Below are 72,089 nucleotides of genomic sequence, written 5' to 3'. Positions count from 1 at the left end.
AATTTACAATTGAGTAGAAACCGCTTATTTACCTTAAACTCTGGAGTCTCACTTCTCTGTTTGAATGTTTTCCACGTGTCCTCGGTAATGAAGCTATATTTTTCACACAGATCCTTGCCTTCTCGAAAATAATTCTTAGTCAGCTTTCCCTTGAAATCTCTCCACTGCTTTCCTGCTCTTTCTAACACGTTCTTTTTCCGTGAATCATCCAATTTCCACCGAGTCTGAATATAATGAGTAAATTATAAATTACTAATAGTGAAATATTAGCAAGCAGCCAAAGAATGTTAAATACAGTTGAAGTAAAATGCCTTATACACTAATCTTATTGTACCTTAATATCTTCCCATATTGCATCTTTCAAGCCTTGATTTACAAGGTCCCAACTCTCGATATTTATATCAACTTGGAATCAAACCACTGATCCTACATAAGTCCTAAAATCTTTAAGCATATCCCCAATTGGCTCACCATATTCATTGAAAGAAATGCTACAATCCAAATTCTGTTTTGCGATCCTTCTTTTCAAGTTTTTGCACAACGTTGGACCTCTGCTTCTTTTCTTGACTAATTCTTCAGAACTTTGCTCCCTGTCTTGTTCTCTGTCTTCCTCTCTGTTGTGCTCCCTCCTATCTTGATCTTGATCCATTAATCTTATACCTGTAACATAATATGTTAGGAAATTAAGCATGTGCAAGTAAGCATGTGCATGTGCTTTTATATTAGCCATTAACAAAGTACCTATACAGTTGAATATAATAGAGATGAGTGTATATTTTAGAATCTGCAACTCCTGCACACTGTAACAGATTAGTTCGAAACTTAACGTGTTTTTTAATGAGCTGACATGATGAATCAAGATTAGTGATAACGATAACTGAATCATTGTTAATACAACAATATGTTGTCACAAGTCACAACTGAACTTACATTGCAAAGAAAGCAGGGATAATAACACTGCTGCAAGAATCAAACAACTTTGTATGCAAATAATTCATAATACAAAAATCACTGTTAAATTGATAGACATTACAAAACAATCACATTACCTTCTTGAATTCTTTATTTCTGCGTGTCATTTTTAACAAGTTTGATCTCCCCTATAACCTATCCTCTACAACATCTAACTTTACAAACTGAACTCTCAATCAGAGTGGATTGAGATTTCCAGGTAGTTTCCTGATTAGGCTTTCCGAAATTGTAATAAAAAATTTAGCCCAAATCATATTACACTTGATCTACAAATGCCTCATTTGGATCAACATGATTTCAATACACGATTCCAGCACCAAAGTCACAACATAAAATAAAAAACATTTGGACAATATATGAATAGAATTATTTATTTTAGTTGAGGTGACAATGTGAATATTTTTATTTTAGTTCTTAAAACTTGGTCAGAAATATGAAGTTCTTGCCTTATGAAATGTTTCTCCACTGCATGTAGTTTATATTAAACTTGAACTGCTAAAACTGAATAGGAGTTTTCAGTATAGTGATTGCAACAATTGAAGAGAATACATAATAGAAATTGAATTATAACATAAGTATAGATGATAGTAGAAGTCTTATAAAGAGGATCCAGTATTTACTATACAACTTTTCTGTTACTATGTAGTTTTGAATTTGAGATTCTCCAATTCCATTATAACTGATGTTTATTTATCAAAACACGATAGTTAATTTAATTCTAACTAATGTTTGTTCATCTAAACACCTATAAAAAATAAGTTAACCAATACAAGCTTGATGAAAAGAATGATCAGCTTACCCCTCGTTCAACAATTGTATCGGGTTGTAGCAGAGTTTAAGGATCAAGCTCAATCTACTGATCTCTCACTAGATGAATAAATTGAAGATGAATTTGTCAGAGTTCTTCTGTTCTTCACAGCTCAATCTACATTATTCAGGTTTACTATAGATGAATTATTATCTATAAGTATCTTAGTGATGCTAATTTCAAAATAAAAAGAAAAAGAAACTTAATTATAGGGTAAAAAATTACCTTCATTGGCATGAAGGTATTTCAAATCATTATTGATCATCAATCCATACCCCCTTCGTCATGGTCATTGCGTGCATAACTTATATCCGTACTATCTTCTATAGATGTGGTTTGTAGGCCAATCGAGAAAGGGGGGTTTTCGTCAAATTGATTATACTCTTCCTCATCTTCGACATTATCAACTCCAATAATACATCGCTTACCTTGAAGAACAATTGACCACCTCACATCAGCCGGGTCTCGAATATAAAAAACTTGTTTGACCTGTGTTGCAAGTATAGATGGATCATCCTCATGACCAAACGGACTGAAGTCAACCAAAGTGAAACCTGACTCATCCACTCGAACACCACGACGGATATCAAACCATTTACATTTAAATAGTGCAACTTTGAAATCTTTGTAATCAATCTCCCAGATTTCCTCAATCACCCCATAATAAGACTTCTTTACATCTCGTGATGCAACGAAATTGCCTCTTTCAAATTCTGTTGAAAAAGCTTCTATAGATATTCCACTATTTTACACGGTGCTTTTATTATCTTGATGTTGTGTGTAGAAACTGTACCCATTTACATCATAACCTTGGAAAGAACTTAGTGGCATGTTTGGGCCATAAGCTAACCACTTCAGAGTATTGGAAACTGTTGAAGGACTTTTTGAATATTGAGACATGAATCGATCTTTAAACCATTTCACAAAAGATCGATTATGTTCATTTGTAACCCACTTGCCACCCTTAGAGGGATTCTTTCGTCGAATCTCCGGTACGTGCTCTTGTAAGTAAGGATTAACTTCTGTCATGTGTTGTAGAACAAAGAGATGGGCTCTATCAAACATTTTAGCACCGGGAGTGATCATTTTATGTCCTACTGTACCCTGACCGTCAAGTCTACCTTCATGACGAGATCTCGGAATTCCAACTGGATCAGTAGAAGCTAGATAGTCCGTGCAAAATTCAATAGTCTCTTCAACCGAATACCCTTCAGCTATGCTTGCTTCAGGATGACGCCGATTTCTCACATATGCTTTTAAAATGCACAGAAACCTCTCGAAAGGATACATTTGACGCACATACAAAGGACCACAAATTTTTATCTCTCTCACAAGATGAGTCACTAAATGCACCATAATGTCGAAGAATGAATGTAGGAAATACATTTCAATTCACAAATTATGACTATAATATCAGCTTGCAATTTATTCAAAGTCATGGGATCGATGACCTTGCTACATATAGCATTAAAAAAGAAGCACAATTTCGTGATAACCACTCTCACGTGCCTCGGCAATATGCCTCGAATTACAACCGGTAGAGGATGTTGCATTAGCATGTGACAATCATGTGACTTCAAACCTACAAGCTTCAAGTCTTTCATTGAGATGAGGTTTTTTAGATTTGAGGAATATCCAGATGGAACTTTGACACTTGATAAACACTCACAAAAGCTTATTTTCTCTTTCCTGGACAAAGTGTAACATGCCGGAGGTAGATACGCACGTTTACCAGATTGTTGTGGTGCTAACTCAGCTCGTACACCCAGCTCTTGCAAGTCTAGCCTGGCTTTCATCCCATCCTTCATCTTACCAGGTATATTCAATAATGTCCCAATAATGCTTTCACAAACATTTTTTTCAATATGCATAAAGTCAAGGCAATGTCTCACTTGCAAGTGTTCCCAATATGGTAGATCCCAAAATATAGATCTTTTCTTCTAAATACTATTCGGAGTTGGCTTTTTATACAGCTTCCCAAGAACAACATCAATGTCTTTAACTCGTTCAAAGACCTCCTTCCCGGTTAAAGGCAAACGAGCCACTCGAGTCTCGATAGTCCCATCAAAATCGTTTTTCCTCTTACGATAAGGGTGAGTAAGTGGAAGAAACGTGCGATGACCCATATATACCTTTTTTTATAGTTCTTCAGACGAAGATCAATCGTAGCATCTTCACAAATCGGACATGCTTTAGCTCCTTTAATCGTGTAACCTAAGAGGTTACCATAGCCGGGAAAGTCACTTATAGTGCAGAAGGTCATGGAACACAAATTGAAATATGTCTGACTGTATGCATCATACATCTTCTCACCTTGATCCCACAATAACTTTAAATCCTCAATAAGTGGCTGAAGATAAACATCTATATTATTTCCAGCTTCTTTAGGACCAGGGATTAACAATGTCAACATGATGTACTTACGCTTCATGCATAGCCAATGAGGCAAGTTATATATCGTTAGAAGAACCAGCCAAGTGCTATATGTAGAGCTTAGAGTGCGATACGGATTCATGCCGTCTGCACAAAGCCCTAGTCGTAGATTTCTAACGTCTCCTCTAAATTATGGGAATTTACCATCAATGGTTCTCCATTGCGGAGAGTCAGCCGGGTATCGGAGCATTCCATCTGATTTTCTCCCTTCCACGTGCCACCTTACAAACTTTGCATCATTGGAAATTGCAAAGAGACGTCTGAATCGTTCCACTATGGGTAAGTAGCACAACACCTTGACAAGAGGCCTCTTGTCATTAGTAGAAGAATTATTTCCATCCCGCTTATATCGGGAGGCTCCACACTTTGGACATGTGTGTAAATGTTCATGCTCCTTGCGAAAGAGCACACAATCATTTGAACAAGCATGTATCTTCTTTACATTCATACCCATTGGACACAATATCTTCTTCGCCTCGTATGTGGAAGTGCGAAGCTCATTTTTTGCAGGAAGCATTTCTGCTAAAAGTTTGAGCATTTCAGTGAAACTCTTGTCACTCCAACCATTTTTTACTTTGAGTTTACACAACTTCAAGGTTGTTGATAAGCTAGTAAATTGAACATTGCACCCATGATAGAGAGGTTTTTTAGAATCATCAACCAAGTTCTCCAGGACTTCTGGTTTGTGCACTAGGATTTCTTCAACATCTTGGATCATCTCTTCAACCCTATCATTTTCAGCATCATCTTCTTCATTACGAGGCATACTGTATCCATAACTTTCATAAATTTTCCTAGAAGTCTCAGTCTTTCTAGTGTGTATTCCCTCCCCATGCCAAATCCACTTAGTATAATCTTCCATGAAACTACAGCGAAATATATGCTCACGAACAGTGTCAATATTAGGATACTTTTTCAAATTATAACAATCACGACATGGACATGTGATCCTGTCTTCTTTTCCATGTTCGATCTGTTTCTTCTTTAGATTTTCTACCGCACATGCAATGAACTCATTAACACCATTAACATAGGCAGGTGAGACCCGTGGTATTTTATACATCCACGTGAGATGATCCATGTTCGCTTTCTATCAAAAATGTATGGAAGAAGGTCAGATTATATTAAATTAATTTTGAACTTAGTGATAAAAGTAACCTATGTAATATTATTCTAGCTAGCTAAGTGGCATGGTTGGCTTTTAGACACCAAATTATTAGCTTTTTAGACAAATGATTATTTATTAGCTTTTTAGACAAATGATTATTATGGGACTGCTTCAAGTCTTTTTTAAGAAATGCTTATCGTGTACATAACGAATGAACCGATTAAATGAGTATAATTGTAACGAAACATCAAATAAAAAGAAAAAAAAACCCAAGCCTTTAAGTTACTGCCGACGTCGTTTTACAGCGGCCCCTTTGTCTATTAAAAGTTGGTACAAGTATATTCTTAAACCCTGGGTAGTGTGGAGCTTAACAAAAACCCTAGCAGAGGCAGCAACAGCCACTTTCTCTTGCAACATCGCAACTTCATACATGGGTACTAGTACACTTTTCTTGTCATCTTTACTTTTTATTGATTCTTGTACGTATTAATTATATTTATATGTTAAAAACAATACAGACGGCAGCAGGAGTAGAAACAGTGAACCCAAAAGCATACCCGGAAATGACTTGATTTTCTGGGGATATTTTTTGGGTAACCCTAACTTGACCGAAAGTTGAAAGATGTGTTTGGGTATCTCAGGTTGACCCAGAACTGACCTAATTTTTTGGGGATATTTTTGGGTAACCTGACCTCGACCTGAAACTGATTAAACTCGGTCCTACTTTCGTATTTTTCTGTGTCCAGTTTCACGTCATGTTGGATTTTGTGACCCCTATTGATTACATTACTTTCAAGTATCTATTTTTATTTATGTTGCATATAGAGATGTGTAAATATAAAATTACAAAGAGATTTATGTCTATAGTTATTCCTTAATATGATCTACTAATTTACATGGGTAACTCAAAATGATTTTATAACTCTTGATCATATTATTAATACCTCTTCTATAGAAGGTTATCTTAATAGGACAGAGGTTATTATTTATTCTGCTTGGTATGTCGGTAGTATTAAATTTAGTGTAACGTCAAAAATTTGGGCATAATACCTCCTACTTCTCCATATTTCTTGGAACTTTAATAAATCTTTCTATAAATCTGCTATCTGACCTTACTATCCTCTTTACTGATGCTTGTTATTAGTTCTCATTATTTAACCAGTGTAAGCCAACAGAAGACAGAGCTGCATTATATGTAAATCCTTATAATTAGGCACTACAATTTTAGATTGCTTGGTACAATGTGATTAAGAACAACTTCTTTAATGTGGTATAATTACAACAGTGTATTGATGCTATCATAACATTATTGCAGAATGTGCCCTATGTATTTATCCCGTCAAAGGAAGCACTTGGGCGAGCTTGTGGAGTCACGAGACCTGTAATTTCATGTTCTGTGACGAGCAACGAGGGAAGCCAGCTAAAATCTCAAATACAACAACTTAAGGTTTATTCATTTACATATTCGTAGTTTGCACTTTGCAGAGGCATTAACGTGAATTTTTTAATCATATTAGGTTTAATTTTTATCCTTGTGTCCGCAGGATGCCATTGAGAAGCCCTTAATCTAGGAATTCAGTTGGGGCATATTCAGTGTATGGGGAGCCTTGATTTGCTGACTGCATATCATTTGATGTTTTAGTTGATTAAGTTTTGCTATTACCAATGACAATTTAGTACCGTTTTGTTACAAAATTGAAGCTCTGATGCATTTGTATTTGACTCTTTAAAAGGATCAATCATATGTCATTGTTTTGATTGCTTTAGTGCTTAGGTGTATGCGCCTAATGATATTGAAATTCCTTTTCTTATTCTAACCAGTCTAGCCTTTTAAGCTATGATTCTTGTATCTCAGGAGGAATCTACCGGAATTTTCCCACCCTCTCAAAATGTTGTCTGAACAGAGAACTAGATACTTTTAGGGGTTTTGTCGTGATAAGTTGTCAAAGGCTGATACTGTTATGATGATACTATTAAACGAGAACATATCATATAGGCAATTAAAATTCCATAACTTTGTTATCAGTAAGTTCTAGTAGCATTATAGACAAATACAGGTAATCACATTTCAAAATTTAGTTAACTGCAGATTAACAATTTATGAACTAATTAACAGTTAAGTTACGTACTTGTGTTTTGCTTGTGTATGCTTTGCAGGGATCACACGGGCTGGAAGCAGAGCATTTCAGTGATCGTGGACTTGGTCCCCCTCCATCGAATAAAAATCTACCTGAAGTATGCAAATTTACATTCAAGACACTTAGTAACAGAACTGTGGGAAAAAAGGAAGAAGTCTCAAACCTCAATTAGAAACAGATAACAGATAACAATAACCCAATCATAACAGCACAAAACCCCAATTAGAAGGAAAAAAAGGAAGAAGTCTCAAACCTCACAATAACCCAATTGATTCCCCTTTTTGAAGCAGCACCCTCTTCGATTCTCCTCTTTGAAGCAACACCCTCTTCGATTCCCCTCATTGAAGCAGCACCCTCTTCGATTGTTTAAGCAGCAGCAGCCAAAACCCCACAATCGAATAAACCCAATTGATTCCCCTTTCTCAGACCCAACAATCGAACCCTAGAAATTGATGGCCCTCTTTCTCAAAGCCATCGCAGAGTCACAATAGATTCACGCAATATATTCAATTCACGCAGTACAGCCAGTAGAGATGAAATCGCAGTTGAGATGAAATCGCAGTTGAGATTGAAATTGCAGTTATAATAATAGCGTAATAGGACAGAATCGCCCGGCGACACTGGACGTATATTATCGCTAGTAGTTCTCAGAATGCTTTCCAGCTGACAAGAATGCTCTAGAAGAAAAGCACAGCCTGGGAGGGAGGATCGACTAACAGGAGATGAAAGGTTTAAAGTAGAATAGTAGTAGGAGATGAAAATTTTAGTCACCCGCGTATGTAACCCGCGTTTGTTTTTAATCTTTTTTTTAAATTATTTCTTCTTACATCGGTCAAAAAGAAAACTGACACTGTATATTATCTTAATAGCGTCAGCTAAAAAAAACTGACACAATAGCAACACCAACAGCGTCGGTCGTTTGACCAACCGACACAGAAGACCAAACTAGCGACGACATTCAACTTGACCGACGCTATTCTAACTCTACAGCGTCAGTTAATTGAAACGACCGACGCCTTTAGCTTTGAAAAATAGAAAAATGCATTGGTTCTCTATTTAACCGATGCATTAGGCAGTAAAGGGTGTTGGTTCTCTATTTAACCGACACTATAGGTGCGACTCCTAAAGTGTCTTTTGTACTAGTGATACTAGATGGGATTTAACCCTCCTATTTTAGGAGTGATATTATTGGCCTCTTGTGTGAGCTAAACTATGAAATGCGTGGCCACGCTCAAACGTTGATTTGATCTGATAGTCTACTCATTGATCAAGGAAACTTGGATTAAACTATGATGAGGATGACACATTACATGCCTCTAGTTTAATCTATAATATTTGGTTGAAGGGATTATATTATATTGTACATTATTCACGAAAGGTTAAATCGATCACCGATTGAATTATTATTACTTGGGTAGCAATGATGTATTACTAGATACCGCTCATTGTTTATGATTTTAAATTAGATTTAAAATTCGTTGTCAACGTAATAATAACCTATAAGGTCACACACTACGAATGCTTGAATGATTATTTAATTTAAATTGGATTTAAATTTTATTAAAGCAATTTGAATTATTTATAATATTAATTAATTATGACTTAATTAATTATATAAATAATGATATTCGAAATTACTAATATTAATTATGAAATTCAGTTGTTAAATAATTAAGTGTGACCTAATTATTATACAAATAGGAATTTTGAATTAATAATAACTCCTAATTAGTTAAGAGTTATAATTAATTTTTCTACTCTATATATAATATCTCTTGTGGCTGATTTTTTTTTTAAAAAGACTCTTACTAATACCCTAGCTACCAAGAGAGAAGATGGAGAGAGCAAGAAGAAACGAGTTTGTGCTAGTACACATCTAATTCTTGAGTTCAAGTATTCGTGTGGATACCGATAGCGCGTAGATCGCGAGAGCGGGATGCGTGGTGATTGAACAGTCTTTGGATCTTCATTATTCAACCAATTTATAAAGCTTTTTAAGGTAAACAATTTGATCTACGAATTAAATATATATTTTTCGCATGGATCCTGCGGTGGGTTTCGAAAATTCTGATTTTTCAAGATTTTAATTAATGTTTCCGTTGCGTTTATGTGCTCGAAACCCTTCATATGCCACATCGCACACTTGTTTATTAGCTGGTAAATACCTTGGAATGGAGACAGTGCTTGTCAAGGAGACTATTAAATTTGATAACATAAAATTCATAACTAGACATACTGATATTAAATATGGGCGGTTGAAGCTTACCTACAGACGCGATAATAGATCTATTGATATCTACATTCATCGAATGGTAGTCGACTGGCTCAAGAGATATACTGTATGTTGTGGATGGGAAGAATATATTAACGCTTCTGAAGACGACGGGGAGCCCCTCAGCTTTATTTATGGCATATGAGTTGATATAATTGGTTAACAGTGGAATAAAGTCTGAATAACCAATTTTTATTTTCTACTTTTAAGTAGAATTTGTGAGACGATTGAAACTGGTAATGTAGGATAATATAGCATGATCTCTGCATACACTACAAGAAATTTGCAATCACACAACAGTCATTAGACGACGGTACAAAATAAAACCGTCGTCCAGAAAAATTAAACCACGGTGAATTGTTGGCTCTTAAAAAACTGTTGTCCTGCGTTTCTTCTAACAATAGTTACTGATGATTTTATAAACTGTTGTCTAAAGTGCATGCTTTCATCTACTTAGACAACAGTTCTTTCCGGGGTATTGTTTAGAACCCTTTATGACAATGGTTGATAGATGTTGTATGAACTTAAATTTATTTTACCTTAACACAACAGTGTTTGGAAAAAACGTTGTACAAGTTAGACAACTGTTTATGATAACTGATGTTGTAGTGAACATCAGACAACACAATCTAAATACCATTATCCAATGCATAGTTCATAGACAATGGTTATTGATAGTGTGAAATAATGTGCTTCATACAACAGTTTAAAATATAGTTGGTTAAATTTCATGTTTACAAGACGGTTTTGGATATTTTCATAAAAACCGTTGTCTGTTTAATGAAGATAGAAAAAAAAATGACTTCTAACATTACATTCCAGGTACACAGTACCACACAATAACATACCAAACCAAAACCAGCAGTCCATAAATCAACCAAACAACCAATATTAAACTAGAAATGTTAAATTAAAATTGTAAACCAATTCTAAGAGACTAGAAATTATACCAATTGTTCATAAAATAGGTCAACCACATACTTCAATAAATTGAGTAATAAGTCCAATCGCACACGAAACAAATGAAATTAAAATGTGCCAAAGCTGTTGACGCAAAGAGTTCTACAATCAGTAGTGAATGTTACAATGAAAATGAGTAGACAGTTCTTGTGCCTTGCCGTTGCCACTAACATGCATGCTGCTTAGCCACAGTTTTGAAGGCCTTGTTTTATGCTTGACGCAGGTAACTCTGCACAAATAGAAAACAGAACATTAACCTTAATTTCTACAAGTTTGATACCACAAATTGTAAAAGTGTATCATCTGCAATAATAAACATATCTCCGGTCGGACTCCTTTTCCCAAGCTAGCCATAATATTCATCTGTGTTTGTCCGCCAAAAGATTATTTTTGCTATGATAAAATCATCATCTATTATAACAAGAGAAGTCAATGTCAACTAGATGATGATTTTACCATGGCAAAAGTAATCTCATCAATGGGTTGACCAGAAGTACATGTAGATAATCTGGGTTTCACCTATAAGAAAAAGACGGGTCAGCAGTATATGGAGTGAAAGCTGTATAAAAAATTATATATATTACCATCATGGAAGCTGAATCCATTCTTCTTCCTCTCGCATATAACTAGTGTTTTCGTCGTCATGTTCATCAATATTAGGGAAAATGGGCAAATGCAGGTCATTCTCAAGTTCTACTTCAATAGAGCCATCATTTTCCTCATCACAGTGGTCATGAAATTTCTTTTCTGGTAGCTTTAGCACCACAGACCAAAATTTCTCAAGAGGATCATCAATGTAGCAAACTTGCTTAACATATTTTCCTAGCACGAATGGATCATTTACAAATCCTAATTTGTTCAAATTAACCAATATAAATCCCAAGTCATTAATCTTAACCCCTTTGTTAATATCGACCCAATTACAACGAAATATAGGGACCCTAAAATTATTATAGTCTAACTCCCATATACTTGTTATAACTCCATAATAGGTGTGTGCAGTTTGTTCAACAGTTTTATCTTTTTCAACAAGCATCAAAGTATCTGCAACAACAGAGACACCACTACACTGAACTTGTCGATTATCATCTCGGTCCTTGGTGCTATAACTAACACCGTTAATTCTATAACCGCTGAATGTAGGAACATTCTTGTTAGGCCCTTCTACAATCCACCTTATCTCATCACCTATGGTATTATCTTCTTGGAGCAATTCTGTTGCAATCTGTCAAAAAAATATACTAATTTATAGTAATTATAATATAATTATAATATGAAGTTTCACTGTGTACTTATATATAAGCTACTTTTAAAGTAAATGAACATAATACCATAGGTGATGAGATACAATTACTTTAAAAATTTATTTAATTTAGCTCGATGTTCTCCTTCTAGGTCTGTGTTTTAATTTAGTTGTCACTTGCATTTTTAATTAGGACGACATGAAAAAGTAATAAATAGACTAATAAAAATCTTACCTTTTTCTTGAACCATTCGGCGAATTGATCATTTTACTTGTTCTTTAGCCACACTTGGTCATTTTCATGCTGCGGGTATCTTACCATCAAAGATGCCATATGTTCACTACAAGAAAAATAAATTGGTCAATTTTTGAATTATGAAAAGGCAGAAAATAAATAAATAACAAAATACACACACACGTTAGTACGTAACTTACTCAAAATATGGCCTGATGTCATTGCTATTTTGCAGGAAACATAAATGTGCAAACTACAAGTCCTCTTTGCTCAGCTTTATGATTGTGGCACCGGATTAAGGTCTGCTTATTCCATTTTGCTCATGCCTAACATTTTCTGGCAAACCTATGGTTTCTTCATCAAAATTGACCAAACATTCAACGGCCTCCTCGGCAACATATGCCTCTGCAATACAGCCTTCGGGATGAGCAGGATTTCGTACATATCCCTTAAACGCCTTCATATATCTCTCGAAAGGATACATCCAACGAAGAAAGATTGGCCCGCAAAGCTTAACCTCTCTCACAAGATGAACTGAGAGATGGATCATCACATCTTTTAGGTCCCAATTTGTTTGTAGAAGGGGGGTTGAATGCAAACAATATCGTTTAATCGAATAAAATACGGAATAAAAAGGTGAAACAAAATTCAAGTTAAATAAAACTTTTATTAAACTTGAAAGGTGTTACAACAACGGTATCTGTTACAAGGGATTAATCTCAAATTAATTATTACAAATCTAGAATAAATTCGACATGAACTTTTTCTATTTTTGCAATGAAAAGATCAAATGCTAAATGTGATTTGAGATTAAGTTCTAGGGATTTTGATCCGCTAGATTGTTACACAAGAACAAGATAAATAATTCTAGTGGTTTGGATTTATCTTTACAATCTAGAATTTTGATCTTGAATAGAGCAGATGAAAAATGAAATGATTTGCTTTTGTTTCTGCTGTGTTCTTGACTTGTGTATTTTAAATGAATAATTGCATGATTGTCTTCTGCTTTTCTTTTGTTGTTTCAATAAACAAAACAATCCAGTTGAATCAGCAAGACTTTCGGCAAGACAATCAAATGAACTGGCATGACAATCCATTTGAACTGGTAAGACTTTCGGTGAGACTATCCTTTTGAACTAGCAAGACAATCCTCATAGCTAGCAAGACAATCAGAATGAACTAGCAAGACTTTCGGTATGACTATCAATTGTCATACCGATTGTCATAGTAGTTCAAATCAAATTGTCTTACTGAATTATTACTAGATTTTAGTTTAATAAGAATTCTGAAAATCCTTAATATTAATTCTGAATTAATTAATCAATTAATTCAATTAATCAATAAATTAATCTTTGCAGATATAATTTATTTTCTTAATTAAATTATATGACTTAATTATTAATAGAGAATTAATACTAATCTTGAGCAGCAACCATTCTTCTGAAAATCTTCTGAAAATCACTGTCAATTATGAATCAATTCCACCACTTCAATGTTGATACTCGATGTACTGTCTGGTTCATGAGTGACTAACTTCCGTGACGTTTCTTCAAGCCTTGACCTTGATACTCTTGACTTTCTTCAGACTAAATCCTTGTAATTAATTGATACCCTGACGAGATCTCTGTCACTTGATTAAATCCACAATCTTGATTTATATCACTGAGGCTTGATCAATTTCTTGAGCTTCTTCCAGTGAATTAAGTCTTCAAGTCTGTAGATGAATAATATTTCTTAACCTTTTGACAGATGTTACTTTGTGAGATCTCTCTGACGATAGATCCACTATTTACTTATTACATTCTTATTTGAGTTGAGTTAAATCCTCGAATAAACAAATAGGCTATTACATATGCCTTTCAACATCGAAGAACGAAGGGGGAAAGTGTTTTTCTAGCTGGAATAATGTTTCCACCAACTCAGATTGCATTTTTTCCAATTTATCTACATCGATGACTTTACTGCAAATTGCCTTGAAAAATAGGCAAAACCTTATTATTGCGCACCTGACTTGTTTTTGCAGTACTGACTGAATAAAAATTGGAAGTAGATGATGCAATATCGTGTGGAAATCATGAGATTTCATTCCACCAAGCCGAAGTTTTTCCATATTTACAAGATTCTTAATATTTGAACAAAATCCATCTGGTAACTTCATTTGAAGAAAGGATGAGCAAACTACCTTATTTTCTGCATTTGATAAGTTCCATAAAGCCAAATGTACCTTCTCTTTCTTGCCGGGAGTTTTTAGCCTCAGCTCCGTTCTTATTCCAATATCAGCCATATCAAGACGGACTGACTCCCCATCTTTTGTCTTTCCAGGAATATTTAGCAAAGTTCCGAGTAAAGCTTCACATATATTTTTCTCGATGTGTATCACATCGAGAACATGCCTAATCGACAAAAAATTCCAATACTCAAGTTGGAAGAATATAGAAACCTTCTTCCAAACTGGTCGAGCTTCACCTTTCTTCCATCGAGGTTGGCGTTGTGTCTTACCAAAGACATGGTCCCTTAGATGTTGTACTCGTCCAAAAACCTGCTCACCAGTTAATGGAATATGAGCAACATCCTTCTCAACAGTGTTATCAAAAGCTGTTTTGTTGCTTTCTATACGGATGATGACAGGGTAGCCACCTCCTATGCCTCATAACCACCGTCTTTCGATAATGAACGAGCCTAGTAGCCTTTGTGTTATAAACACAGATAGTACAAGCATTATACCCTTTAATTACGTAACCTGACAAGTTTCCCAAGGCCGGATAATCACTTATTGTCCATAATAATATACCCCTAAGTAAGAAATAATCTCGTTTATATGCGTCACACACTTGTTTCCCGAGCCACAACTGTTGCAGATCTTCTATAAGCGGTTGAAGGAACACGTCGATATCATTTCCAGGCTCTATTGGTCCTGATATTAACAAGCAGAGCATAATATACCTTCTTTTCATACAGAGCCAAAGTGGAAGGTTGTAAATTGATAGCAAAACCGACCAACTAGAATAATCAGTACGGTTTCCACGAAAAGGATTGAAACCGTCAGAGGATAAAGCTAACCGAAGGTTCCTGCTATCCGATGCAAAATTAGGCCACTCTTTATCAACATCCTTCCATGTTTCCGAGTCAGCCGGATGCCTCATTTTACCATCCTTTTGTCGCTCGGTGTCATGCCAAGTCATGTCCTTTGCAATTTGGGGTGTGTTGAACAAATTTCTTATTCTTGGTATCAACGGGAAATACCATAAAACCTTGGCAGAGACTCCTTCCTGTTCTTCTCATTTCTTATTCAATTTCCATCTAGAGGCCTTACATATCCGACAAGTTGTCTCGTCTTCATTTATCTGGCCACGATATAAGAGACAATTATTCGGGCATGCGTGTATCTTCTCATACCCCATTCCTAATGCACATAAGGTTTTCTTTGTTTCATTGAAAGAAGAAGGGATATTGTTGCCTTCCGGAAGCAAATCCCCAATCAACAACAGAACATCGGAAAAACATGAATCAGACATACCATGTTTCACCTTCAAGTTGAATAACTTAACCAACGCTTTAATCTTAGTGTAATTCTGACAACCAGGATAGAGAGGTGCATGCTCACCTTTGACATGATTCATGAAATCTGAAGAATCGGAGGAAAAATCATCATCATCTTCGTTAGCTTCACCCATTCCTGTGTAGGCCTGGTTTAAAGATACAGAGGAGTCGCTTTCATCCGGTAGAGAACTTTCTGCAGAATTTGCCTCCCCGTGCCATATCCAACGTGTATAAGTTTCATCTATGCCATATTGAAAAAGGTGGTTTTTAACAGTCCGAGCATTCCAAGATTTGATGTGTACGCACTTTAAGCATGGACAACTTATTTTTCCTTCATTATAACCATTCTTAAAGGCAAACATCAGTAAATCCTCCACTCCTTTTTTAAACTCTTTTGTTCTTCTATCAGCTGTTAACCATGATCTATCCATCTTTTGATACAAACAAACTGAAAAAAGAAAAATGTAAGCCGTCAAAAATAGAACATAGTACCATTAGACTATATCTTCAACTATTAAACACCAAATTTAACAGAGTACATGTGAGCACAAATTAAACAACTACAGATTAAGCACAAATTAAACTAAAAGTCAACAAAAATTAAACTAGAGCTAGATGAATCAAGCTACAAGTTAAACTCAAATTAAAATAGAAATTATACCATTAAACACCAACTGCAACTAAACAACAAATTATACCATTAAACAGAAGTAGAAATCCTACCAGTAAACACCAAAGTAAACAGAGTACGGGTGAGTAGTGAGCACAAATTAAACAACTACAAATTAAGCAGAAATTAAGCTAAAAATTCAACAAAAATAAAACAAGAGCTAGATGAGTCGAACTTCAAGTTAAACTAATATTAAAACAGCAATTATACCATTAAACACCAACTGCAACTAAACAACAAATTATACCATTAAACACCAAATTAAATAGAAGTAGAAATCCTACCAGTAAACAGCAAAGTAAACAGAGTATGGGTGAGCAGTGAGCACAAATTAAACAACTACAAATTAAGCAGAAATTAAGCTAAAAATTCAACAAAAATAAAACAAGAGCTAGATGAGTCGAGCTTCAAGTTGAGCTAACAGATCCAAAGAAACAATGGAGGTTGAATTACCTAACGGAGGTGAGAAAATCAAAGATACGGAAGCCGCCGTATGGAGAGAGTGAGAGAGTGATAGAGTGAGGATATAGATGAGAAGTGAGTGAATGACCTAATTTGACTCAATTATTTTGCAGTTGGTCCGACATAATTAAAGCTCAATGATTGTGATGTTATCTTATTTTTTAGTTCGGGTTTATGTGATTTCCAGGTTTTTTAGTTCGTGTTTCTATGATGTCCGGGTTAAAAAACTGACTCGATTCATCCGGTATATGAATTGAGGACTCAGTTTAGGATTTGCGAGATCTAAATATAGATCCGCGGTTAAATCCTGCAGATTCGTGGTTCGGGTTTCTGTGATGTCCGGGTTAAAAAACCGACTCGATTCATCCGGTATATGAATCGAGGACTCGGTTTAGGATTTGCGAGATCTAAATATAGATCTGCGGTTAAATCCTGCAGATTCGTGGTTCGGGTTTCTGTGATGTCCGGGTTAAAAAACCGGCTCGATTCATCCGGTATATGAATCGAGGACTCGGTTTAGGATTTGCGAGATCTAAATATAGATCCGCGGTTAAATCCTGCAGATTCGTGGTTCGGGTTTCTGTGATGTCCGGGTTAAAAAACCGAATCGATTCATCCGGTATATGAATCGAGGACTCGGTTTAGGATTTGTGAGATCTAAATATAGATCCGCGGTAAAATCCTGCAGATTCGTGGTTCGGGTTTCTGTGATGTCCGGGTTAAAAAACCGACTCGATTCATCCGGTATATGAATCGAGGACTCGGTTTAGGATTTACGAGATCTAAATATAGATCCGCGGTTAAATCCTGCAGATTCGTGATTCGGTTTTCTGTGATGTCCGGGTTAAAAAACTGACTCGATTCATCCGGTATATGAATCGAGGACTCGGTTTAGGATTTGCGAGATCTAAATATAGATCCGCGGTTAAATCCTGCAGATTCGTGGTTCGGTTTTCTGTGATGTCCGGGTTAAAAAACCGACTCGATTCATCCGGTATATGAATCGAGGACTCGGTTTAGGATTTGCGAGATCTAAATATAGATCAGCGGTTAAATCCTACAGATTCGTGGTTCGGGTTTCTGTGATGTACGGGTTAAAAAACCGACTCGATTCATCCAGTATATAAATTGAGGACTCGGTTTAGGATTTGCGAGATCTAAATATAGATCCGCGGTTAAATCCTGCAGATTCATGGTTCGGGTTTCTGTGATGTCCGGGTTAAAAAACCGACTCGATTCATCCGGTATATGAATCGAGGACTCGGTTTAGGATTTGTGAGATCTAAATATAGATCCGCGGTTAAATCCTACAGATTCGTGGTTCGGGTTTCTGTGATGTACGGGTTAAAAAACCGACTCGATTCATCCGGTATATGAATCGAGGACTCGGTTTAGGATTTGCGAGATCTAAATATAGATTCGCGGTTAAATCCTGCAGATTCGTGGTTCAGGTTTCTGTGATGTCCGGGTTAAAAAACCGACTCGATTCATCCGGTATATGAATCGAGGACTCGGTTTAGGATTTGCGATATCTAAATATAGATTCGCGGTTAAGGATCCAAAATACCGAGAATATACCCATAATCAATAAAAATCCGTAACAATTAATGATCCAAAATATTAAAAAAAACCCATATTCACCAAAAATCCGGAAGATTTAACGATCCAAAAAACCTAAAAAAACCCATATTCAACAAAAACCCGGAACATTTAACGATCCAAAATACCGAAAATAAACCGAACAGTTGTTAAGTAGTACTTCTAACAACTGATTATTTGAATTGTATTTTTACATTTTATAGCAATTATATTATAACAAATTATATTACCCACCGTTAGATTAGAAAACAAATCAAATCTCTACCATCCATTTGATTTTTCATTTTCCCCCAATCCCAAATTTCTCTCCCACCTTAACTTCGCGGTGTTTACTCGACACATTTCATTTCTCCAACACAGAGCACCCAACTCAACTGAGCACCGATTACCCAACACATAGCAGCGATTACCCGACACCGAGCAGCGATTTCTGATTCCGAGCAGGTATTTTCTTCTACAACCCTAGAATCCACGGTGTTGGGGTTTTTTTAGGATTTTTTTAGGGTTTTTTTATGGTTTTTCTGGTATATGAGTTTGGGGGCTTTTCTAGTATATGAGTTTGGGGACTTTTCTAGTATATGAGTTTGGGGGGTTTCTTTTAATTATATTGATTTTTTATGATGAATCTTTACATGCATGTATGTGGTCTTAGCAAAATCAATTAGGATGATTTTATATGTTTGTGGTATGCGATTATTTTATATGTATGTGGTGTGGGATGAAACTGATTGTTTATATTGATTTTGCTTATTTGATTGTTCGGGTTTCCTCCGATTATATGTATGTGGTCTTAGCAAAATCAATTTGGATGATTTTATATGTATGTGGTATGCGATTATTTTATATGTATGTGGTCTGGGATGAAACTGATTGTTTATATTGATTTTGCTTATTTGATTGTTCGGGTTTCCTCCGATTATATGTATGTGGTCTTAGAAAAATCAATTTGGATGATTTTATATGTATGTGGTATGCGATTATTTTATATGTATGTGGTCTTAGCAAAATCAACTATATTAATTTTATATGTATGTGGTATGCGATTATTTTATATGTATTTTGATTAGTTGATTAGTTGATTAACCTTATTAGTTGGGTTTCTATGATAATGCTTTTTATCTGATTCTCAAGTCCATTATGCGATTATATCTATATTTTTTCTATGATTCTAGTCATTATAGTATTATGTTAATGTTTTTGTGCTATAAATATAGATTTATGCTATAACTATTTAAGTGATGATGTCCAGAAAAAAGCTGAAGAAATTGTAAGTTATTGATTTGTATTCTACTTCAAAATATTCATTATCTCATGCTTTGTTTTAAACCTTTTACCCTAAACTCCTACCGAACTTAGAATTCAAAGCTCAGACTGTGATAATAATTAAAGTACTCTAAATGTTGCAGGGAAAGCTGAAAGCAGAGATTAAGGAAGGAAAACTGAAAGCGGAAGATGTTGATGATGTCTTAACACTTACGCTTGGGAAGCCTGAGCATGGAGGAAGGGTCTGTGGACAAGGAGTTCATGTAAAGCAGTCAATTTACTTTGATCTTCCAAGGCAGAAGAAAGCTAGGACAATGGATGAAAAAATACAGGAAGGGATTAAAAGGTTCATGGCGGAGGAGACTCCACGGATTATTAAAGAGAGAGATGCCTTTTGGGCTGCAGAAATGGAAAAACTCAGGGCAGAGATATTGAAGAAGCCCGTAGAACAAGATGCTACTCCAAAACACACTTCTTAACAAGCAAGCTGTCACTCTGACGGCGGGGTTGCTGTGGATATTGGTGTCAAGAATAAGGATACACCTCGAACTGCAAGGAAGTTATTTCCACTTCAAGAGGAGGGAGGTGTTCAGAAAATCAAAATGATTGATAATTTATTTGTTGATTTTGGGGAGGAACTTAAGGAGGCTGGGAAGCCAGCTCGTGAGGATGAAAGATGTAATACTGTTGTTGAGAAGAAGACTTCTGAGGAAGTGAAAGTGAATGCTCCGGATACTTGTGTTTGCAAATTGGCTGTTGGATCGCTCAACAACATTGTTGTTTGTGCGACGATTGATGAAGTAATCAATCTCGATGGAGGAGAGCAGACAATCCATGGTGTACGACTGGGAGAAGAGAATGCAAGAGTCTCAATCACTGAAGTCATTCAAGGTGATGCTAGGATTCCCTTTCCTATCAGTGATGAAATTCTAACTGTGGAACAAGCTATAGGAACTTTTATCGCATGGCCGAGAAATTTGATAGTGGCAGGAAAAAATACCGCTTCCAATGTTTTGGCGGCTCCAAAGGTGAGAATGTTGTTTTATCAGTATGATTTTTTTTAGTATGTTTTTTCCTAATATTTTTCACGTGCCTTTTCTGCAGAAATCCAAGATCAAGAAAACAAAGAAGACATATAAAGTACTTAAACATGTTGAACCAGAGCTTACTGTTGAGATGGGTGCAAATTACCCATTTGCACTCAATCGTTTGTGGACATGGGCAAAGGTTGCCTTGGCTCATGGAGAGACGGTTTCTTTTACGCTATGCAAAGAAGCATTTGGCTCTACAAAGAAGCATGTCATCTACTTGTCAGATATTTATGCAGTTTGCACTGGAGGTGAAATGTCGGGGTCTGTCATTTGCCTCTTTATTCAGTAAGTTTTTTCATTAACTTTTTTTCATATATAGTCCCGTGATTAAACTCACAATATTTACTAACTACTGTAAATTTTATATGTAGCTCCTTAAATGAGCATGTCAAAAAACAGAAGATGACCAACATGATAAGGTTTGTAGATCCCAGCATCATTGGTGCCATCGGATGTGGCACTGCACTACAGAGATCACGTGCACTCGCTGCACAATTTAAGGATGCGAAGAAAGGGCACTACTTTCTCATGCCTTGCAATGATGTGTAAGTTTTAATACTATAGCTAACTTTTCGGAAAATGTCAGATAATTTTTAGTTTTATACACGATCATATGTCTTGCTCTTTTTAGTTGATTTGTCGTGAGACAAGAGTTCAAATAGTAAGGTTAAATATGTTTATTGATCTTGCAATTTTGATCATTTTTATGACTTGCTCAATTTAGGTGTTTTTTGGTGGATTTCATATAAATTTTAATATGATGATGTTTATGCTATTTGAGTTGGTAAGGCGGTGTCAATTAGTAAATTACACTTTAATTTCAATCTTGCTAAGTCGTTGATGTTTCTATTTTTTAAGACAAGGGTTAAAATAGTGAAGTTAAATATGGTTATAATTTTTGCAACTTTAAACAGTTTAATGACTTGCTGAATTTAGGTGTTTTTTGCTGGATTTTATATAAATTTTATTATGATATTGTTTATGCAATTTTAGTTGATAAAGCGGTGTGAATTAGTAAATTATCCTTTAATTTCAAACTTGGTGAGTCGTTGCTGAATTAGTAAATTATCTATTTTTCAGTAAACATTTTAAGTATAATTACTGAGCTTAAAATTGAAAATATTTTTTGCAACTTTTAGGTTGAATTTTACAGTAAGTTAGGTTTCAATTGCTGAATTTAGGTGCATTCAGGTGCATTTTATATAAACATTAATATGATTTTGTCTATGCTATTTGGTAAGGCGGTGTGAATTAATATCTTATATTTTAATTAAATCACTTGCTCAATCATTAATCGTTAATTTTTGGGTAGGAATCACTGGACTTTGACTGTTGCCAATCCCGAGGGAGAGATTGTCTACTACATGGACTTTCTTAAACGTCGCATTGCTAATGGAGAGTGGGTGGAAGTCGTAGACAAGTAAGTTTAAGTTCTAAAATTTGTGTATTAAGTGTTCAACCTTGACATATCATGCACAGTTTGTAGTGGTTTGATTATTTTATTGTCGCAATTCTGGTTGCAGTGCCATTAAATTTTACAAAGAAGATCTGAACAAGCTTGCGAAGAAGAAAATTTTATGGGAGAACATGGCGGTAATAATCAATTCTCATCATATATTATGTATGTAATATAATGAGATTGTATGAAAAAATTTATTTATTACACAGGGAGTTCCAGTCCAGGCACGAACCAAGGAATGTGGCTTGTTTGTGATGCGTTACATGAAGGAGATCATTGAGGACAAAGAACTTGAGTTTGCTGCCAAGGTGAGATTATCATTTTGATTTTTTCAATTGACTTAATACTCTTACCCTTATGCCTTGTGTAACGCGTACTTTTGTTTTTTCAGTGGATGCGCTGGTCAAACTTGGCTTATACAACTGATGACATCAATGAGATCCGCTTTGAATTTGCAAAATATTTCATGAAACGCCACGCGAGCTAGGTTGCAGTGTCGGGGTCTTTTTATTGAACTAGATATGAACTTTGTTTTTGAATTATAACAGTTAATGAATCATTTGTGAAATTCAGGTTGGTAGAATGATAGATTTTGTTTCAATCTATCGGTGGATTGAATGGGCTTTAGATTGGTTTCAAATCTATTTCTAGATTTAAGTATTTCGTACGATTGCTTAGTAGTTCTTTTGATGGATGGATTTTGGGATTAACTAGTAGTTCTTTTGATGGATTTGATGGATGGTTTTTGGGATATTTGTAGTTGGTATACTTTTAACGGATTGCTTAATAGTTCGACTGATTTATTCTAGTGTTGCATCTTTTGGTTATTTATTGTTGATTGTTGGAACAAATTGTTTGGTGTTGGAATTAGTTTTAAGTTTCGACAGGTGGTGGTTACAATTGGTCTATTTAATATGGAAATTTTTTTACAACAACAGATAATTGTGTTTTCATTCCAAAAATACCATTGTGCCAAAGTAATTGGACAACACTATAACAATGTTATAACTGTTGACTAAAGTTAGATAACCAACTTTGTACAACATTTTAACATACTAACCATTATGCCTAGCACATTCACATAACTGAAAAAGGTTTTAAGCCATTGTCTCAAAGCCTTCTTTACAATATCTCAGGTACAAACTGATGTATGAGACAGGCTTAGAAAACAATTTTAACTGTAAAATGTTGTGGTTAGGCTTCCAAATAACACAACCAAAAATAAACCGTTGTTTAAAAAAACAAAAAAAAAGAACATCAACACACTCACTTCAAGTTTAATAAACGTTGTCTACATGGGTAAACCATTGTATGTAGTTCTTCACAACAATGGTCCTTCTACTGGAACGGTTGTTAATCCTATTTTTGCACAACAGGTGGAAAACAGTTGTTGTTACTAATTACAGTAACGGTTCCTACGACTGTTGTCTGATTACATATCAGACGGCTCCTCAATAATCAATGGAAAATTAGCATATTAGACCATAGTGAAAAACAGTTGTATGATTCAGTTTTTCTTGTAGTGATAATTTTGATGGCCAAAGGGGTGGTATTGTTTTTATACTTTGAATGACTATTATTAAGTGAACGACTTTCATGGATTTTACGCTTTTAAAAATTTCCGTAGTCTAGCTTGATCATACTTTGCATACAAGATAACCAGATTTCTCATAAGCATTTGATCAAACACCTTCAACGCAGGCCGTATAAACCTAGTTCCATTATATTTTAAACTTGTTATTTTGCAATAAATATTTAAAATCTCTGTTAGCAGAAGAGGAAAGAGCATTAGTTGTGACGCCCTCAATCTCGGGGTTAGGAAATGAGGACTCACACACCTCTAATCTAACAATTAAATATGCATAAACCCCGATTAACTACTAACAGGATCAACAGGATAAAGTATGAGACAAGATTACAACTACCAATCACAAAATATATCTTATAAACCCAAAATATTATTAAATAACCAACATCGATTCCGGCTGGGAACCGACATATAACCCATTGTATCTTTATACACTTCTTTCTAGGCGCGAGCTCACTCATAATTACCACTACCTGCTCTGGCAACCGGAAGCCCTCAACACGGTAGGGACCATCAGGTACGCTCTTACGAGCAGTGTGCCTAAGCCTGGCCATCTTCTTGCTTAACTGCCATGGTTAGATTAAAACAAAACAAATGAGTATAAAACTCAGCAAGTAACTATATAGCAGTTCTACAATATCACTTTCACAATATGCTTTAACAAACTCAGGGCATTCTACTTTATTTGATCTAGGTGGCAGATTCCCAGCATTTGGGTTAAGGAAAGGTATCTGAAGAATAGTAGGGGCTTTCAAGGAACAAGGCTCAAAGCAGGACGAAAGCCGACATTCATCACAAATTTTTAAAGGATCAGAATAGATCTTTCGATAGAGGAAAGCAACAGTATTTCAATATATATATAATCAATCATATGATCAACAATTTCAAGAATCAGGGTTCTCGAGCTTTAAGCTCCACAATAACATAATCAACTCTTTTCAAAGCAATATAAACCATTTTCATTTTCAAGAATCAATTTACTGAACAGAAAGTTTCAGTTCCCTTTTTAAATAATCATTTAGAACCCTTGATTGGATCACTTTATCTTTCCTTTTCATTATATACGGGTGATCAGCCCGTATCGACCTCCATTCCGGTCTTTAAGGTACCAATCGGCATAATTTTAGCCTTAAGTTGGACTAGCCCTGCTAGCCTCTTACCATGACTGGACTAGTCCCACTAGCCTCTTACGTCCCAATCCAATCCATCAGGAATTCATTTGGAAAACCTTGAGTTGGAAAAACAAATAGGTTTTCTAAAATTCATTTTATCATTACCAAGCATTTGAAATCATTCGGACTCTTTCAAGTCGAAACTCATTCTTAAATCAGATTTTAAGGAAACAAAGTTCAGGGATTAATTCAAAGATACACAAGGAACAATTCACAAGAATTCTGTATCAAGGATAACAAGGCACTAAATTAGAAGGATCAGCATTGATTTAGGGATCAGTAGGGTGATCAAGAGAAACAGGGTATCATTAAACAGGGTTAACAAGGATAATCAAAGGGTCCAATATAATTCATGGCTTAATAGGTAACTTGAACAGATCAGACAGATTATCAAAGGGTGAAATCAATAGGTTATCAATAACAGATTATCAAGAACAAGGGTTCATCAAATCAATGTCAGTGTTTCATAAAATAAGGGTTTCATACTTAAACAGTTCAATACTCTATATGGTATGAACAACATTCTCTTTATAACCATTTATACAAGTAATCAGAGTTACTTGCCTGGATTTGCTTTCCTGAAGGTTGAACTACTGCCACCTAGTAAATCCTTTCCTTTCCTAGCCTGAATGCCCTTACGCTCCGAATCTACAATAAAACCAAAATCTTAATCAGATTCTCAACTCTCATTCCCGGAATGATCACTCTATACGATAACTCGACTATATCTTTGACTCGAGTATACGAATATAGGTTATACACATAAGCACATAGCACATAGCACATATCATATCCCTTTCTCGTAACTTTTATATCCTTATATACTTAACAATCAAAGCGTACTCGCTTAACCTTGGCTATTTCTCAAATCACACTAATATAACTCTTTTACGACCATAGCTATCACTTATAGCTCTTAATAACAAACGATTTAATTTCCTTTTTCTTTTATTCCTTAATTCGAACCATACATACAAAACACAACCAAGTATACTCAATTTCAACCTCATATAGTCAAACACAACTAATGCAAATCACAAGAGTCATTTACACACTTAAACTTCATCCCTTTTTAATCAAAAATCCGAATCCTAATTACATTAAGAATCGAAATCAACACTTTCTTTTAATTATTAAAATTCGAACATAAAAACCATCCAACCTTTATAATGCAATCAATTTCTCATGGTCATTAAGATAATTGGCAAGAACCAACTTAATTCCTTATTTTTACTCCTAAGACCCATTCGGGTTTTTTCCATAAATCAGCATGCAAGAATGGATTTTTAACATGCAAGGTTATATATCACATTTCCCACTTATTTTAGTCCTTAACTAGATCATTCCATTCACTTAAACACCAAATCATGCATCACCTAGCGATTCTAACTTTAATTAACTCATTCAACCAACTTACATTTACTTAATCAACAATTAACCCCTTTTATCTCATTTTCCATTCGGCAAGAACATGATCTACAACTCAAGGACTAATCAATAGCATGCACATCTTGATTTTCTTTAAAACTAATATGCAATCACTTTTAGGCCATATGAACTTAGTGTTCACCAAGATTAACTCACAAAATCAAATTTCTCTTCTTAATTAGCATAAAGCCGAATGATAAACTCACATGCAAGCCTTAATTTTTGATTTTCTACGCAACAATCATTTACACACATCCATATACTTCCTAACACAATCAATACAACCATTTTATCAATCACATACTCAATTTTCAACAAAAGAAACAAAACCCTTTTTCAAGTTTTCAAGAAACTATAACATGCAAAGTTAAAATCAAGTGATCATATCATGGAAACTCCACCGGCTCTCCTTTGGATCATGGCCGGTGGTGGTCGAACTTGAGAGAGCCCATAACGGGTCTCCTCTCGAGTTTATGACCCCCAAACATGATTGAATTCACTCTCATGGTTATGCATCAAGAAATAGTTTTCCTTGAACACCACCATAGCGATTAACCAATAAAACTTGTATAATTACTTACATGCAAATAGGAATCGAAGAGTATATCAAAAATAACAACTAAAGGTAGCAATATCTTTGAGTTTGAGTAGGTTTTGAAGGTTGCATGCAAGTGAGAGAGATGAGAGATGAGAGAGCCGAGAGAGAGTGAGAGAGAGTATTCGAGAGAGAGAGGAAAGAAAAGAGAAGAGAGGGAAAGAGTGAGTGCACGGAAAGAAAAAGAAAAAAAGGGGGGGTGAATGAATTTATACTCCACCAAAACAAGGGCAAAGTGGTAATCTATTAATTCCTTTTTAGCTCACACATTCCTTTTCTTTTTACTCAAATGTAACAAAATTCAAATATAAAATATATCTCTCTCGGGAAGTCGAGAATTATTGAAAATGATATTTTTAATACGTATGCCTCAAAATTAGCTTTTTAACCATTACTCATAATAAGATTTTGAGCGAACGGTTGATTTTATATGAATTTCGCAAACTTGCTTTAATAATAACATTTTTCACATAAAATCAATTTAAATATGCAAAGACCAATGATTAAATTCACTCATCATTTTTAAAAAGTCTCTAGAACCATTACGAAGATCACAGAACAAATCCCATGTTTTTATGTTACTCGGATGATTTTATAAAAATGTACGAAGGTTAATTAAACCTTTATTTAAATCACGTAATTCCTTTAAAATTCACAAAAACTGTCACAGAACACATAGTCATGCACACAGTCAAGCAATCACACATATACAGTCACATAACGACTCAGGTCTGATCATATAATTTATCCCTCTTTAATCTTTATCCTCTTTTACGCGTACCGGGTCACGTTCAGCCTGACGGCCCGACGCTCAGCGTTTTGATTACGCTTCTTATTCTCATTATCAATCAACACGTCACTTATGACAAAATACTTTATTACTCATTCATTTCATTCAATCACATATAATTCACATTTTATATTCTTTAATTCCTTACTAGGACGGGTTCCGTTCTACCTGACGGCCCAACACCACAGCTATACTTCTAAACTGACTCTTTAAATTGGAACGTTTATATCCACGCTCCTAAACTCTAGTATACAGATAAGACAATTAATCATCACTTAGTCATATAATTATAATCACATCTCATAACTCATACTTTATTGACTAATTACGCCGCAAAATTCTCAGTCGTCACATTAGTAGTTATGGTAATTTCTCCTATAAAATCAACATCCCTTTGAGGGGTTCCTCGAGTGATGTTCTGATAAAAGTTATCTTCTTGGGGTCTTCAGATGTCAATGGAATCGGGATCAAATCCTCCATCAGATTTCCTCAGTTTTCATCTTTCTCACAGATATCCATATCTTTAATGAGTAATACTTGCCCCCGGCTCCATCTGCCTCAACGAGGCTACATAACAGCTTCTTCCATCTTCTAGTCTCCTTTTTCCTCTCCTATACCGTTCTTTGTTGGAAATTTGATCACTGAATGGTAGGATAAGGGGACTACCTTGAAGGCATGTATGCGCGTCCTCCCCATTATTGCATTATATATAGATCCAGCCTTAACCATCACAAAATTTAACATTTGTTTAGCTTGCCTTGGCTCCTGGCCCATTGACAGAGGTAGTTTAATCATCCCTTCAACGGGACATTCGACTCCAGCGAACCCATAGATCGGCATATCAATCAGGGTTAATTGAGATACGTTGTATCCCATCCTTATAAAGGTATCATGAAGCAAGATGTTAACTGACGCTCCATTGGCTACAAGGACTCTCTTTACAGGGTTGTTGCTTGTGATATATGTTATGACTGGGGGATCATCATGAGGAAACTTAACCCCTTCCAAATCAAAATCATCAAATATAATCGACACTCCAGTTTGTTCCCTTTTTGGGGCTTCTCGAACTATGTGCATGACCTCTCGTGCATAAGCCTTTCTTGATTTCTTAGAAGAGCCAGCCGCAGTTGGCCCTCCATTGATCATATTAATCATTGGACCTATTGGTTGGGGATCTCACCCCTGGTCATCTTGATCCATCCTTCCATCATCAAAATTTCTTCTCCTATTATTGTTACTTTCTTATCTCTCACTATCTCCAGTGTACTTACTCCATCTTCCTTTTCAAATACGGAACTCAATCTCGTCTGTTTGACTGTCGGCACTCATCAGTGTCATGGACAACATCCTTGTGAAATCGACAATACTTACTTTTATCCAACTTGGTAGGATCATCCTTTAGAGGTTTTGGCCAGCGAACATCTCTATCCCTCTCAATTTTCATCAAGATTTGACTCCTAGGAGTAATCAGTCTTGCATACTCAGTGAACTTTTGTCCGGATCCCCCTTTCTTTGGCGATGAATCAGTGTTTTTTCTAACCCGAAGATACTTGTCCTTTGTATTGTATTACTGGTATGTCTTCCACTTCTTTCCACCAGCGGACTCGTTGCTTACCATTGTCTTCTTCATGCTTTCTTCAACTTCAATATACTTTCCTGCTCTACTTTAGAGCTGTAACATATTTTCCGGTGGCCGTTTGGCCAAAGTAATTTTGAAGAACCCGTCCTTTGTTCCTTGATGTAATGCTATCATAGCCACCTTATCATCAAGATCCGTGACTTGTAAAGCATCCTTTATGAAACGATTCAAGTAGTCCCCAAAAGATTCCTTTGCTCCTTGCACAATGCTTATGAGGGAAGCTGAACTTTTTTCGTGCACCTTTCCGCTAATGAACTGTTTGATGAAAGTTTGACTTAAATCTCTGAAGAATCCAATCAAATTTGGGGCAAGCGGATGTACTACCTAAGCGGATGTACTACCTTTGGGTCATGCCTGATAAGGTTTGAGGGAAAACTCGACATTTGATTACATCATTCACTGGTTGCAGCAACATCGTTTTAGAAAAAGTCTTGACATGATTTTTCGGATCCCCAGTCCCATCATAGGCCTTTATAGTGGGCAACTTGAACTTCCTTGTAATATGGGTGTTCATGATCTTGGCCATGAAAGGCGGGGTTGGATTGTCTGGGTCCCCTAGGGGAGCAACCTAAACGAGTTTCCCTGAGAGACATCCATCATTTTCCTCCTGGGAGTCTCCTCCAAGTCGATGACTTGAGTAGCTCCCTTAGTTCCTCTAGCTCGGTTAGTTCTCGGTGGCTATTTATCTTGACTAATCTTCATATCCCTCTTAAGCCTTATAATTTCTGCTTCATGAGCATGTATACTTTCCTCAAAAGTTTGGGATGCCATCCCTTGAGTTTCTTGAAACTCGGGCCGCCTACCACCAACAAGCTCGGGGTGCCTGCCTCCAACGGGCTCTTTATTTCTACATCTCCTCCTATGACTGACATCCTCGATGGTTGATTCTCTGCTTTCCTCAATTGTATATGGTTCAGAGACGTCTTATTCATTATTGGTTGGTCACAAAACTCTAATATAATTAGGGTTGTTCCACGATTGTGGTTGAGGCGGTGGGGGAAGCCTACTTCCTCTAGCCTCAGAATACAATGACATCCTATAGGTGGGGTTTATTGGCATATGGTGTATCACGGTTGACATCTCAAAATCCGCAGATTGTATCCCCAAAGGAGTGTTCAGATTTGAGTTTTGAGGGTTCGCCCCTAAAGTCGGGATTGCCTGAGTTCCGGATTGGGGAATGATAAGATTTGTCGTCCCTTGAGAGTAGGTTGAGTGAGGTAGAATCTCAATGGCGGTTGCGATTGTTTGGATCGTTCCAGCCGATGCTCATTCAGGAGCGTTGTTTCCGCTTCGTGTGGCTACCATGGTTGATATTTTTTCCCACGCGCCAAATATTGTGGGTTGAAAAACTAAAGTGTATTTAATACTAGGGTTTGCGAGGTCAAAGGCCTTATTTTACCGATCTCGTGTTTCGTGACTCAATCTGCCTTAACAAAATTCCTACGTACCTTGTTATATGCTAAGGATCAAATCAAAAAATATAGTTCTAAATGGAGGGTTAAGACCCTTTATATAGGTGTGGGTAACCTTGAATTAAATTAGGGTTATGAGACTTGGTGGGTAAGTCTCAGACTTAGAATGGATTTTCATTAAATTATGATCCACTATAAGCCTTTTTCTTTCCATATAGTTTTGAAGGGACCATAAATTGTTGTAACAAGGTTTCAAGCTCTGTTTTCGTTTGTCATCATCGTTGGTTAAAGAGAGGATAACTATCCTCTTGGTCACAGGTTCGAATCCCACGGGAGGAGAATTTATGATTATGCCTCCTGAGTCAGAGCCTATCGCTTAAATATGTGGTTTACCTTGTTTCACGTGGTTTGTAGGTTATTGCGTGAGCCTGTAGGGTTTACCCAGTGCGCACCCGAAGGGTAGCGACTGCGGGTTATCTACGATAAAAAAAAGCTCTGTTTTCGTTTATCATCATCGTCTATCTACATGTAGATAAGGATAACCCATTTCCAAATTTTGTAACCTTATTTTTAGGTAAGACTACATGAAGAAAATATTTTCTTTATGTTTTCGAGTTTTGTTCTCACTAGTCGTTTGTTTAAATACATACATATATCTCTTGAGTTTTTTCCATGCATAACTTTGTTGTTTATTTAGCTGAGATTATTCTTATAAAATATGAATTAGCCATGGCCTTTTTACGGTCACTATGCGCTCGCATTGTGTTTTACATATACAAGTACTATATTAATATGATCTAGAGTTAACATTGCTAGTAACTTGAAAAGACGTGGCCAACATTACTTCTGACTCATATATGGTTCTAAAGCATCTTACAAAAGGGTCCAAAAACTACAATAAACATGTGGATTTGAAGAAATTCACAAACTGCAACACAGATTAAGAAGCTGCATATCAGAAACATAGTAGCAACCATCATTAAATCTTTCTGAAATACGGAGAAAATTTTGATTCTAGTTGTCAAACTAAGTCTGACTACATGTCAAACATATCTAAAGATTCAGTAATCATTGGTATCAATGTAAGGTATTTTATCAAACAAAAAAAGCATCAAATTCAAACCATAAAAGCGGCGCCAAAATCAGTTATCTAGCTGCGAGCTCAGATGCCACGTCATCCATGATCAAATAACAGATTAATTACTAGTTGCTAGTTTAAATACAGAATCATATATCTAACGCTCTCCAATTTTTTTTTCAGGTAAATGTATGAAGAATAAGATGTAATTTCAAGATTACAAAATATAATAAATTTTGTGTAATATGATCATTACAAAGTTACAAAAGTATTTAGCAAAAAAGAAAAAAAAACAAATTACAACAGTAACCATTAACATAAACTCAATAAAGCTTTTTTATAATATAACTTTCATCAATCTCTTGTTCACTTTAATAAACGAAGTTTCTACTTGAATTCCCAAAAATAGCGAACTAAAAAATGAGTGTGGGGAAAAATAATAAAACACAGCCAACTGCAAACAAACAGGCCCTCAATTTACAATTACTGGGAGGTATGTACATGTGGAAGGCCACAAAACTGGAATTGGGACCCACTCTATATAACATTCTCTATCCCTCCCTGTCACCTTCAACCATTCTCTCTCCATATCTGAGTTTCAACTAGTTTCTTGATAACAAAGTATCATCTCTCTCTCTCTCTCCCTCCCTCTCTCCCTCTCTCGCATCACATACATTCATTCGAAACAATTCTCTCTTCACTTTCTCCACATTGTTTCCCATACAGTACAACAATACAACAGTTCTCTCTCGTCCAAACTCTTTCTTCTCAAACCAAGAACTTCAAGAAACAACAATGGCCGACTCTCCAACCAAGTAATATATATCTACATTTATAAATGTATAAAAATGGATTACGGCTTTGTAATACATGTTCTTGGGCTTTATTTGCAGGAAAGCTCCTGACTTGTCAACTTTTCTTGAAGAAAATGATCAAGAACCATCTGGTCCACCAACTCAAACTGAGTAAACATATCTGTGGCCCTTACACACACACAAAATGAATTTCAGTTTTCAGATTATTGTTTTTACTTTCAACATATGCATACGTTGAAGCTGCAAAAGGGGCACCACTTTTTGTGTCTCTAACAATTGAACAGAGATCTTTCGTTATAATAGTGTAAGAATTGCATAAACAGAGATTTGTTTTTTTATTGTTGAAGGGATGATGACTATTCGAAGAACATTTCCCTGGAAGCCTTTTCTGACCCTAAGAATGGTGATGAAGTTCTACTACCACCAACATGTATCAATCAAGAATACAAGCTTTCTGAACTTTTCGGTGATGGTGATGAAGAAGCAACTCTGTCATCAGGTATATATATGTGTATCTTTTCTTTAATTCATAGTTTTACTATCTATAGTTCTCACCCCTTAAGTTTATTACATTGTTTGATTTGAATTCATAAGTTTACTCTGTTTTTCCATTACATTGTAGTATGTTGTTTAGTATGTTGTATTGATTATGTTCTAGTCGTTTTATAAAACTAAGACTGAAACCACCACTGAGACTAGAACACTGAAGCAATGGGATTAAACTGAACTGTTCTTGTTCCTCTGCATTTCATCCAACATTGTCATCTGTAGCAAAACCTCTTCCACATCCATAAGCTGTTCTAGCTGCATCTCGATTGGGCTGCTCATTCTGCACATTCTGAGCTTGAACTTCCGGATCAACCACCTCCTCAATACGTACAATATTATTGACTCGTTTTTTCATTGGTTGCACATTGTTTAGAAGCAATTGAAGAGTATACTTATAGCCTCCTGACTCAAAACACCGAGCATGTTACCAAGACAACCATCCTTCAATATACTTAGAGCCTCCTGACTCAAAACACCGTCATTATCAAATATAAACATGATACGTTTTCTCCTTCCCTTTTGATATGTTACCTGAGGGGCCTTCATGATCCTTATCCCCAATAAGTTTAGGAGCGAGGCTGTGATTGTTGGCAGCTACATTCTAGTCGTTAAATTTGGTATTACGATGTTCTCTTTTAAATTGACTAAATACCTTATCTAAAGATAATTTTTATCTCTTATTTTTATTCATTTTATTATTTAAATTATATTACATGGTAAAAGTAGTTGTGTTTTTTAATTTTCTTATCAAAAATGATCTCACAGGAACTTCTCTAAGTATGGAAAGATCGATTCCTGACAGTATGACACACAATGCAGACTCAAATGTCGACTCGCACCTTGTAAGTGACAACAGTCCTGATATAAACTTTGAAGGCACATGCTGGATATCATTGGGTTCCCAGTGGTTGTTTACTAGTGATGATGCCCTAGGAACTCTCATTACAAAACATCCTATCTTTCCTCTTTGTGATATCCAAAATATGACGAATTTTCAAAGAATCACCCGACAGCTTCTGGAGCTCATCAGTGTCCCAGAAAAAAAGGCCACACTCTACCAGGCGTTGGAGACTCTGTGCCAGCCTGATGTTTTGAGACCCCGCTCCCTAAGAAAAATTTCAGAACAACAATTGATTGAAATTGGAGTTGCCTCGAAAAGTAAAGGAATGATCGTTCTAGATTTGAGTGAGAAGTATGCGGAAGCTGGTGAGGATAAGATGCCCATTTTACTGTCTGATGATATGCTGAATGACTTGTCGGATCAGGAGATATTTAGCCGGCTTCAAGGAATTAGGGGGCTGGATGCATACATGGCATTCACAATCATGTTATTTGCACAAGAAAGGATGTTAAACTACTGGCCCAATGAAAGAGAATTGAGGATTAAGTATGATAGGTTTAATGAGCAGTTACAAAGCAGGTCTAGTGAGGCGGTTGCTGCTTCTAACTGCTGGGAGCCATTTAAGGGGTTGGCAGCATGGATTATCTGGACATATTTATAGGTTGCAGGACTTCAGAAGAGACAGTGGGTAAAGGAAGCTTGCAAAGCAATCAATTCTCTCTGGGAAGATGGAGTATTAATTAGTTTACTCAATATTATGATGCATAAAATCATGTCATTTTCATATAGATCCTCTATTAGTAAAAGTGTACAATTCTTTTGGAGTTTAGTTGATTGCTGGATACACATACATGTGTACTTTTAAAATGTAGATTAGATCAGGACTTCAGGATCATTGTGATAAAAATTTGTGAATTGTAAAAAACAATCACACCTTTTCCCTCTATTCTGCATCTTCATTTCAAATTATGTTCAAATCCTTGCTTCTCTATTATTGCTATCTTGACTTCAGTATGATCACCCTGTGAGTAGCCCTAATTTGATTACTAACAATGTGCCATTTTTAATTGGTCCAGGCATCAGTCCATTTCAAGGTATTTACCGGCTAATAAACAAGTGTGCAATGTGGCATCTTCCGGGACAACTTCTGTTCCCTGGAAAGAAGTATACATTTGAGTTCATTAACTATACTTGTCAACTGTCTGTACCTTGTTGTGGCCAAATTTTAGAACATTAAAAATATAAGATGCTACATTATAACAAACGAACGACTTGATACCTCACAAGGATGGATGCCCAGAAGGTTGAACACATCTGACAAGCTATTATATGGCTGAAAAGGCTGATACTCGAACTTATAAACCCTCTCACGGTTTTGGCCAATGTTTCCCCACTCTTCGCGAAAATCTTTGGACATCTTCTCAATGTAATAAGTGACAGAAAACTCCAGTTCTTTCAACTTGTATTCTACTTTCTCCTTGATGTTATTGTTCTCACCATCAGAACAATCAACCTCAAAATAACGTTAAGCATAAGAAGGAAAGTAGGTTTCCATTCTCAAGAACTATTTCCAAGTCTAGCAACTTTTTTTAAAGCATTATAATTTACAGACCAAGCCTAAATATAATTCTCAAAAATTTAAGAAAGAAGTGGCACAAATAAAATCCATATTTAGACAGTAGCAAAGCAAACAAAAATGTCAGTACCTTCTGGACAACAAAACTCAGAGTATGTGAAATTCTTGCAGACATGACACCGTCTGGCATCATAAATGCCACATACGTCCGCCTTTGTAAATTTTGCAGAAGAGATGGTACAAACTTAGATTTAACTTGCAAGTGCTTCTGTTCTTCTTCTGGAATATCTACAGTAACATGCACCTGACAGTAGTGGACAAGCAATTCAAATATTAGAAAATTTTAATTGTAAGGTCTCTTTCTCTCATATTATCTAATAACAGAAAAAAATATCATACATCTTTCCATAATTTCCCAGGAAATTTATGGTTGCACTTGTACTCTAATACCACATGTCCTTCATAAATATGTTTGACAACTTTCACTTCATAAATATGTTTGAGAATTGTAAATTCAGTTAATCATACATCAGTTGGTTCAAGAACACAACCCTTTCGGTGCAAAAATAGAAAAAATCAAAGCCAAACAATTTGTGATGCCATGGATTTTCTGGGTAGTAGCAGCAACTCTTGTTCAATTCTCAACTTCTCTTCAGGATCCCTTACTGTCTTGCTGCAGGCAAGTGATATCACTCTAAGCAATGGGGAAGATGCAAGAATAAGCTTTATTAGATGTAGCTCTGCTCTTGAACCATCAACACCATTTATTTTGACTACTTCAAGTCGGTCCAGCAAAACGTCCTTCCAATCTAGTGATTCCAAATGACGTTCCACTGTCGATCCTGCAGGATTGGAACTCTTTCTTCCTTCAAGTTCCTGCACACAAAATTATTAAATCTAAGCTCTGATATGCGCATTAAAACACAATGATATGAAGAGCATGTACATTTAATCAACGACATTGCTTAAGACAAGGTCTAGTTCTCACCAGTCCTATGAAAAGATCTTCCAAGTTAGGAAGATTTCTGATCAAAGAAAGACATGTTGAGATCTGACGTGTGTTATATCCAAGCCTGTACAAGCGCAGCTTCTTCAAGTTTACCATTTTTGTTGTACGCTCATCCAAAACAGAGAGACCTCGTCCCAGAACCTATATACAAAGAATACATTAAAATTTGAAGTGTAAGCCGTGAACTAGCATTGTATTATTCACACACATATGTTATTGTAAGACAGTCAATTAACTAGATTTGTTAAAATTTCAGGTTACCTCAAGGGTGAAGCCATTAAGTAGTAGAGTGTTGATTCTGGGACTATTACTCAGAAGGCTTATCAAATCGACCGATTTGTTGGTATTGGAATTTGCAGCAGGCAATTGAAGACCAAAGCATTCCAGTTTTTTTGTGCATTCGATCCATCTGCAGTCAATTGTTTCACTTCGGGAGATATTTAGTGTTCTGAGATTGTTACTAGTAGTTAGCTGGCAGGCTAGATGTTCAATTCCCTCACATTTTTCCAAGTAGAGTTCTTGGATTTGGGTCCCGAATGACATGTCAGAAGAAATTGAAATCTCGACAAGGCGAACTGTAGTCAGATTAGCGAAGCATTTAGAATGGAGAGTTGGCTCTGAAAGTCTTGACTGAATCAACTCTGAACAATCAAACAAATTAGGACTCGAAAGGGCACTCCTCTCCGAATTGCAAAGTACAAGCGTTTTAACACCCTTGTACATTAGCTGCTTAATCGACCTATGGATATGAAGCATACCCAGTTTTTTTGGAATATAGAGTTTAAAGTCCAGAATGGGGCCTGTGTGGGACGAAAGAATCATACTGACGGCTGCTGTAAATATATGACAGATGCTTGTACCATTGGCTAAGGTGCTAAAGTAGCTATTGGAACTAGGGCTTAGAAGAGAATTTTTATTTTTGAACATGACTTTCAAGAAGAATTGTTCATCAAGAATCACGACAGGGTGCATTTTCCACACATTCCTCCATGTTTTTGACAAGACACTTGTTTTAGCGGCATCATGAACTGGCAGACGTCCAAAGATACAATGCATCAACTCAATGGGTAAATTACTAATCCTGTCATTATCAAGTCGCCTTACTGATTTAACTTGAGGCTCCCAAATGCGTCCTTCCACGGTAAATTGCCTCTTAATAGGGATTATATAGGCCGGCCTTTCCACTGATCCGCTACCAATTAGTTGCATCTTGTTAAAACCACTTTTTCGAGTTTTACAGCTCCAAAAATACTACTAAGTGGCCAAGACTACCCTGCAATAAAATTTGTATTAGCTCAACTAGTAATTTAGAGGATGCAGGGCTAAATTCTTTATAAGTCTTTACAAATTTTTGTTAGACAGAATATTAGTGAATTACGGAAACGTGCCTCCCTGATTCTATACTAATTCATGTTCTATAAAAATAATCTCAGCTAACAAATAACAAAGCTATGCATGGAGAAACTCAAGAGATATAGTATGTATTTAAACAAGCAATGAGAGCAAAGATGGAAAACATAAGGATAATCATGTAATCTTACCTTGCAATAAGGTTATAAAACTCGAAAATCGGCAGAGCTTGAAACCTTGTTGCAACAATTTATGGTGCCTTAGTAACTTTTTCATTCTTTATATAGGGAAAGAATAAGGCTCTCGGTACAAAGGGGTATTATTAATCCAAACTAATTATAACCTTAATAGGTTATTCCAAATCCTAGGTTGGTTGGGTAAATATTTTTAGGTTGGAGCGATAAATTGAATCCTACCAGGGAACTATATGCTTTCTGAGAAGCTTACTACATGCTTTCTGAGAAGCTTTCAACAATAATGGTTGGGCAACGAAGCAACCTCACTTGTCCAGCCTCAGACATTGCACAAAACAACCTAGCTTTCAACAACTCAACAACCACACCACTTTACGGAGTAATAAATAATCAAGGCAACAAATACATATTTTTCAACTAGCAATAAAGGAGAGATACAAAAGGTTCATCACAGTAAAGAATATTGGAGGCATAATAGTGGAAATTTGAGTGCGCCGCTCAGGATGAAATGTATACTATTATATTAAATACGAAATATTGAAAGTTTGGTTATTTTATATTTAAAATAAATATTAAAAGTTTGGTTGTTGATTCTTGATCAATTAATTTATAGCCGTCAGATTAAATTGATGAGAACCGTTAGATATATTAAATATTATTATAATATGTAAAATATTGTTCACTCTAATGTCCGCTCCAGTTAGGTATAATTTTAAATTATCTAAAAAAGTCAGGCTACCATATTATATTTTTAAATTATATTCAAAAATAGGACACCTATATTATATTCTAATATTATATTTAAAACGAACATTAAAATTTTGGTTGTTGGTCCTTGATCACTCAATTTATAGCCGTCAGATTAAATTGATGAGAACCGGGAGTTGCTTAAATGAGAACGCCAATTATAGTGAGATATGAGATCTAATCTCAGCCCTCTATTTTAAATTTTTTATAATGTTCTTTTAATCTCTACCATACAATTACTGCTTTAACCCAACAGTTTCTTTATTTCTTTCTCTTATCAACACCATCCCAACCCGTGCATCTCTCTCCACCTCCACCCACTACAAGAAAAAAGGCTAAAAGCCACCGGTCAAAAATTGGTTGCTTTTAGCTATAAACGACCGAATTCGGTGGATTTTATAGTGGATTTTGCTATAAAATCCACCGTTCCCTGTCGGTTAAAAGCCACCTGGTCGAAATTGTTTTCAACGGTGGAATTTATATAAAAGCGACCGCATTTTCGGTTGCTTTTATTCTAAGTCAACTTTCCATCTTTTCCCTTCAACATTTTGGTGAAATTTTGAATCTCCCGCTCTTGATTTTCGTTGAAATTTAAACTTCCCGCTTCCAGATTAAAGACACCAAAGTCGGTGGCTTTTATATGGTCAAATATTGTAACCAAAAATGGCCAGGAACCTGCCATTTATTCTCAATTTTATAGAATTCTTACAAACAAAATCAGATTTATTTAATAACAAAGGCTAAACACAAAAAATGAGGAACAATTTTAAAGAAAAACAAGATAATAGTGCATTAATGCTTAATTACATTCATTCCTCAAATCTGTTAAAAACTATCACACAAATACCAAAATATTACATTAAGGTTAATATAAATGTTTCATAGTTTGCTTAAAAGCAAGTACCAAAAGGAGTGACTGACTGTTCAACTAAATACTACTCATACAGAGGACAATAAAACAGAATAAAACAGATTCAGACTAAGGTCCCGCTCGTCGTCCATCTCCAGTAAAAGCCTGGTATGCTCCCCTGGAACCCTTTCTAGCGTACCAGCCTACATAAACAAAACAAAATTAAGTTCAGAATCTGTGTAGTTCCATCAAATTTAAGTTCAGGACTTTGCATCTATCTCATAACATGACAAGCATTCGATACATAATACAACAAAGTTACACGTATTTATGGATGGTTCATACAACATTGTGCACTACATAGAATGTTCTTTTCAGTCTTATAAGTTCTTGCAATATAATAGAGAATCATTCTATTCCACTAATTCCCTGCTTGCACATGCTTACAAAACGCATAGATCAGAGACACATATCTTCACTGTGGTTACCCTATTCTTAAATATCAGTTCCAAAACATTGAAGAAGCATAAGCACAACAATGTGACCAAGTCTTTCAAATTCAGACAAAAGCAAGTTAAATAGGCAATACAAAAGAAAGATCTCAACTTTAATTTAAAACAGCAACATAAAATAATGAACAAAACACGATTAAATAAAAAATTTGGAACAATCACACCATCAATTCAGAAAAACAAAGAAATAAAACAAAAATGAAAGCAATCTTACCAGTGAGAAAATTAACACAAACACTAACACATAAAAAAAATCAAAAAAATCACACCATCAATTCAGAAAACAAAGAAATAAAACAAACAAGAAAACAATCTTACCAATGAGAAAATACAATTTTAAATGCAAAGCTGATCCAAACAAGAACCCGACAATTAAAAATTAAAAATGTCAACAATTAAAAATGTCAACAAGAACCCTATATATACTACTGCGCCTCTCAGCGGGACTCAAACATATAGTTCACCTAGTAAAATATCTTTGGCAGAAACAGAGGTGATCAACATTAACTTATGGACTGCAGTCTCCAGAGAGTTGGACACAATAATATAAATATTTTTACATTATTTTCTTTAATTAAATTAAGATCATCTCCACGTAAATTTGTAATTTTTAATTTGAGTGTATACTTAATGATGCAAATGTAACTTCATGAACTGCAGGCCATAAAAATCTTTGATTTTAGAAAAACCAAACAAGCGAGATGTATCTCTACTTCAGATACAGAACGATTTATGTTATATATCTTTAGTGTCACAACTACAGCATATGGTAATGGGAAAAAAAGGTAAAAATTTGTGAACCACTATGACTTCATTGACCAATGAGTACTTTGTGCTTCTCCTACATTAACTTTGGCTCAGTTGCACATTTGCACATTAAAAGCCTACAAATGATGCAATTCAACCCCCTAAGCACAAACAGTTAAAACATGTGTCCACAGTACATAACATCTTCCAGGTGAAGCTAATATAAATACCAAATTCAGCCGCAAAGAAATAAACATAGCTATTTGTTTTTTAATTACAAAAAATATAGGTGTCAGTTTGATATTCGTAACAATAAAAAAACTTGAACATATTAAAACAAGCTCACTGCTAATATAAATACCAAAGTCAGCCGCAAAGAAATAAACTTGACACTTGAACAAATTGTAACATTTACTAGTGGAAAGAAACATTTACTACTAGAATAAAGTGTTTATTAATTTTATATATTACATATTAATTATATAAGTAGCTGCAACTCTGTAATTACTCACTCATTAACCCATGGTATGGGACTAGTAACCATTAGTTGCAGTGTAACATGACAAGTTGACAACTGGATTACAAACAAGGTAATTAAGTCGTGAGGCTGCCCTGCCTATTTTTTAACTCATGATTATCATGTTTTGACACTTGAACAATTAATTACATTTGCACACTGTCAATTGACCCGGTTCCTTGCATTTTTTTCCGTTATCACTTCTTTAAAAGAATTTAGTTTCTCAATTTTTTGAAACTGCATTGAATAAGAAATCAGAAGCTCTAAACTTGATCACAACAAATAACACAGATATTGCTAATAAACTTAGAGCTTTTTGTTTCGAGTTCTCTAAACATCTCACTTTTTGACATGCCTGAGTGTTTGTTCTTAAAAACCACTAAGATCGGTCTCTAACTCTCTGATCAGGTGTCTAAGTCTTGGAGTTCTGATCCACTTTCTGGGAAATCAGATTGGTTTGTGCAACAAGCAGAAATGGTGAAGAAAGTTGTTGCTATGCAAGAAACAACAGCTAAGGGGTTAATAAGTGTATATTGTGACAACAAAAAGGTATATATTATTAGCCATAAGCGGTTGCTTTTATTGTCCGCAGGCATGACAATACTTATCAGATGGCACGTGTGTAATTTACAGGCATTACACTTCTAATCAAGATTAACAAGTACCTAAACAGCTTAAAGTCTAATCAACTTAATAAACACATAAACACAACCAATCTATACATAAACACATAAACACATCTTAATAATATGACTAAACACATATTATTAATTCTACTTTTCTGTCATAACGTGCTTTTGCTTCTACTCCAGCAGCACCTCTTTATTTACTAACCCTACTCCAGCAGCACTAACCCAACCACCAAGTTCAAAACCCTTAGTACCACATTCAAAACAAATTGATCAGATTGCATTACCCTTATTTCATAGTGAACTAGTCCCCACAATCGGATGGGGCTGGTTTGGATTTTTGGACACTTAAAAATAGTCCACAAATAGTCCACATGCTGTCATATACAGCTTAAAAATCAGAACCACAAACTAACCTAACCTATCGTTGACCACGCAATACATTAGCATTACGCAATAATTAGCTCCTACACATTAATAATTAATAAGTAAATATAACGATAATAAACACAATTAATCAGACTATAACAGTTATTCACTAAAAGACGGTCTATACAAATTCATCAATTACATAAACAACTTCACAATTAAATTGAACTGTAATAGATAAAACACAGAAATTACAGTCTCTCATAACAAATCGACATAAATTACATACAGATATAAACGAAAATTCAACAATAAACAGCAAATAAACATCAAAACTCCTACCATGATGAGATTTATTGATATATTTAACAATATTTAAAAAAAAATTGAAGCTGTATGTATGTATATATTATCCCAAACTTATAAACCCCTAATCCCAAAATCTCAGAACCCTAATCCCCAAATTTCAAAACCCTAATCTCCAAAACTCAAACCCTTAATCTATAAATCTCAAAAACCCTAATCCCCAAATATTAAATCCTAACTGAGATTTAAAGAGAGAGAAGAAAGATTTTAATTTCATAGTCATACAAGAAGCCAAAATTGATATTCAGATCAGTAGGCTAACCTGTTTAATTCTAACCCGAGAGTACAGAGAGGTGGGAGCATCGATTTTCGCCGGATACACTCGACCCGCCATCTTTTAACAATTACCCGAGATTTTCGCCGGATACACTTGTTCCAGTAGCTTAGCCGAGAGAGAAAGATTAGATATTGGAGAGATAATAGTAAAAAGAGAATAAAAAGAAATTGTGAGCCTGTGTATACATGTACCCATTGTTCTAAAAATTCCCGATAAATCCCCGATTCAATCGATTAATCCTCGATTAATACCCTACAATATATTCGACCGATTCAATCTTTGAAATCGGATTAATTCTTACAAATATTTTTTATGGGAGTATATATAATTATTTATTAAAATGAAATTAATATATATTAATTTAAATATGAATAAGTATAGAAATTATAATATAATTAATATATATTTTTTAATAAATAAATAATATAATGATAATAATATACTAAATATAATTTAATATTATAATATATCCGATTTTTACTCCGATTAATCCCCAATTTTAAGTTAATCCTAAATCTGTAGCTCGACCGATCTTCACCGATTTCCGAATTTTACAACACTGCATGTACCTCTTTTTTCCCCTCAAACTTGAACACCCTAACATATTATATAAATTGCATAAAAAATCAAGATAAAAAAGGATCAAATTGAATATTACCTTAACATAACTCAAATAAAATGTGATACATAAATTCGATATAATTTCAAATTTAATACAATAAAACTATTAATCATCACCGTCATCACTTTTATTTTGTTCGTCATCACTCATGTCTTGGTCATTTTGTTGTTCAATATCTTCATGTACAGAGTAGTCATCTTCAAAACTTCTCAAATCAATAAAAAAAATTGAAGGATCACGAATAACCACTCTTTCAACTTGTGATGATGAAGCATTTAACACATCATTTTGAAAAACATCATCATCAAATGTATCCTCTTCGATTGATAGAAAAATTTCATTAACTTGTCGACTCTTTGTGGTGAGAATTGTGTACCATGACGACTTTGCATTTGCAATACTTGTTGCATAATACACTTGATGAGCTTGACTAGCTAACCCGAACACATCTTCGACATTCAACTTTGATTTGATATCAACCATAGTAATTCGGTTTCTATCCACTTTGATGTGTGTTGTGTGATCAAACCAATGATATTTGAATAAGATAACATGATGAGCATTGTAGTAGTTAGGGCTGTAATTCGGGCCGAGCGAGCCGAGTTTCGAGCCGGGCGTAATTCAAGCCGAGATTAATAGAGTCGAGCCGAGCCAGCTCATTTAGTTAAACGAGTCTAAACCTCTGCCCGAACTCGACTCGTTTAATTTTACGAGTCGAGTCGGCTCGTTTAGCTAAACGAGCCGGTTTTAACAAGTTGGGCAAGCCAGCTCATTTAATTTTACACTTAATTGAGCCAAAATCTTTACCCGAACTCGGATTGTTTAATTTCACGAGTCGAGCCGAGCCGGCTCGAGTAATTAAACGAGCCGGAACCTCTGTCCGAACTCAGCTCGTTTAACTAAACAAGCCGAGTCGAGCCCACTTAAACGAGTTCGAGCCGGGCGAGCTCGCGAGCCGCCCGACTCGAATTACAACCCTAGTAGTAGTAGAGGTCAAGTACACCTAACTCCTTACAATCATTTCTTACATTTGAGTTGTTTTGGTTTTTTTCTTATCACCAAGCATTGTGTAGAATATGTTATCAAAGATATTTTTCTCTGTATGCGGAACATCAATATTGTGACAAAGACTCAGTGTCTCCCAATATGGTAGCTGAAAAAATGGAGAATAGTGTGTCCGATTATGTGTCACGCCATAATCTCTCGGCTTTTGCCTAATAGTTTTTCTTGGAAGAGGAAACTATATCTGATCATAAAGTATCTTTGCCCGTGATCCTGAATGTCGAGTTGTGACTGAATGTCTCTCACATCGTCCAAACTTTGTGTTTCTCCTTAGTACTCTTCCGATATATTTTTCCTTGCATCAAATCGACGTTTCATCCAACTACGATCTGATGTCATCTACAAGATGTATAGATACTGTAATTAATAATCTATTACTAATTAACAAAACATACCTAAATAAATTCACTGTGGGTACAAGATATTTAGTGAAAATAAATGAACAATAATTATTTCATTTTTTTAATTTATTTCAATAATTTAATTCAAGTTATCTTGTATCAAGCGGAGAAAGTTAACAAATATATTAAACTACTTTAGTTTTTGAAGACTACATTTAAATTATTAACAATTAAAATTTAACATTTCATTTAAATTATATCAATTAATATTACATTTTTGTGAGAAATAAATAAACAACAATCATGATAAACAAATTATAAATAGTTCAGAAATTGTACTTACTTGACTTCAAAGTAGTAGATATTTGAGCTTGAAATGGAAGAAAAATGGTAGAAAATTTTAAGGAAAGGAAGTGGAGATGGGGGAAAATAATTTTTTGGAGTCTAAATTCCACCATATGCGGTCGCTTTTATAAAATCCACCAAATACGGTTGATTTTGTAAATTCAGCCGCTAAAGGTTGCATTTATTAAAATGACCGTTATATTTTTTAAATGTTTTTTGGTAATTAATTTAAAAGCGACCGGATGGTCACTTTTGTTTTCTAATTTCAGACTTCATTTTGGCGGCAATTTTCCCACCAAATCTTGAAACCTTAAAATCGACCGCTGAAAAATAAGCGGTTGCTTTTGTTAATAAAAGCCACCGACTAAAAGCCACCAGGGATAAATTCCACCGAATAAAAGCGACCGCTCACAAAATCCACCAATATCGGTCGCTTTTATGCGCAGTTTTTGGTCAAGTTCGATTGACCTTAAAAGCCACCGTTTTTAGTGGAATTTATAGTTGGTCGCTTTTGTAGTGACCACCCGCTCCTTCAATCATCGTCGGACTTTCATCTCTCTCCAGGGACGGAGCCAGGAATCGAAGTTAGTGGGGGCAAAAATTAAGTACAAAATTTTTTTTCCTCGTTTCTTCCTCCTCCTCTGTTTTGGTTTTATATGCTCTATTCTGTGTTTTGGCTACTGCTGGGCTGCTGCCAAAGTCGTGCCTGAAATTTTCAGTACCCTGTTCAAAATCTAAAAAAGTGCCCTACTAAATTTTTAATTTTTTACATCAAATAATAAAAAAACAAAATTTTATAAACAAAATATAATAATTAAAGTACATAAAGTGATTTTATAACATAATCAAAATTAACTAAAAAACAGTTTTACATTTAAATTTTAATATGTTATACTATATATTAGAAATTAAATATTTATCTTAAAGAGATAAGTTATACATATGATTTATGATATATTTTTTTGTAAGTAAGTAAGATATAATATTGTTAAAAAATAAATAGTCAAATAAAAACTTATTTATACATAAACTTGTAATTTAGATCTGTTAAATCCATTATTTAATTTTTTATATTAAATTTACTTGTTTCATATAATATATAAATTAAAAATGGATATATTTAAGATGAATAATATACCTAAAATTTGAATCATTATTTAAATGACATAATAATGTATATATTGTCACCAATAAAAAGTAAGTGTATATAATCATTAGGTTCTATGGAGTCCCCTATTTCATTGGAGTCCTTGGAGTCAATATATGTTCTGCAAGTAAAATATAGCTTAAATTATTGCAGAACGTATTATTTTTCGAATGATATTCTACAAATATCACAATTTTATTGAAAATCTTGCAGATTGCATAGATTTTACAAGTAGAACGTTACAAAATATATTATCCTACAAAACATACTTAGTTTGCAGAACATAAATGTTCATGTTGCAGAACATACATATTGTACTTGTAAATATATGAGATTTGCATGATTTTTTTGAAGTAATGATATTTGTAAAACATGTTTTGCAAGATAACACGTTTTATAAGATATTTTATTTGAAGAGTGTAGATGGACTCCGAGGACTCCATTTAAAAGGTGGACTCCATAGAACTTTACTCTATAATCATATTAGTTAACTATAGTTTTTTTTATTAAAACTAGTAGTTTACCTCGTCGAGAGCATTGAAGGAGATTTATAATGCATTTATTGTTTTTAAATAATTTTTATATTGGTTTTTTTAGAATTAATGTGACTTATTCAAGATAATAATTTAAAATTATTTAAATGTATAACATTTTTTAATTATTTTTCATTTACAAATTTTCAACATTAAAAAATTATATTTTTTAACTAAACATTATTTTGCTATTTTAGTATACATATATATACACCTGTATATGGAAAAATGTGCTGCCAAAGCCAGAGTAGTGCGGCCGCGAACTTGGGTCTGCAAAATATAACTCCTAACTCTTAACCAGTGGGGGCAAAACAGCCTTATGTTATTTATTTTAATAGAAACTATATAACTTGTAAGAAGCTCAGTGGGGGCATATGCCCCCTTGCCCGGGCATATGCCCCTCTTGCCCCTGCCTCCGTCCCTGTCTCTCTTTTCCCTCCCCCCCCCCTTTCTCCATCTTCATCCCCTACCTCCGGCACCGTCCTCAATGCCGCCGAAGTCTTTCGCTTGAAAACCAACAGCTATAGCCTCCGATTTATATTTTTGATCATAAAAATTCCACAAGCCTTTTATGTAATATCCCATATTTTCAGATATTATTTTTATAATTATTTGGAATTATTTATGTGATTTTATGTGAATTTTGGTGAATTATCTGATAAGTGGAATTGATGTTTGGGTGTTTAGATGTGATATTATTTGAGTATTTGAATTTTTATATGTCCAGAATAAAATATAGATAATTGTGATATTTTTCTGGTAATTTTTGGACTGTTAGTTGATTTTATATTGATTTATGAATTATTAATTATTTTCTGAATAATTAACAAAATTATTTTATAAAGCCGGGAATCGTCCGACTTCAACCGTTTTTGCGTTTTTACATACCGAAATTCTTCTGAAAACTCCTTCCTAACCTAATCTGGTAATTCCAGACATTTTCCGTGTTTTGACTTTTTCGATCCGGATAACTGTTTGACCCGTGCGCGGCCCGGCGCAATATTTTCGATACGACAATCATTTCGGTAATCAACAAAACCCGTATTCTAGAGAGGCGGGATATTTTTATATTATTTTCGTATATGGTGTTTTATGAAAATCTCGGTTTTGATAATTATTCAATTCTGGTATTAAATTGTATCGTTATATAGTTACTTAGCGGCTAAGTAATGTATTTTCGGATATGATCCAATATGATACGTGTTACGTGTTTAAAATGTATTTATATGAATTGATCCGTAATTTATACGTGTGGTTACTTGCGTTACTCGTTTTATGTGAGTCTGGTTGTGTTTTATAGATATTCGGGGATTTTTGTTAATTTAGGAATCTTCTATGTGTTTTAAAAACAAACGGACCGGGACCCCACCAGGATGTTAAACCCCACAAAATCTGTGTTTTTATTTTTATAAAATTATACGTGTTTCAAATATCCCGTATTGTTGTATTTTTGAAGTATTCGCGAATTTTAGGAAATTTTGATACAAACCTTATATTTTATCGCTTTAAAATTATGCCCTGAAATTAGTATTTCTGGGCCTAATTATTGTAATTAAGGGATAAAAACACCCTAAATTGATTTTGGGGTATTTATTTTATAGAAAATATAAATAGCTGCAGAATTTCCATTTTATTGATTTTTTTTCATAAAAATTCAGAAAATAGAATAAAGCCAAGAACAAGGGTTAGGGGTGAAATCTTTCTCTTGAGCTTTGATCAATGATTTTAAGCTAACCAGGAAGCCAAATTTGATGTTCTGGTAACCAAAACAATCCTCATGATGAGACCTTTCTGTTGATATCACTTTTCCAATCTGAGAGTAAGTATTGATTAAAATCGATTTTTCAAGTATATGGTTCGAATTCGTTTTTGATGTTTGAAGGATTGTTTGATATTGTTCATGCTTGATTATCATTACTGGTACTCTGAGGATTAATTTCGTATATTAGAATGTTAATTTTGGTTCTATTTTAGCAAAAGTCGAGTTTTTGATTTTTATAAAAGTTTCAAATCGATTTTAGGATTATTCTGTGATCGGTGATTGATTTTGATTGAAAGAACAGATTGTGTGGGTAATTATCTGCGTTTTGGTATATGATTCAGTGATTTTGGTTAAGGATTCAAGGGAATCGAGTTTTTCGCCGGAAAACTCGAAGAAACCGCCGGCTTTAATGGTTTTCTTGCCGGAGTTGAAGCTATATCGATCATCTGTTAGTGTTGTTTATGTATTCAGGTTTCTGGGATGTTGCTTGTCTGGTTTGGACTGAGAATTGGGATCAACCCAGCTGATTTTAGCCGGAACAGGGTTCACCGGAATCGGCAGAACCTGCTGGAAATTAGGTAATTTCCAGAATCCGGTTGGTGTTCATACCCGACCCAGACCTGTTCTTGGTAACCCGGTTGGGTGACCCGAATTCGATCCATCTAAACCCAAAACCCTTTTCCATAAACTGTTAGTAGGAATTATATTTATAATTAATTTCAAAAATTCTTATTAATTTCTGAAAATGTATTTTAATTCTAAAAATCATTATTTTTAATTCTGAAAATTTATTTTAATTCAAAAATAAATCCAAATTATTTAATTAATTAATTTTAGTTGATGATTAATTATTTAATTAGTCAATTAATTTAAATATTAATTGATTAATTAATTTAATTAGTTATTAATTAATTTTAATTGATTATTTAATTAGATTTAATTATTTATTTTGATTTAAAAATTCCGAATAATAGTTTTGAGTTTTAAAATATTATTTTAAATTATTTTCCAGGCTCGATAATTTTTATAAAATTATTTTTGAGTGTTCGAGCCCTATTATTTAATTATTAAATGATTCGGAGATTGTTTTAATTCCGAAAAATGTTCAAAAATTCATATTAAGTCAACCGTTCGTCCGTTTAATACGAAACGAACGCGTACAGACTCAAAAAAATATTCCGCTTTCAATAAAAATACTTTCGAGACCCAAATCCTTTGTTTCGAAAGGTCGCTTGTTTTACAAGTTATTCTGAGTCGATTATTTATCGATAAATCATATTTTTGACCTGATTTCAGTTTTAAACGTATCGAGTCGAACCTTTTGACGAACTGAGTCATATGTGATATGAATTATGTGATACATGAGTTATGTGCTTATGTGCTATGTGAATTGTGTGTGTGTGGGTCAAGATTCCTGTATTTGTCTGTCATAATTATGTGTGGGCTATCGTATGGGTAGACGATAGGATTTTGACGCGCAGTTCGTCGAGTGATTATCGTTTAGACAAATAAAGCTATATCTTTTAATTATAGATGCGGATCTCTCGAGTTGATCGGGACAAGACGTTGGATAAGGAATGAGATGGAATGGTATTGGGTATCTGGCTTCTAGCAATCGCAGGAGCAGCATATCAGTCAAGTGTTGAAAAGAAGGACGGTGATGTCTTGAGACAGAATTTCAGAATTGATGGGTGTTTGTGAGTGTGACTAACTGCTAAAACCCAAAGGCAAGTATTTCTATCATCACTTATTGTTCAAGTGATATTTATTTTGAATCGTATCATGCAAATATTGCTTTCCCTATTCATTTCAAGATAGATAAATGTTTTACATATCGCTGAATTGAATGATTCTGTTTATGCAAGTATTCTTCTCCTATTCTATGATCAGAATAGCTAAGTGATTTTACTTATCTAATTATCGGATTTATAAATGTTATGGATTTTGAGAAAAGTGATTTGGTTGCGAATATTCCTACCCAAGAATTGGGGGAATAAAATTATTTCGGGTGTCGAATATTATGACCCCTTTTTCAATAAAATGTTTTAAGATTGGATGGTTACTGGTTGCGTAAGAGGCCGAGGCACCGGTCCAGCGTGAGCTATTATACAGAAGTGTAATACGGAAGTGTAATATCTTACAAGGCTTGTTATGACTTTTCTGGCGCCCTATAGGTACCGTATGGCTGCGGGATACGGGTAGTACCTATATTTACGGTATGGCTGCGGGATACCAGTGCTGTTTCGTGACTGATCATCAGGAACAACATAGTGCATAATTGGTTCCAATCTAAATAGATATCTAAATTTCTTTATTGTTTTGATAATCATAGCATAAATGATTTATCAACTGTTTCTGTTTTGGAATAATGGTAAAATGCAGTTTTGATTCCGATTCTGATTTATGTTTATACTTACGTTGTTGTTAAATATCAAAGGTGGTATTAGTATAGATTATTGATGTTGACTTCAGTATGGGTGTTGTGAGCATCAAAATTCGTATTGATATCTAATTTGATATAACAACAAAGTAAGTATTAATTTGAAGAGTTCGGTTTTGAATGAGTTTATGATCCACTCCATAATCATTGTTTCATGTTATTGTTGTTTACGTTATTTTCGTAAACACTGTTTTACGAGCTTTGCTCTCGTCAAGATTCAAAGTATTGCTGAAGCCTTTCGTTTGAAAATATCGAAAAGAGTTTTATGATTCAGCAATTATGATTTGATTTTAAATATTCTGCTCTAATGCAGATGTCGGTTTTATATCAAAACGACCCTATATATGTCATAATAATCTTGCTGAGCATTTCTTTCGCTCATACTTGCCTGTTTTTAAATTTAAACTTCCAGTGAGGATTAGCTCGTGTTGTTTAACTCCGTAATTCAAGGAAGCAAAGAAGAAGCTCTTGAAAGGTGGTTGGTCCAGGGTTTGCGATCTAGTGTAAGTTTTATTATATAAAGTGGTTTATATTATATTATATTATAACTGTGTTATTTTGTAGTTGGGCCTAGTATACTTATTTTCGAAGTTATACTAGCGGGTTAGTTTAGAATTGAAAATTTATTGAACAGAGTTTTAAAAGAAAGAGAAAAATTATTTGTGGAATTTGGATTTCTTGTTTCTAGAACTGTAACCTTAAAAGATCTTGGAGTAGTTTGGGGTCATTTATGATAATTATCTTCCGCTGGCATTTATTTATTGATTTAACAGGTTAATTTGGATTGAAGTTTTATAGTGACGACCAAATCCTCTGACCCCGGATTTGGGGGCATTACAGGTTGGTATCAGAGCTGAGGTTATAGTAAACTAGAAACGAGAGTGTGTAGGAGTGTGTATAGCTATGTGAGGACGTTTGAGCTCATATCGAGTTCCTGTTGGACTATTGGATATAGTACCAACGAGTAAGTTAAGATAGGCGTATTCGTTTGAGATGGTTGTGTTGAGCTGGACAAAACTCCTGGCAGTTGCAAACTTCTATTGTGGAATCTTCCGAGACTACGATTCGACGACGATGAAGATTATCGATATCTTGTGAACGTGAAGAAGTGTCTAGAATTGGGTGACGAGTCAACAGAAGAATTCAAATAGAAGATAAATATTAAGACCTTGGTAATACCTTCTCTTTTATAATTCCTTTTGACATCTCTCAAAAGAAGTAATTGTTAGAGGATATATTCCCTAACACTCATTTTCAATCATATATGTGTTTTAAATGTGCCAGAGGCTGTCGTGAAACCTATTTTTCAGGTTTTGATAGCTCTGTCAAGTTATGATAATAAATTCCACTTTTCTTATTTGGTGGATAGTTCTTGGTGATGTGACACCAGCTGCTCATTTGGTGCCAGAATTTTGTTCTCTGGATGTCATTTCCTTCAGAAATATCAGCTTTGAAATCTTTTCAGTTTTATTCATTTGATTTTGAATTCTTTGATATTTTTATTCCGACTGAGATGAACAACCCTAACTGTAGGGGACACAAGGTATACTTGTCTGTGTGATAGGAGTTGGATGGGACACCATCACTTGTGTGTGTTGTGAATACATGAAGGTTAACAACCTTTAGTAGTGTCTTAATTTAGACACGCAATACCAAGTTCATTTGATCATATTGATCTCTCAGTTATTCCTTCATTTCAAGAATACTTTTTCTCAAATTCAGATTTTGGTCCCGTTATGGTATCAAATTCTTTTCTTTTTGAAATTCCATGATTTTATCATTAATCAAGTTAAGTTGATTATCCTGGTCAAGTCAAAGTAAGGCGATGTGATGGAATTACGACGGACGACAATGTACTGTGATGCGGTTATAATATTAGTGGCATATACCGAAGTCAATCTGTTTCTTTATTTCTCTCTCTATCTCTCTTTCTTTTCTTCTCTCTATCTGTCTCTCTATTCTTTTTCTCGCAATCGGTAAAAGAAATTCTATTGAAGAATTGATCAAGAGGTGTGAATGGAACAGTGGTGCACAACAAAGCTCCTGTAAAAGTTTTATTATACAAGGAATACAAGATTTATTCGAGGTTTTGGAAAATTGAGTTTATTTGGAAATGGAAAGGTGGTTAGAAGACCCTTAGTGCTCTCTTCTGCTGATTCCGATGACGGAATCCTTATAAGGTGGGTAGATTGTAATATCCCATATTTTCAGATATTATTTTTATATTTATTTGGAATTATTTATGTGATTTTATGTGAATTTGGTGAATTATCTGATAAGTGGAATTGATGTTTGGGTGTTTAGATGTGATATTATTTGAGTATTTGAATTTTTATATGTCCAGAATAAAATATAAATAATTGTGATATTTTTCTGGTAATTTTTGACTGTTAGATGATTTTATATTGATTTATGAATTATTAATTATTTTCTGAATAATTACCAAAATTATTTTATAAAGCCGGGAATCGTCCGACTTCAACCGTTTTTGCGTTTTTACAACCCGAAACTCTTCCGAAAACTCCTTCCTAACCTAATCTGGTAATTCCGGACATTTTCCGTGTTTTGTCTTTTTCGATCCGGATTACGGTTTGACCCGTGCGCGGCCCGACGCAATATTTTCGATACGACAATCATTTCGGTAATCTACAAAACCCGTATTCTCGAGAGGCAGGATATTTTTATATTATTTTCGTATATGGTGTTTTATGAAAAGCTCGGTTTTGATAATTATTTAATTCTGATATTAAATTGTATCGTTATATAGTTACTTAGCGTCTATGTAATGTATTTTCGGATATGATCCAATATGATACGTGTTACGTGTTTAAAATGTATTTATATGAATCGATCCGTAATTTATACGCGTGGTTACTTGCGTTACTCATTTTATGTGAGTCTGGTTGTGTTTTATAGATATTCGGGGATTTCTGTTAATTTAGGAATCGTCTCTGTGTTTTAAAAACAAACGGACCGGGACCCCACCGGGATGTTAAACCCCACAAAATCTGTGTTTTTATTTTTATAAAATTATACGTATTTCAAATATCCCGTATTGTTGTATTTTTGAAGTATTCGCTAATTTTAGGAAATTTCGATACAAACCTTATATTTTATCGCTTTAAAATTATTCCCCGAAATTAGTATTTTTGGGCCTAATTATTGTAATTAACGGATAAAAACACCCTAAATTGATTTTGGGGTATTTATTTTATAGAAAATATAAATAGCTGCAGAATTTCCATTTTATTGATTTTTTTTCATAAAAATTCAGAAAATAGAATAAAGCCAAGAACAAGGGTTGGGGGTGAAATCTTTCTCTTGAGCTTTGATCAATGATTTTAAGCTAACCAGGAAGCCAAATTTGATGTTCTGGTAACCAAAACAATCCTCATGATGAGACCTTTCTGTTGATATCACTTTTCCAATCTGAGAGTAAGTATTGATTAAAATCGATTTTTCAAGTATATGGTTCGAATTCATTTTTGATGTTTAAAGGATTGTTTGATGTTGTTCATGCTTGATTATCATTACTGGTACTCTGAGGATTAATTTCGTATATTAGAATGTTAATTTTGGTTCTGTTTTAGCAAAAGTCGAGTTTTTGGTTTTTATAAAAGTTTCAAATCGATTTTAGGATTATTCTGTGATCGGTGATTGATTTTGATTGCAAGAACAGATTGTATGGGTAATTATCTGCGTTTTGGTATATGATTCAGTGATTTTGGTTAAGGATTCAAGGGAATCGAGTTTTTCGCCGGAAAACTCGAAGAAACCACCGGCTTTAATGGTTTTCTTGTCGGAGTTGAAGCTATATCGATCATCTGTTAGTGTTGTTTGTGTATTCAGGTTTCTGGGATGTTGCTTGTCTTGTTTGGACTGAGAATCGGGATCAACCCAGCTGATTTTAGCCGGAACAGGGTTCACCGGAATCGGCAGAACCCGCCGGAAACAGGGTAATTTCCAGAATCCGGTCGGTGTTCATACCCGACCCGGACCTGTTCTTGGCAACCCGTTTTTTCCTTTTTTTTTGAATTGAACCACTTAAATATAACTTGAATAATAAGAAATTCCCTCCTTAGAGTGGCCTAAGTTGTATATGTAAATCCTAGACATAAAAATATACGGAATTTGTCTAGTAAAAGATATAAAAAATGAAAAGAAGAGGCTAGACATAAATAGATATGATGAAATAGGAAATAAGAAAAGTCGATGACCGAATTCGATCCATCTAAACCCAAAACCCCTTTCCCATAAACTGTTAGTAGGAATTATATTTATAATTAATTTCAAAAATTCTTATTAATTTCTGAAAATACATTTTAATTCTAACAATCATTATTTTTAATTCTGAAAATTTATTTTAATTCAAAAATAAATCCAAATTATTTAATTAATTAATTTTAGTTGATAATTAATTATTTAATTAGTCAATTAATTTAAATATTAATTGATTAATTAATTTAATTAGTTATTAATTAATTTTAATTGATTATTTAATTAGATTTAATTATTTATTTTGATTTAAAAATTCCGAAAAATAGTTTTGAGTTTTAAAATATTATTTTAAATTATTTTCCAGGCTCGATAATTTTTATAGAATTATTTTCGAGTGTTCGAGCCCTGTTATTTAATTATTAAATGATTCGGAGATTGTTTTAATTCCGAAAAATGTTCAAAATTTCATATTAAGTCAACCGTTCGTCCGTTTAATACGAAACGAACGCGTACAGACTCAAAAAAATATTCCGCTTTCAATAAAAATACTTTCGAGACCCAAATCCTTTGTTTCGAAAGGTCGCTTGTTTTACAAGTTATTCTGAGTCGATTATTTATCGATAAATCATATTTTTGACCTGATTTCAGTTTTAAACGTATCGAGTCGAACCTTTTGACGAACTAAGTCATATGTGATATGAATTATGTGATACATGAGTTATGTGCTATGTGAATTATGTGTGTGTGTGGGTCAAGATTCCTGTATTTGTCTGTCATAATTATGTGTGGGCTATCGTATGGGTAGATAATAGGATTTTGACGCGCAGTTCGTCGAGTGATTATCGTTTAGACAATTAAAGCTATATCTTTTAATTATAGATGAGGATCTCTCGAGTTGATCGGGACAAGACGTTGGATAAGGAATGAGATGGAATGGTATTGGGTATCTGGCTTCTAGCAATCGCAGGAGCAGCATATCAGTCAAGTGTTGAAAAGAAGGACGGTGATGTCTTGAGACAGAATTTCAGAATTGATGGGTGTTTGTGAGTGTGACTAACTGCTAAAATCCAAAGGCAAGTATTTTTATCATCACTTATTGTTCAAGTGATATTTATTTTGAATCGTATCATGCAAGTATTGCTTTCCCTATTCTGTTTAAGATAGATAAATGTTTTACATATCGCTGAATTAGATGATTCTGTTTATGCAAGTATTCTTCTGCTATTCTATGATCAGAATAGCTAAGTGATTTTACTTATCCAATTATCGGATTTATAAATATTTTGGATTTTGAGAAAAGTGATTTGGTTGCGAATATTCCTACCCAATAATTGGGGGAATAAAATTATTTCGGGTGTCGAATATTATGACCCCTTTTTCAATAAAATGTTTTAAGATTGGATGGTTACTGGTTGCGTAAGAGGCCGAGGCACCGGTCCAGCGTGAGCTATTATACAGTAGTGTTATACGGAAGTGTAATATTTTACAAGGCTTGTTATGCCTTTTCTGGCGCCCTATAGGTACCGTATGGCTGCGGGATACGGGTAGTACCTATATTTACGGTATGGCTGCGGGATACCGGTGCTGTTTCGTGACTGATCATCAGGAACAACATAGTGCATAATTGGTTCCAATATAAATAGATATCTAAATTTCTTTATTATTTTGATAATCATAGCATAAATAATTTATCAACTGTTTCTGTTTTGGAATAATGGTAAAATGCAGTTTTGATTCCAATTCTGATTTATGTTTATACTTACGTTGTTGTTAAATATCAAAGGTGGTATTAGTATAGATGATTGATGTTGACTTCAGTATGGGTGTTGTGAGCATCAAAGTTCGTATTGATATCTAATTTGATATAACAGCAAAGTAAGTATTAATTTGAAGAGTTCGGTTTTGAATGAGTTTATGATCCACTCAATAATCGTTGTTTCATGTTACTGTTATTTACGTTATTTCCGTAAACACTGTTTTACGAGCTTTGCTCTCGTCAAGATTCAAAGTATTGCTGAAGCCTTTCATTTGAAAATATCGAAAAAAGTTTTATGATTCAGCAATTATGATTTGATTTTAAATGTTCTGCTCTAATGCAGATGTCAGTTTTATATCAAAACGACCCTATATATGTCATAATAATCTTGCTAAGCATTTCTTTCCCTCATACTTACCTGTTTTTAAATTTAACCTCCAGTGAGGATTAGCTCGTGCTGTTTAACTCCGTAATTCAAGGAAGCAAAGAAGAAGCTCTTGGAAGGTGGTTGGTCCAGGGTTTGCGATCTAGTGTGAGTTTTATTATATAAAGTGGTATATTTTATATTATATTATAATTATGTTATTTTATAGTTGGGCCTAGTATACTTCTTTTCGAAGTTATACTAGCGGGTTAGTTTAGAATTGAAAATTTATTGAACAGAGTTTTGAAAGAAAGAGAAAAATTATTTGTGGAATTTGGATTTCTTGTTTCTAGAAGTGTAACCTTAAAAGATCTTGGAGTAGTTTGGGGTCATTTATGATAATTATCTTCCGCTGGCATTTATTTATTGATTTAACAGGTTAATTTGGATTGAAGTTTTATAGTGACGACCAAATCCTCTGACCCCGGATTTGGGGGCGTTACATTTTATCATTTATGGATCTTATTTATCTCATAATTGTATTTTCTTTGTTATGTATCAGTAGTTTGAATTTAATTGTGGTGATTTTGGCTTGTAGTTGGTGATTCTTAGGTAATTGGAGGTTTGTGTAGATTGGTGGTAGTGATATTGTAATTAATTTTTTTTAAATGTGGTGTTATGTAATTAAATTTGATAATTCTGGTTATGATACCGGTGATCGGAGTTAATGATGGAGTTGGTTGACGGATCTGGTGGGTAGAGGTGATCGATTGTGGTGATTTTGTACTTGTAGTCAGTGATTTCTTACATATGGGGAATTTGCAAATGGTGGCGGTGGTAATTGTAATTTAATTGTAGTGTTTTATACTTAAATCTGGTGATTATTGTTATGATGTTGGTTATTGGAATTGATAAATGGAGCTGGTGGATGGAACTCGTGGGCAGAAATAGTGGTTAAATGTAGTGATTTTTCATTTTTCGGTGATGATTTTTCATTTTCGGGTGGTGATTTTTGATTTTCAGGTAGTGATTTTATGTTTTTAGGTGGTGATTTATGATTTGACGGTGGTGATTTTATTTTTGACGGTGGTGATTTTTTGGTGGTCGCCGGTGGTGGCGGCCAGAGATGTTGGTGGCTGGTTGTTGGAGATGGTGGTGGGTGGTAAGTAGAAAGAAAAAGATGAAATAAATGATGGTTGAAGAAGATGATTAGATTTAAAATGAGTGGTATAGATTAGAAATATATTTAAATTTTTATGGTTGAGATTATATCTCATATCTCACCAAAAAAAGGTTCTCAATGAGTAACACCCCCGTTAGATATATTAAATATTATTATTCAAGTGATATAAAATTGAATCCTACAAATAATATATTATTAAAATTATAATTTATAACATATAATGAATAAACGACCGTGCATTGCACGGGTATATACTAGTATATATAATATGTAAAATATTGTTCACTCCAATGTCCGCTACTGTTAGGTATAATTTTAAATTATCTAAAAAAGTCAGGCTACATTTATTGACTATACTGCCACGTCATTTTCTTACAAACCTAACCCAATTCTATTCCGGTACTCTTTTTCTTTTTCAAAAATATAACATGCTACTTTAAATTATTTTTAAATATTATTTAATTGTTAACAAAAATTTTAAAATATGATATAATAAACTATATTTTAATTATATATTTTAGCATTTATATAAGTAATATTTATTAAAAAAAATCCCATTTTTAAATATGTTAAATATTTATAATTGTAATATTTTTTATTATAATATTTACATAAACTATTTAGATAAATATGAAAATATAAGAATATTATCATTGAATATCTTTTTATTAAATACATGTTTTATTTTTAATTGTATTGATTAAAATTAACTTAAATTTATTTTAGTTGTATGTTTAAAATTAATTAAAAAACTAATATTTTGAATATAATTAATAATTATATAGCTAATACCACACAAATACAAGTTCAACAAAATTTTAAATAATGACCTTTTAGCAAACACGTTTACATGTTATCCTCAGACATGCTGTTAAAGGCAATAAATGTTTCAAAATTTGGGCTTACAAAAAGCCTTTTTTTAAAGAGTGGGGAGGAAAATAAAAGAGAAAAAGAAAATCTAGTAGTAATATTTTCTAAAGCCCTTTTATGTATTTTCACTTTAAGTGCAGTGATACAATTTTCAACTTGTGTAATGATTGTATAGAAAACCAACATATTGAATATAATATTGTACAATTAACAATATGAATATATTTTTCAATATACTTCATTTTTATGATAAATATGTTAATAATTATGTCAGTAATTCATGGTTATAGAAATTGCAAAGTAGACTAAATAGGTTAAATTTCCGATTTGTGATTTATCAAAAATGGGGAATTTGTCGAAATGTTAGATCGGAATAAAATTGAATAATTTTTATAGTCTTTTCAAAATATATAAGTAAAATAATTATACTTGAAATGTGTAAAATTGCCTTGTTGTTATTTGTACATTCATGCCAAGTTATAAAGTTGTTTTTGTGTGCATTATTCATTAAAATAATAAGAGCCTTAAACATCTTTATGCCTTTCTCTTCTTATTCCCTTATCTTTTCATTTTTCATTCGGCGGCCATCTGGTTTGTTCATTTAAAATTGCTGAGTAAATTTATTTTTCCTTTTATCCTCTGCATAGCCTCAAATCATGTGTTTGATTCATGGAATTTTGACCTAAAAATCATCGATTTTGACAAGAAAATTGTCTATTTTGACAGAAAATGGCTAAAATATTTTATACTCCGATTTTGCTCTATAATATTGTTTGATTGCCTTCTAACGATTTATCGGCAAAATTGCCAATTTCTGTAACACTGTAGTAATCTTATAAATCTTTTACTTATGCTTATGAAAAAATATTTAAACTAGTTAATGTAAACAAAACGATTCACCTTGTAAAACATTGTTGTAACCAAAATGAACTTAATATTTTAATATTTTATCATATATATATTCACAATCTCCAAACCAACATTAGTACATATTTGATTTGGCTATATAATATGAATCTCAACTCTATTATAAAATCCGCTCATAACCCACTCTTTTATTAATATATAAAGAGAATATATTATATATTTATTGGGTTTAATGCTTTAACTTGATACACTAACATTATTGTTTTCGGATTAACTAACATATTAAATTTATTTGCTGGAACTAAATTATTTTATACAGAGTGTGAAAAAAATAAGAAACTAGTATATATATATATATCTATATATATATATAGAGAGAGAAATATTATTAAATTTTATATATCTAATTATCGGTTGTTAATATTTAATAATAAATGCTAACATATATAAAATTATTAATATTAATGAGTTACGTGTAATTGACATATGTTATTAAATACGAAAATTATTTATATTTATTATTAAGGAGTATTAATGACTTACGTGTATTTAATACCTGGTATTATATTTGATAAATATTTATATTTAGTAATGAAGGGTAAATTAGTATTTTAAAGTGAAATAAAATATCTCATCCAACCACCTATTTGCTTCATTATATATATAATAAATTCTTCATTTGCTCAAAATCCCATTCTTTCTCATTCTTTATGGTAAATTCTTTAAGGGATTTATATAGGGCAACATTTCCACTGAATCACTACTGATTAGTTGCATCTTATTACAACCGTGTTAGGCAAAGGGGGTGAATGTGTTTTCTTGATTTTCTTAATTTAATTTCTTGAAAATCAGTATGTGTTTATGCTTTGAAATTTCAATAGTTTTATAGTGATAAATGACTTAAATGTAAAAGACAGAAGCAATTTATCAAAACTCACTTGATTTATATTTAAATCAAATTTGTTGTGTTACAAATTTGTGTTCTTGAATAATAAGAACTTAGCTACTTCTCGTGGGGGAATACAAGATTTAGAGATCTGTTTTTTGTTACACCTAAACAAAGGACACACAACATGTTTTATAGATCAACATACACAGTTTACATAAATTGCACTAAAATGGATTAACATATTTTCTAAAACCCTTTTATCTCTTTCCACCTTATGTGCAGCAAATCTGCATACAATCTAACGGGTCTGTGTCCCTCCTTTGTCCAATTCATCTTGGACCTTGATATTTCATTCTTCAAGCTGCATTTGTAGAATTTCCAATTCAATGATAGAATTATTTGTTGACTGATACTCTTGAATCTTCAAGTTGTTTCTATTCTGAATTTTGAGCTTCTATAGAGATATATTTTACTGTATAGAGAAGTCACATATCGATATCTCTACTTCTCAAAAAATATTATGACTTGTTGATACTTCCACTTCTCTACATACAATTTTGTCTTGTCGATATCTCCACTTCTCTACATGCAGTTTTGACTTGTTGATATGTTCACTTCTTTACATGTAGTTTTATTATGTCAGTATCTCGAGTTCTCTATGTGGAGCCTACTAGAAAAAGTGCATTAGACATCGTATTTTAGACATCGATTATTAATGACCGAATGTTAAAGGACACTTTTACATCGTCGGTTAAAAGAACCGATGTATCTTATTAAAGTAGACATCAGTTGATCCTTTAACTGATATCTAAGACTCGTGCTTAAAATTTTTAAGTGTGATCCTCCCATTCTCCCCCGCCTTAACCAATTTTTTGTCAAATAATTTCCCCCTTAATACTTCACACTTTACTGAAAAACTCAATATGTCTCCCCCCTTCAAATTAATAAAAATAAAACATTTCAGACACAATATACAAAAAAAAGAAAACATTTAATTTCAGACAAAAATTGGTAAACTCTCTCCCCGGCCCCTTTTCTTCTACGATATCGATATCAGACATAACTCCTTTGATATATATTGAAAGATCTCAAACTTTTGATTTGTTTAAATCAAAAAAATTTCTTTACCTTTATTTCTTTCTTTTTTCGATTTAACCTAACTTCATGTTAAAGTGTTTAATTCGAAAAAATACTTGTAAATGTATGAGATTTGCATGATTTTATTAAACTAATAATATTTGTGAAATATATTCTGTAAGATAACATATTTTATAAAATATCTTATTTGTAGAATATTGTTGTACTTCATGTACAAAGAGGACTTCAAATAAAACGGTGTATTCCATAAAATTTTACAACAGGTGATCCCAGTGAAGGGTCCCAAAAATGCTAAGCATGTTCTGTGACTAGAGTTGGTTATACAAGTAAATCAAACAACTGTCTGCACCATCCCAAATTTTTAAAATGTAAAATTAAAGTGGACTGATAACTGAACCAATTAAAAATGGCACATTGTTAGTAATCAAATTAGTGTTTCTCACAGAGTGTTCATACTGAAGTGGAAGATTTCAATAATAGAGAAGCAAGGATGTGAACAGAATTTGAAATGAAGATGTAGAATAGAGGGGAAAAGGTGTAACTGTTTGTTACAATTCACAAATTTTTATCACAGTGATCCTGAAGTCCTGATCTAATCTACATTTTAAAAGTACACATGTATGTGTATCCAACAATCAACTAAACTCCAAAAGAATTGTACACTTTTACTAATAGAGGATCTATATGAGAATTACATGGTTTTGTGCATCATAATATTGAGTAAACTAATGAATACTGATGAAATAAACTGAACTATCAACTTATATATATATAGATATAGGTGTTTATATTAATAGAGAGAGGAAAAGTACGTAGAAAGTCTGATGTTTATAAAATGAGATACATAACAGAATAAATAAGCTTCCAACAATAGTGGTAGCTGAGATATAGAAAACACTCCTACACGTACTCTACTACTCCATTTATTTCTCCATGATCCTAAAAAGACTCTAACAGCTAAAGACTTAATCAAAACTACTACTGCACCTGCAATGCACGTCCACCAGCTATTTTCAAACATAATAAAAACATAAATAAAATATATCTAAACAAGTTTAGATTAAATAAAACCAACAATCTCCCCGTAATCTAAACTTCTGTGCACAAGCCAGAAGCCTGCGCATGCGTTTGAACTTCACTGTAACCAGAGCCTTTGTCAAGGTATCAGCTCGCTGCATATCTGTGCTCACGTGCTTGATGACTATTTCCCCACGCTCTACACATTCACGTATAAAGTGGTATCTAATGTCTATATGTTTGCTTCTCCTATGAAAAACAGGATTTTTTGCTAAGTCGATAGTAGATCTATTATCCAGATATAAAACCACGGGACCCACCTGACTTCCTGTTATTAGACTTAACAGTTTGCGCAACCAGATTCCTTGGCATGCAGCAGTGGTTGCAGCCATAAATTCCGCCTCGCGGGATGACAAAGCCACGCACTTTTGCTTCTGCGACACCCACGTTATCAAGCTCTCGTTCAAGTAGAATACCACCCCACTAGTACTCTTCCTGTCCTCAACGTGCCCAGCTAAGTCACTATTTGAGTATCCAGTTAAGATATTATTTTCGCCGACAGTGGAATACACCAAACCATACTCCAGGGTACCTTTAACATATCTCATAATCCGTTTTACAGCATTAAGATGTGTTACTGTAGGTTTTTCCATAAAGCGGCTAACTATACCAACTGCATAAGCTATATCGGGTCGCGTGTGTACAAGATAACGCAGACCTCCCACAATGCTTTTATAACGCGTAGCATCAACCAATTCGCCCTGTATATCAGCTGTGAATTGCTATTTTGGCTCCATCGGGTATTTTGTTGGATTACATTCTAACATCCCGGCCTTTTGTAGCACTTTCTTGGCGTAGGCAGCTTGTTTGAGTTTGATATACCCCTTTCCTTGTTTCACCTCCATTCCCAAGTAGTATGAAAGCTTCCCTAAATCACTCATCTCAAATTTCACATTCATCTCCTTCTTGAATTTTTCGATTTCAGTTATATTTGTACTTGTGACAAGGAGATCGTCGACATATACTCCTACTATCAGAACTTCATCACCCTCCCTTTTTTGTGTACACCGCATGCTCGTACGGGCATCAGATAAAACTAAGCTCTTCAAGTGTCGTACTCAGCTTCTTGTACCATGCTCGTGGGGCTTGACGCAGCCCGTACAATGCCTTAATTAATCTGTACACTAGCTGCTCTTTTCCTGGCTTTATGAAACCCTCCGGTTGAGAGACATAAACTTCCTCCAAAATTTCTCCGTTTAAAAATGCAGATTTCACGTCAAGGTGGTGCACCTCCCTGGAGTTTTTTGGCAGCCAAAAGCAAGTAGCAAACGAACGGTTTCGAGACGCGTTACAGGAGCAAAAATCTCCTGAAAGTCCACTCCAGGAATTTGGACGTATCCTTTCGCCACTATTCTTTCCTTATATTTGATAATATCTCCATTTGAATCCCGCTTGAGTTTAAAAACCCACTTCAGATTAATGGGTTTATGACCTGGTGGCAATGTGGTCAACTCCCATGTATTGTTCCTTTCTATTGCTTCCATTTTAATTTTCATCGCTTTCTCCCACTCCTGGCTTTTTGCAGCTTCTTTATAGTGGACGGGCTCTTCAACACCAACAAAGAACAATTCATCCCCTGGTTCTATCTCCTCTGTGTTGTTGTAGATATCGCTCAACCGTTTGAGCTTCTTGGGTTCGCTGCTACCTTCAGAATTTGTGCTGCTGCTCTCATTATCAGAAACCGTATCTGGTATTGTAGCACTCGATAATATATCTTTTGCAGGACTCGCAAATATTTCAGATGTTGCAGCACTTGCACTTGACTGAGTGTCATCAGCATTCCCATCGCCATACACTTCGCTATCCCCGCGATCAACCTCCATTGTGCGTATGTCAGTTACACTGAAAGTGGCAGTGGAAATAGGCCCCGTTTTTTGTTATTCATCATTCCAGATCCACCTATTGTGTTCCTCGAAGACCACATCCCTGCTCACGTGCACTTTCCTCTTCTTTGGATCATATAATCGATATGCTTTTGTGCCCGGTTCTCTCCCAAGGTGAACCACTACTCGACTTCTATCATCAAGTTTCTTTGTTAGAGGACTAGGCATCTTCATATGTGCAACACACCCAAAAACCCTTAGATGACCCAAATCTGGTTTCCTTTCATTCCGCGCTTCGTATGGTGTTTTTCCGGAGAGAGCTCTGGTAGGGAGACGGTTTAGCAAATAAATAGAGTGGCGTACAGCCTCTCCCCAAAATGTAGAAGGCAAACCCATTCCTTTCAGCAAGCTTCGTGCCATTGCAACCACTATCCTGTTACGCCTTTTCACAACCCCATTTTGCTGGGGAGAATAAGGTGCAGTAAAATGTCTCGTAATCCCAACATCTTCACAGTAAACAATAAACCTTTTGGACAAAAATTCACCTCCCCTGTCTGAACGAAAAACCTTGATTTTCTTTTCTTTGTCATTTTCAACCGTGGCTTTAAACTTCTTAAACAGCTCATAAGTTTCATCCTTATGTTTTAACATATAAGTCCACATCATACGAGTATGATCATCAACCAACAAGAAAAAATACATATTACCTGCCTCAGTTGGTGGGGAGACTGGACCACATAAATCACCGTGGATTACTTCAAGAGCTTTGGTTGCACTAAAAGTTGCATGCTGAGGGAATGATTTCCTTTGTTGCTTCGACTTCAGGCATCCCTTGCACATCTCTTTTGGCTGAGTCAACTCGGGTACTCCGTGAACCATCCCATTTTTTACCATTAGAAGCATTGCCTGGAAATTTACGTGACCTAGGCGAGTATGCCAAAGCCACGCTGACTCTTCCACATTTGACAATAGACAAGCTGGTTTACTCACCTCAACAACTAGCTTGTACAAACGATTTGCAGATCTCTGTACTTTAATGAGAAGCCTGCCACACGCATCGTGAACCCACAGAGAATCACCATTCATCATCACCCTATTTCCTTCTTCTGAAAGTTGCCCCAAACTAATGATATTGTTGCACAGGTGTGGAATGTAGTATACCCCCTTGAATAATTTTTCATCTCTATTCTTGCATTTGAACAATATAGACCCCTTTTCTCTAATTTCAACCAAAGACCCATCGCCTAGCCTGACCTTTCCTGTTACTCCTTCGCTCAGGTCTGTGAACAGAGATCGCTGACTTGTCATATGGTTTGATGCCCCGTTGTCTAAGTACCACATATTTAAGTTATTACTTTTAGTGACTCTTGATTCCATTTTCCTTGTTTTCTTCTCCTCAGTCAGGAACAGATTCTCAGTATCATCCTCATACTCCGTTAACAACAGGGCTGGCTTATCATCTTGAGCCTGAACGATGTTTACTTCTGGTTTAGCATCTTTATCACGTCTCGGTTTCCGACATTCGGAAGCATAATGTCCGAAAACATTACAATTCCAGCACTTAATCTTACGCCTGTCACGTGTCCCTCTCATGGCTTCCTTTCCATGATACCTTGACCCTTGGAACCCATCTATTCCGCTTTTCTTGTTTGACTGCTTCATCCATTCCTCTCGTGTGAGTAGGAGTTGTCCCTCACTGTTTTCCCGTTTCATCCACTCTTGCTCCGTGAGTAAGAGCTGTCCTCCAGCATTTTCAGGCTGCCCGCGGAGTCTCTCTTCGTGGGCCTTTTATGATCCTACTGCTTCTTCAACCGACATCTCGTCCAAGTTTCCAAATTGTTCAAGTGTTGAAGCAATATGAAGAAACATTTGTTGGACTGCTCGAAGCAGTTTCTTTACCACGTACGCTTCCTCAATCGTCTCTCCAAGTGCTCTAATGTTTGTCACCAAGCTGTTGAGCCTCATACAAAAATCATCCAATTGTTCAGTTTCCTTCATGTTCAATGTCTCGAAATCTGCCTTAAGCATCTCGACTCTTGCCTTCTTCACTCTATCTGCTCCCAAACACACTATTTTGATTGCATCCCAAGCTTCTCTGGCCGTGGTCTTTTCTGCAATAGACAATAACACATCTTCTGGGATTCCTTGGTACACTGCAGCAAGAGCGATTTTGTCCACCCTATCTTTAACATTCATCTTCTTTGGATCTTTAGGTTCGATCGCGTCCCACACACCGTGAGCCTACATATAAACTTTCATTTTTAACGCCCATGCAGTGTAGTTTGCTTTCATCAACATTGGATAGCTCAGGCCAACGGAGTTCTCTTTTGCCTTGTCTGTTTCCATGGTCGTTGTTCGCGGCATGTACTTGGGCATTTACAGGTTGTAAGCTCTGATACCAGATGATGAAATAAACTGAACTATCAACTTATATATATATAGGTGTTTATATTAACAGAGAGAGGAAAAGTACGTAGAAATTCTGATGTTTATAAAATGAGATACATAACAGAATAAATAAGCTTCCAACAATAGTGGAAGCTGAGACATAGAAAACACTCCTACACGTACTCTACTACTCCATTTATTTCTCCATGATCCTAAAAAGACTCTAACAGCTAAAGACTTAATCAAAACTACTACTGCACCTGCAATGCACGTCCATCAGCTATTTTCAAACATAATAAAAACATAAATAAAACATATCTAAACAAATTTAGATTAAATAAAACCAACAAATACTACATCTTCCCAGAGAGAATTGATTGCTTTGCAAGCTTACTTTAGCCACTGTCCCTGCTGAAGTCCTGCAACCTAGAAATGTGTCCAGATAATCCATGCTGCCAACCCCTCATATGGCTCCCAGGAGTTAGAAGCAGCAACCGCCTCACTAGGCCTTTGTAACTGCTCGTTAAACCGATTATACTTAATCCTCAATTCTCTTTCCTCGGGCCAGTAGTTCAACAATCTTTCTTGTCCAAATACCATGATGGTGAATGCCATGTATGTATCCAGCCCCTTAATTCTTTGAAGCCGGCTAAATATCTCGTCATCCGACAAGTCATTTAGCTTATCATCAGACAGTAAAATGGGCATCTTATCCTCACCAGCTTCCGCATATTCTCACTCAAATCTAGAAGAATCATAGCTTTACTTTTCGAGGCAACTCCAATGTCAATCAATTGTTATTCTGAAATTTTTCTTAGGGAGCGGGGTCTCACAACATCAGGCTGGCACAGAGTCTCCAACTCCAGGTAGAGTGTGGCCTTTTTATCTGGGATACTGATGAGCTCCATAAGCTGTCGGTTGATTCTTTGAAAATTCGTCATATTTTTGATATCACAAAGAGGAAAGATAGGATGTTTTGTAATGAGAGTTCCTAGGGCATCATCACTAGTAAATAACCACTGGGAATCCAATGATATCCAGCATGTGCCTTCAAAGTCTATAACAGGACTGTTGTCATTTCCAAGTTGAGAGTCGACATTTGAGTCTGCATTGTGTGTCATACTATCAGGAATCGATCTTTCCATACTTAGAGAAGTTCTTGCGGGATCAATTTTGATAAGAAAATAAAAAAACAATTACGTTTACCATGGAATATAATTTATATAACAAAATGAATAAAATAAGAGACACAAATTATCTTTATATAAGGTATTTAGTCAATTCAAAGAGAACATCGTAATACCAAATTTAACGACTAGAATGTAGCTGCTATCAATCAGAGATAAGGGTCATGAAGGCCCCTCAGGTAACAAACCGAAAGGCAAGGAGAAGACGTATCATGGTTGTCTTGGTGACACATTAAAAGTTTTCAAGTCGATGCTCGGTGGATTTTGAGATGGAAATCTTTCCTGGTGTGTTTGCTAAGTATGTGCTTGATGCTGCAGTATCTGGAACTTTTCAATTACTTCTAAGCAATGTGCAACCATTGAAAAAATGAGGGAATAATACTAATGTACTTATTGAGGAGGGGGTTGATCCAGAAGTTCAAGATCAGAATGTGCAGAATGCGCAGCCCAATGGAGATATGCAGCTAGAACAACTTATGGATGTGGAAGAGGTTTTGCTCTAGATGGCAATGTTCAGTGGTGGTTTTAGTCTTATATATAACGACTAGACCATAATCAATACAACATACTAAACAACATACTACATACTACTGTAATGGAGAAACAGAGTAAACTTATGAATTCAAATCAAACAATACAATAAACTTAAGGGTGAGAACTATATATAGTAAAAATATGAATTAAAGAAAAGATACACATACCTTGGGACATAGTTGCTTCTTCATCACCGTCACCGAAAAGTTCAGAATCCTTGTATTCTTAATTGATACCTGTTGGTGGTAGTGGAACTTCATCACCATTCTTAGGGTCAAGAAAGGCTTCCATGGAAATATCCTTCAACAATTAAAAAAATTATGATTTTTTTTCTTGAACCCTATGTGTGTGCGCTTGTTTATGCATTTCTTACAGTATTATAACGAAACATCTTGTACAAACATGACAGTTTAGATCAAGCCAAGAAGATAAGAAGAGAAAATGTAAACTGAATTTTACATACTGCAAAATCTGTTACAGAAATGTTGATGTATCAGCTATATATGTATAGACAGTAAAATAAAACTAGCTCCACCCTTCTCTAACTAACTCCTAACAACTTGCTATGTACAACTGTGTACAGCTGGAATTTCCTATTTATTTTACAAAAAAATATAAATATATATATATCTCAATATCCCCCCCTCAAGCTGGACTTCAAGGTGGATCAAAATAAAGACCAAGCTTGATGCTTAAGAACTTATGATGAGCAGCATCCAGTGGCTTTGTAAGAATATCAACTAGCTGAATAAAAGTGTTAATATGGACAATCTGAAGAAACTAAGATTGAACATATTCCCTGATGAAATGACAATCAATCTTAAGATGCTTAGTACGCTCCTGAAATATTTGATTTTCTGCAATATGTTGAGCTGAAGTATTGTCACAATAAAGATTGATTGGCTTTGGGACAGAAACATGCAAATCCTGTAGAAGACCCTTAAGCCATATGATTTCAGAAGTAGTGTAACTCATGCTTCTATATTCAGCTTCTGCACTACTTTTAGAAACTGTTTTCTGTTTCTTTGTTTTCCAAGAAACAAGAGAAGAACCTAAGAAAATAGCATATCCTGATAGAGATTTAGCAGAAAAAGAACAAGTTCCCCAGTCTGCATCAGAATATGGAGTAAGTTGAATAGGAATATTGGCCTTGTAGAACAAACCAACATTTAATGTGCCTTTCAGATATTTCAAAACATGAAGTGCAGCATCATAATGGGACTGAGCAGGTGCCTGAAGAAATTGAGAAAGCTGTTGCACAGCATAAGATATGTCAGGTCTTGTAAGATTAAGGTAGAGTAATTTGCCAATGATTCTTCTATAAATTTCAGGATCAGGTAACTTAGGCACATCTGTTGTGCTTAAGTGTAAGCCTTTGGACATAGGAAAAGGTGCTGGATTACAGTCTGTAAGATTAGAATCTGCTAAAAGATCTAAAATATACTTTCTTTGATTCAATTGAATTCCCTCATCAGTTCTCAATACTTCTATACCAAGAAAATACTTCAAATTGCCAAGATCTTTGATAGTAAACTTTTGATGAAGCAAACTCTTAATATGATCTATTTCTTGAATGTTATTTCCAGTAACAAGAAGGTCATCAACATACACCACAATGGCAGTAAAAGAATCATCACCTTTTTTAACAAATAAGGAATAGTCCTATGTAGATTGCACATAACTCTGGCTGATAAGAAAAACAGACAGTTCCTTGTTCCATTCCCTAGAGGCCTGCCTCAAACCATACAAGGATCTTTTCAATTTGCAAAAAAGGCCTGATTTAGCCTTAGAATAACCAAGTGGTGGAAACATGTATATATCTTCAGTCAAATAACCATGTAGGAAGGCATTGTTGATATCCAATTGTTTTAAATGCCATCCTGAAGCAGCAGCTAATGCAATCAAAGTTCTAACAGTGGTAAACTTAGCAACTGGACTAAAAGTATGTTTAAAATCCTTCCCTTTGATTTGTTTGTCTCCCCTAGCTACCAATCTGGCTTTACATCTTTCAATACTGCCATCTGGATTATATTTTGTCTTAAAAACCCATTTGCAGCCTATAGCATGAGCATCAGGAGGCAAAGTAGTGAGCTCCCAAGTCTGATTATCCTCAAGAGCCTTTAATTCTGCATCCATAGCAGCTACCCAAGTAGGATCATGCTTAGCAATATCATAACATGATGGTTCTACTGGTGAAGTAAGAACATTATTAAGACTAACAAAATAGTCTGCAGTGTCCACAATGTTGGCATGAGAAGGTTTAGTAAGCACAAAGGAATC

General features: G+C 34.6%; 4 protein-coding genes and 1 long non-coding RNA gene across 6 annotated transcripts; 1 reads left to right on the top strand and 4 right to left on the bottom strand.

Annotated features, from left to right (window-relative positions):
- Positions 1–4,343: 4,343 nt before the first annotated feature.
- Positions 4,344–5,294, bottom strand: LOC141717257 (uncharacterized). The gene has a single exon (XM_074519353.1). The coding sequence runs from the start codon at positions 5,292–5,294 to the stop codon at positions 4,344–4,346; it is 951 nt and encodes a 316-aa protein (XP_074375454.1).
- Positions 5,295–32,498: 27,204 nt separating this feature from the next.
- LOC141724302 (uncharacterized) lies at positions 32,499–35,129 on the top strand. Its single transcript, XM_074526382.1, has 4 exons — positions 32,499–32,770; positions 32,849–32,920; positions 33,118–33,269; positions 34,085–35,129. The coding sequence occupies exons 1-4, from the start codon at positions 32,751–32,753 to the stop codon at positions 34,819–34,821; spliced, it is 981 nt and encodes a 326-aa protein (XP_074382483.1). The 5' UTR covers positions 32,499–32,750; the 3' UTR covers positions 34,822–35,129.
- A 34-nt stretch (positions 35,130–35,163) lies between these two features.
- On the bottom strand, positions 35,164–38,635 carry LOC141724288 (F-box/FBD/LRR-repeat protein At1g13570-like). Of its 2 annotated transcripts, XM_074526371.1 has the most exons (7): positions 38,287–38,635; positions 37,504–38,018; positions 37,007–37,386; positions 36,725–36,886; positions 36,136–36,612; positions 35,440–36,040; positions 35,164–35,314 (listed from the first exon to the last, which is right to left on the bottom strand). In XM_074526371.1, the coding sequence occupies exons 2-5, from the start codon at positions 37,952–37,954 to the stop codon at positions 36,313–36,315; spliced, it is 1,293 nt and encodes a 430-aa protein (XP_074382472.1). In that variant the 5' UTR covers positions 37,955–38,018; positions 38,287–38,635; the 3' UTR covers positions 35,164–35,314; positions 35,440–36,040; positions 36,136–36,312. The 2 variants fall into 2 exon arrangements, with proteins under 2 accessions (XP_074382472.1, XP_074382465.1); XM_074526364.1 differs by having other exon boundaries at positions 37,007–38,018.
- On the bottom strand, positions 35,240–36,145 carry LOC141717246 (coatomer subunit gamma-1-like). Its single transcript, XM_074519342.1, has 4 exons — positions 36,136–36,145; positions 35,867–36,024; positions 35,440–35,673; positions 35,240–35,314 (listed from the first exon to the last, which is right to left on the bottom strand). The coding sequence occupies exons 1-4, from the start codon at positions 36,143–36,145 to the stop codon at positions 35,240–35,242; spliced, it is 477 nt and encodes a 158-aa protein (XP_074375443.1).
- A 1,183-nt stretch (positions 38,636–39,818) lies between the features above and the next one.
- Positions 39,819–43,496, bottom strand: LOC141678615 (uncharacterized). Its single transcript, XR_012557816.1, has 2 exons — positions 43,289–43,496; positions 39,819–40,089 (listed from the first exon to the last, which is right to left on the bottom strand). It is a non-coding gene; the product is annotated as an uncharacterized LOC141678615 (long non-coding RNA).
- Between the last annotated feature and the right edge of the window lie 28,593 nt (positions 43,497–72,089).

The sequence above is a fragment of the Apium graveolens genome, chromosome 1 (assembly GCF_009905375.1).
Source record: "Apium graveolens cultivar Ventura chromosome 1, ASM990537v1, whole genome shotgun sequence".
Classification (NCBI taxonomy): domain Eukaryota; kingdom Viridiplantae; phylum Streptophyta; class Magnoliopsida; order Apiales; family Apiaceae; genus Apium; species Apium graveolens.
This window is presented reverse-complemented; position numbering and strand designations above follow the sequence as displayed.

Coding starts and splice junctions, on each gene's coding strand:
- LOC141724288 (XM_074526364.1), bottom strand. CDS start 37,954: ATGCAACTAATTGGTAGCGGATCAGTGGAAAGGCCGGCCTATATAATC. Junction 36,887..37,006: donor TTAATGGCTTCACCCTTGAG/GTAACCTGAAAT, acceptor CTTTGTATATAG/GTTCTGGGACGAGGTCTCTC. Junction 36,613..36,724: donor AAGATCTTTTCATAGGACTG/GTGAGAACTAGA, acceptor TTTTGTGTGCAG/GAACTTGAAGGAAGAAAGAG.
- LOC141717257 (XM_074519353.1), bottom strand. CDS start 5,294: ATGGATCATCTCACGTGGATGTATAAAATACCACGGGTCTCACCTGCC.
- LOC141717246 (XM_074519342.1), bottom strand. Junction 35,674..35,866: donor TGAGTTTTGTTGTCCAGAAG/GTACTGACATTT, acceptor CGTTATTTTGAG/GTTGATTGTTCTGATGGTGA. Junction 35,315..35,439: donor TGGGCATCCATCCTTGTGAG/GTATCAAGTCGT, acceptor ACTTCTTTCCAG/GGAACAGAAGTTGTCCCGGA.
- LOC141724302 (XM_074526382.1), top strand. CDS start 32,751: ATGGCCGACTCTCCAACCAA. Junction 32,921..33,117: donor GGTCCACCAACTCAAACTGA/GTAAACATATCT, acceptor TTATTGTTGAAG/GGATGATGACTATTCGAAGA. Junction 33,270..34,084: donor AGAAGCAACTCTGTCATCAG/GTATATATATGT, acceptor ATGATCTCACAG/GAACTTCTCTAAGTATGGAA.